Below are 72,089 nucleotides of genomic sequence, written 5' to 3'. Positions count from 1 at the left end.
TTTATTCTTGGTTTTTTCCCTGACCAAATGAAATTTGCCAAATCTTTTTTCCAATTTTTAAAGCATTTTTCTCCTCCTAATATTGGGATACATTGAAATAAAAACATCATCTTAGGTAATATATTCATTTTTATTACTGATATTCTCCCTAGTAATGATAAATTTAATTTGTCCCATACTTGTAAATCGTTTTTTACTTCTTTCCATACTTTCCCATAATTTTCATTAATGAAAAGCCTTAGGTACTATGACTTGGGCAGGCCCTGTGACTCAGAACCAATATTGCACATGTCCCTTGTCTGGATTGGAACTCAATCTGGCAAATAGGATCGGTATTTGCCGTCATTGCTTTCCCTCCACAGAACGATATGTAATTGATTACATTCCGACCGCCTCCATTTGCATTGAATTTCCTCGGCGCTGACTTGGATAGAGTTGAATAACGTAATGAAAGTGTAGTTTATGAAGTTAGTGACCTACATAATTTCATCACAGTGGATATTGAGACAAATAACGTCATCTCTGGCGGAAGGCGAAATGCAGTGGAACGGAAGCAGTGCTGCCTGTGATGAATGCAGGGCAGAAAATTATGCCTTCTCATTTACTTATTTATTTATTAGATTTATATACCACTCCTCATCAAAAGATCTCAGGGTGGTTCACAGGATAAAAACATGAGATAAAAGCAGAAATAAATAGTTAAAACAGAAACAACAAACACATTTAAAAAACCCCAACACATTTAAAAGGCCATAGAATATTAATCAGCCAATGGCCTGGTTGAAGAGGAACGTTTTTGCCTGGCACCTAAAGATATACAGGTGAAACTCAAAAAATTAGAATATCGTGGGAAAGTCCATTTATGTAAGCAATTGTTTTCATTAGCTACTGGAGTTTAATATATGAGATAGACTCATGACATGCAAAATGAGATATGTCAAGCCTTTGCTTGTTATAATTGTGATGATTATGGCGCACAGCTGATGAAAACCCCAAAGTTGAAATTGTTAATTTGGGGTTCTCATCAGCTGTACGCCATAATTATCACAATTATAACAAACAAAGGCTTGACATATCTGGCTTTGCTTGTCATGAGTCTATCTCATATATTAGTTTCACCTTTTAGGTTGAATTACTGAAAGAAATGAACCTTTCCACGATATTCTAATTTTTTGAGTTTCACCTGTATATTGAAAGTGCCAGAAGAACCTCCTTGGGGAGAACATTCCACAAACGGGAAGCCACTACAGAGAAAGCCCGTTCTTGTGTTGCCACCCTGCGGACTTGACGTGGAGGAGGGCCTCAGAGGAGGATCTCAGGGTCCAGGTAGGTTCATATGGAGAGAGGTACTCCTTGAGGTATTGTGCTCCTGAGCTGTTTACTTCCCTTTGCATCACACAAGTGGTGTTTCGCACGTACATGAAGGCTTTTCAGCTGTGTCCTTCTGGTAGCAACCTGTGGTCCCCACCCCATCCCCTCAAAATCAAGTGATCCTCTCAAATATAGGTGCCAACTCCCCGGGGCCTTGGGTGCCTGAGCACCCACAAAATTCCCCATGAAGGGGCTGGGCACCCACAAATTTTTATTTTTTTAAAATAATTTTCAATAGATTTTTTCCCCTCTTATAACAAATTTTGGTCCCAGGGCCATGTATACTGCATGGCACCCATGGTCCCAGATGTACAAAGTCGCGGTGCCAAGCTGGCACACCTGCTGTCAAACATGTTGCATAAGGGGCTGACATTGGAAAGGAAAAGGTCACTCCCTTTCCTCTCCGCTCTTTCCTCTGTGTGCACATAAAAGTGCATTATGACCATGCACAGGCCGCTCTGAATCCTGGTCCAGAATTCATAACACCACAGTCTATAAAATGGGAACAAGAGGAATCCACCACTTCAGAGGCGTTTTGTGAGGATAGGTGCAGTATTCTTAACCCACTCAAATCATTATCATTAAGACTTTGTGCATGTGGAATATATTAAAATGTTCAGGTGACAGCTCTCTTTTCTGGGGGTGGCGGGGGGGGATGATAAAACCACAAGGTGGATTTTAAATCTTTCTTAAGTGCAGATGATCTGTAAATTCCATATGAGAAAACACACACAAGAGAGAGAGAGAGAGAGAGAGAGAGAGAGAGAGAGAGAGAGAGAGAGAGAAACACACACCTTTTAACTAGTGAGCAATTTAAAGACTAATAGGATTCATCCATAATTACATAGTTAAGCAAAATTTATGTATGGAGGAATTAACTGATTTCCCTCAGGGCAATATAAACCATAGAGACAGCACTCTGGTTACTGAGTGCTGGGCGGTGGTGGTGGGGGGACAAGGAGAGGAGGAAGGAAGTACAGTCTCAATGTTTAAAATACTTTGTCATCCTGCGGAGTGCTGCTAGGTGCCTGGGAACTGAGAGGCGCACGCATGGAAGTTTATTTACTGATCCTCAAATGACTGATATAACAGATCTTTGCTTTGTTTGGAATGGAAAACTTGAACAGCTTGTCCGCACCTCTCCGCTCGGACATTAAATCAACATGGCTCTATTAGTGTCCGTAGGATGCCAGCTGAGCCATCTCTAAGCCTGTCACCGTGATGTCTTCATCTGTAACCAGAGCAGACGTGAGCTCCTGGCAGCTTCGGGAGGTGACAACAAATCCAATTAGCTCCTCTCCATGGCGCCACAATGCTACTGTGAAACGGCCTGACAGGGAGGGTGGCTGCAATACCCTGCACAGTGGGGCATATCCTTCATAAAGGGGGAGAAGAAGAGGGGGGGAAATCGCTACCAACACTTAATTGCTGGAATGACTTTCTAGGCGCCTGTTGGAACCTTTACGCACAATCTGGTCAGAAATGTGAGCTATCCTTGGGGGTTGATTGTTGCTGTTGTTGTTGCAAAGTGGGGCGTGGAGAGGGCAAAGGGTTTGTGTGAAGAGGAGCGCCACAGGCCCTGTGCAGATAGTTCTGTGAGCGCATATGCATCTCTCTCTCTCTTTCTCTCTTTCTTTTTTAAAGTAAGGGGTGGGGGACGTGTGTGATCTCTTAAAAAAAAAAAACCCGTAGGAAGAAGCCCAAGTGCCTTTTTTGTTCCCGTTTGGTCTCAATCCACACGGAGATGACACCTAGCGATGCTGTCTGCGGCAGGAGCTCCACATTATCTGGGGTTGAAGCCAAAAGACAGACGCAAAACCCACCGCTCCAGATTTTGTCTCTCTTGGAAGTGGGGTGGGGTGGAGGAGTGAGAAAAAGGAGTTGGAAAGAAGACTAGGCCTAGCGAAAGCTTTTAAATGTGGCACGCAAAAGGAGGGTGGGACCGTTCCAAAGATGAAATTTGGCTGCCTGCGCTTGGACAATTGCTTGAACGCAGGCCTCTCTTTCAAACAAATTAACTAGCAGGAGAAGACACGTTGCACATTACTTTAAAAAGCTGCCATTTCCCCTTGAGGCACAAGGTATTAACTCTTTGTGATGTCATTTGTTGTTGTTCAGTCGTTCAGTCGTGTCCGACTCTTCGTGACCCCATGGACCAGAGCACGCCAGGCACGCCTATCCTTCACTGCCTCCCGCAGTTTGGCCAAACTCATGTTAGTAGCTTCAAGAATACTGTCCAACCATCTCATCCTTTGTCGTCCCCTTCTCCTTGTGCCCTCCATCTTTCCCAACATCAGGGTCTTTTCCAGGGAGTCTTCTCTTCTCATGAGGTGGCCAAAGTACTGGAGCCTCAACTTCAGGATCTGTCCTTCTAGTGAGCACTCAGGGCCGATTTCCTTGAGAATGGATAGGTTTGATCTTCTTGCAGCCGTCATTTATTTCTCCCAAAATCCACTATGCACCAGTAAACTTTTAACTTATCATTTACACTTTCCAGTGCGTTCCTCAAGTATGCTGCAGACTTACTTTGGTTTTATATTTTAAACAGATATGGCTTCCCTCAAAGAATGTTGGGGGATTGTAGCATGACAAAAAAAAATTTCTGTTTAACTAAAAATTAATTCCTCATCCAGCAAATAGAACTACGGCGTCCGGAATCCCTGAAGAGAGGGAACAACTGTTAAACAGGTTTGTAAAGATATGCCCCTCGACAATATTTTTTCCAACCTGAATCTTCAAGGTCTGATTTTCATGTTCCTTCTTTATATGCTAAGGCCTCTGTGTGGTAAGTTTAGCATCTTATTTGAATGTGACTTCCTCTGATGAAATTAGGAAATTTATAACAGGAGAAGCAACACTTATCCCGAGGTAGTAATCACATCACAAAAGACCTCAACATATAAGGTCTTATTAAAATGAAATATTCACTACACTACTGTTGTGCTAAACAACAACAACAACCCAGTAACCTTGTGGGTGATCTTAAAATCTCATAAATTAACATGAAAACTGGTCTGTGCTGGGAACTGGGAAAGACAATGGACAAAAAATGAGTCTTTTTTAATGTCAGAAAGGTCTACTCCTCATAACTATTTAGTCTGCCAGTTGTGTGTATCTGAGAACTCTTATTGAAAAACCTTCCACTTTGGACATTTTCTGCCTACCTCCCAGCAGGCTTCTTTATAAAGGAATGATTTCAGAAAAGTAATATTGCGAATGGTTCTGTCTCTCAAACATTAAGTCCAGAAGCAAGAAGCATATTAGAGAAGGTTATTATGAGAATCTTATTGTGGCAGCCTAGTCAACTACAACAACCATAATTTTGGGACAAACACAAAGAGTAACACTGGAGAGTGCTTTTTCAAGAAGTGTTTTGGCAAAACCTTATTTCCTCCAGCATGTATTATCTCTTAAATATACATTTCTTGCCTCACAGGTATAACATCTTATTGTCTGGTTCTATTTAGAGTTTTAAATTGCAATTATGATGTATTGATGTACGATAGTGTGCCTTCGACGTATTTTATTCTGTACTTACCATTTTCTTTATCCTACTTGGCAAATCTACGCTTTTTCTTATGGCGTCTCCAACAATATTTTAGAAGGTATCGACGAGATGGTAAGACTCACTTTCAATCCACAGTAGGAAGACAATCCTTAGTAGGTCTGTCACAGTCTCAGCATATCACAAGCCCACCAAACCTCTGCTCATCAACCTGGGAAGGTAGCCCATCTAGGAGAAGGAAAACGCTGGTTCCCTACCCCTGGCTTAGTAGACACCTGTCAGGAGACTAAACAAGAGCTATAATGCCTCTCTCCAAGAAGACCAGACCCAGCAGACTCTGCCTACATACAACTATGTCCAGGGCCATCTAATGGCTAAACAATATAATGACATTATCCACATAGGAATGGTGTAAGCCAGTCTTTGCCAACCTGATGTCCTCCAGATGTTTGGAAGTACAACTTCTACCAGCCCCAGTCAGCACACACTGTTTGGGGTGGATGGGGATTGTAGTCTGGAGGACAATATGCACAGGGTAACGTAGATTGGGCTTGCCTAGGCAACAAATGGTGTTAATTAATAAATGGTGCTGTGGGTTAAACCACTGAGCCTAGGGCTTGCCGGCCGGAAGGTCGGCGGTTCGAATCCCCGCGACAGGGTGAGCTCCTGTTTCTCGGTCCCTGCTCCTGCCAACCTAGCAGTTCGAAAGCATGCAGTGCAAGTAGATAAATAGGTACCGCTCCAGAAGGAAGGTAAACGGCATTTCTGTGTGCTGCTCTGGTTCGCCAGAAGCAGCTTAGTCATGCTGGCCACATGACCCGGCTCCCTCGGCCAGTAAAGTGAGATGAGCGCCGCAACCCCAGAGTTGCCCGCAACTGGACCTAGCGGTCAGGGGTCCCTTTACCCTTTTACCTAATAAAATAAAGGCTAGAGTAATTTGTAGTAATAATAATAATAATAATAATAATAATAATAATAATAATGTACCTTGCTGCAGTAGTATGTTATCACATAGACAGAAATCTCATCCCAGATTTACTGGGCACAAGATCCAGGCATGTGACTGGTTTACTGAGCAACCAAATATTCAGTGAGTCTTGGAACTACTGGTTTTATTTTTGGAAACAAACGCAAAGCTGCCAGGCCCAATTATTTTCAGCAGACATCTTTCCCCCGCTACTGAAATGCAGAACAGTTGAGTTTTGGCCTGCTTGGTAAAGTATGGCATGGCTTTCAAAGCTTGCTAGAATTGTCATGGTTCCTAATGTAAGCTGCTGAGAGCCAGGGTCCCAATGCACAAGAGATAAAAGATGCCCTGCCTATTACTCTCCAAGACACCTTCTTAACCTATACTTAGCAGCTGCAGCAATTTTAAAGCCCAGCGCACAATGTAGCACAACTGGTTGCTTCCACTCCAGAGAATGAGAGTGAAAGAGAAGCTGTCAGTTCTACAAAGATTAAAAGCCGCAGCGGAAAAATACTACAGCGTAATGATGCATCGTAGTCTATATTCTCTTCAGTTCTTACATCTGTGTGGGTGACTCCATTGGGAGTTAATGGAATGACAGTAGATTTATGCCAACAAATCTGAGAGGAAGAATCTAGCTTACGAGGTGGGGTTTCAGGGAATGCTTGAACACACACAAAAAATGTGGAATTTGGCTGAGTAACTTGTGCGGATAAGAGTAGCTGGTTTCTTGCAGCTGATTATGTGAACTGAGGCCATTGGAAAAAAGCACCTTGCGCCATCTGATGGTCTGCAGCGACTCTTTGGCATGACATGAATAAGGAACCATACATTCGGGAACAAGCGCATAGAAGAAGAAGAAGAAGAAGAGTTTGGATTTGATATCCCGCTTTTCACTACCCGAAGGAGTCTCAAAGCGGCTAACATTCTCCTTTCCCTTCCTCCCCCACAACAAACACTCTGTGAGGTGAGTGGGGCTGAGAGACTTCAAAGAAGTGTGACTAGCCCAAGGTCACCCAGCAGCTGCATGTGGAGGAGTGCAGACACGAACCCGGTTCCCCAGATTACGAGTCTGCTGCTCTTAACCACTACACCACACTGGCGTTATTGGAGATGTACGATTTGATTTCTTTAATTCTGGGGGGTGGGGTGGGGTGGGGGTGGGAACAGACACAGGAAGCTGAGAGGTTTGGACTGCAGGGCTGACCCAAGTCATTTTGGCACCTGAGGCAAACCACAAAATGGCACCTCCACCCCTCTCCACCCCCCAGCCCCCGCGGCCAGGGAAGAAGAGATAAGTGAAGAAGAGATGAGTGAAGAGTCAGGAACAAGGGGGTCAGTGAATATCTGCATCAGGGATAAAGGGGGAGGGGAATCAAATCAAACTTACCTAGTGGTTGAAGTGGGAATCAAGGAATCCTAGAGTTGGAAGAGACCACAAGGGCCATCCAGTCCAACCCCCTGCCAAGCAGGAAACACCACCAAAGCATTCCTGACAGATGGCTGTCAAGCCTCTGCTTAAAGACCTCCAAAGAAGGAGACTCCACCACACTCCTTGGTAGCAAATTCATGGAATGAAAGACCATGGGTGGGGGCCTTGCTCTAAATCATGCTGGGCAGTTGCAGACCCCTGGAGACCTCAGAGGGCAGCCACTGACATTTCCTCCCTAGGGGTGGGAGGAGACCTGAAGCACCTGTTATTCGCCTAGAGCCCACTGTCGAGGTGCCATTGTGTGTGTGTGTGTGTGTGTGTGTGTGCGCGCACACACACACACAGAGGAGGCAGCAGATCTGGCTTCCAAGTAGCATGCCATAGTTTTAACTATGTGTAAATAAATACTTTCTTTTTCAACTGCTTGCTACTTTTGCCCTATGTATCGTTTCTCAGGTGGCGACACCGCTGATATATTAATATTAGTTTATTATATTATATCCTGAAGTTGAGGCTCCAGTACTTTGGCCACCTCATGAGAAGAGAAGACTCCCTAGAAAAGACCCTGATGTTGGGAAAGATGGAGGGCACAAGGAGAAGGGGACGACAGAGGATGAGGTGGTTGGACAGTGTTCTCGAAGCTACTAACATGAGTTTGGCCAAACTGCGAGAGGCAGTGAAGGATAGGCGTGCCTGGCGTGCTCTGGTCCATGGGGTCACGAAGAGTCGGACACGACTGAATGACTGAACAACAACAAATTATATTTGGCAAGTTGGGCTGAGAGGCAGGCATGGGTTTTTACATTCATGTTGCAGTCCTTGAAGGCTCCCCATTGAGTTCTGTGGAACAAGGTATTGTATATTGCTCCCTCAAGTGCTCTTGCCTCTGTGTTGGATAGGTATGCAGATGAGGAAAGAATAAGAAAATGGCATCCCTCCCAAATCTCTCCAAACTGACAGTCCACCAGCTGATTTGTTACAAAGCACACTCCTCTTTCTGCTTCAGTTTGATTGCTAATCTCATGTTTCCGGAGGAACACCTTACTTTTTCAAGAACTTGTTTTAGCTGAGGCCCTCGTTTTGCCAGAAAGCCTCCCACCCACGGTGCTAATATCACAACAGCAGGACTCTGTGCCCTGCAGTATGTCCGCCCGATCTCAAAACACTTTCATTTCCCCGGAAGCACCTTTAGGAGTATTCGCCGGCAGACTGTCTCTCCCTGGATCCTCCCATGCATCTTTGCAGACGTCTAGGTAACATGCTGGAATCCCCAGGGAAGACTTCTTGGAAAGAGCAACATGAGAGTGTGAGTCAGAAAGGAGCTGGCAAAGATGGAGTGGGAGCCAAGACAATTCCCTTCTCAGTTTTTGGCCAACCCCCAGTAGTGCCTCCATAGCTGCCATCTGGCATTTCCCTCTATGGTGCTGTACCCCCTCCCTCCCCAAAGCTCTGTGGCCCCTTCAGGCAATATCTTAATTGCACCAAGAAATCAGCAGCTTGCAGAAGGTAAAACTGAGTTAGGTGCAGGACCACAACTTAATGAAACCTTTGCATACTCTTTTGAGGTCAGCTCTTGAGATTGCCATGGAAATATCAAAGGAGCTGACAATTCCAAGGAAGTTGGATGTGCAATTTAACTCAGCCATTGCTAGTAAGTGTTTGCTACCTAGGGTCACAAGCAGGCGGTGAGAGCTCCAAGGTTTTTGTTAGTGTGTGTGTGTGTTCTTGTTGCACTCAGTGGGCCTTCCTTCTCTTCAAGGTGACACTATTCACTTGCTTTCCCTCCTCCTCTGGGCCCAATCCATATAACTGTCCAATGGGATGTGGGCTAGACACCCACTGCTCAGATGTAGTCATTTGCTAGGGTGCTTGGGGAGAGCAGGTAAACAGGCAGTGACAACAAGGAGGATGAGCAGCAGCAGGAGGAAGAGTCTCTAGAGAATGGCCATGGATCCCTTGCAGGGTGATGGGCCTGTGCTAGGTGCCTTTCCATGCCTGACACCAGTTTTGCAAGCAGGAGTTTCGCACAGATCTGTTATCCAAGAGCTTTAATCAGAGATACTGGGAATCAGGGCTTTTTTTCCAGCTGGAACTCACCGGAACTCAGTTCTGGCACCTCTCAGGTAGGCGCCCTTGCCATTCTAAGAGAACGAGGGAGGTGTCAGTTCCAGCTTTGTCTAGAAAACTAGCACTGCTGAGAACCATATCAAGTACTTTATATATGTTCAAAGCATGGCTTCCATGTTGTTGTGCTCCAGGGGTTCCCTCAGTGGTCAGGGTCTCGGTTCCAAGAGGTAAAAGCCTCTTAGCAAAACACGTACTGTATTTAGAAGCATTACTGCTTCCAACTGTGGAGGCAGAACACAACCAATAGTGGGTAGCAGCCATTGATAGCCTTCCCCTCCACAAATTTATCTAATCCTCTCCAAAGGCACCACTGCCTGCTGTGGGAGCGAGTTCCATACTTTGACTATGCCTTGTGTGAAAAGGTACGTTGTGTGAAGTCTCTCAGCTTCTTCCCTTCTTCCTATCTACAGGCAAGCAAATACTTAAGGCTGGGGATATGTCTGGCAGGTTCTTACAGCTCAGAGATTGTCCTTTTCTTAGCATTTACAAAAGCCATCTAGCATGAACGCTAGTAACATCCAGATGTCGCTTCTGAGAAAGATTGCAGAAACTGCCGTCGCCAAGATCAGCTCACATTTTACATGATGCTCTAAGGTTACATCTCACACCTTCCGAACAAGAAAAAGAAAAACATGGATCCATGATCCATTATAGCATCTGAATGGTTTTTAGGAGTGCAGTCAAAACGTCGTATCAGGGAGCTGTCTAATGAAAGGAAGCAAAAGTCACCAGCATCTCACTTCAGTGTTGACTGTATCAATTTTTCCAATGGTCCAAGAGGCCACTATGGATTAGGGCCAGCGTTGTGGTTTCTAAGTTGACATGCATAGACAATTAAACTATCCTGAAAATAAGCTAGGGATAACCTTAGCAAGGGTGCAGGTGGTGCTGTGGTCTAAACCACTGAGCCTCTTGGGCTTGCTGATCAGAAGGTCGGCGGTTCGAATCCCCGCGATGGGGTGAGCTCCCGTTGCTCAGTCCCAGCTCCTGCCAACCAGCAGTTCGAAAGCATGCCAAAAAGTACAAGTAGATAAATAGGTACCACTCTGGCGGGAAGGTAAATGGCATTTCTGTGCGCTGCTCTGGTTTCGGTGTTCCTTTGTGCCAGAAGCGGCTTAGTCATGCTGGCCACATGACCTTGAAAAACTGTCTGCGGACAAACACCAGCTCCCTCGGCCTGTAAAGCAAGATGAGCGCCGCAACCCCAGAATCGTCTGCGACTGGACTTAACTGTCAGGGGTCCTTTACCTTTTTTTTAACCTTAGCAAGAAGAACAGCTGAGAAGATGAAGTTATTGCCCCCTATAGCCACACACACACACACTAATGAATGCTATATCAAAACTGGGAGAGGGATATCCAATGAGCATTGGATTGGACAGGTGGGAGGGAGTTTCAACTGCTCCCATTGGCCAATGGCTGCTTCCTCTGCTCTGCAGTTCTCACGCGTCTGAGTCAATGGAGAATGTGTGTGTGTTTATGTGTCGGACTGACAGACAAGCCAACAGATCAAACACGACACATCAAAGGGAAGAAGAAAGACAAGAATGAAGCAATCCGGCATTACACTCCCTCAATGCTGGAAAACAAAGCTGACAACCCCCTACACACGGCCATTACTACCATCCAGAGACCGAGGCTGTGTATACATGAGTTTGTCCCAAAAGAACAGGGAGAAGGAGGAGGGGAGTTTCAGGGAGGGGGGTGGAGAAAAGGTGGTCTCTAGTGACTACATGACCAGTTATTGCACTATTCGTGCTCAGACACTCTGAGGGGCTAATTAGTGCTTTTAATATGCAAATCAGAGCCTGAGCAGATTAAATCTAGGGGAAAAAACCAGCTGGTGAATATGTTATTTTAATTATTGCTCCAAAGAAAATATGGACATATTAAGATGACGACAGAGTCGGCCCTCCATTCTACCTGCAATTGCAAAGTTATACCATAGTTGTTTTCTGGCAATGCCAGCAACAGGAAACCAGTGTCACTTAAGAGGCAAGGGACAGTGAACCCAGCAGGAAATATACAATGTACTGTACCATGAATCCAGTTAGAATAGCTTGCAAGTTTGGCAATGGAGTTTCTAAACATAACCTTTTCCTAGGGATGTGGGAGAAATTGGATTCTATTTGCAAGTGAAGGTGAGCCTATCCAAATCTGCACTTTCTGAAACGATATGGAAACTGAGATTCGGCAACGGTGCAAAATTCGCATTTCTCCAAATCCTGCAATGCAGCTCTCCAGCCAAGTCATGTGTATAAAAACATGGGGAAATAGCATGCAAACATGCATTGTATTCAGGGAAATTGCTGGCAAAACGGTGTATATTTGTCAAAACCGCACACAAAAATGTGTTTAGTAGGAGAAACTTTCGCTGAAATGTTGGTGAAATTTCAGGAGGAGTTTTACAAAAAGAAAAGGAGCGTGCAGAAATACGGAGAACAGAATTTAAGATTGGGGAAAATGAGAGTACTGAAGTGGGAATTTTTGTCTACCCCATCCTTTCCTGGTTACTTGTAATCTCAAGGTCCCTGGGGCAATCTGGGATTCCCTTGTAATGATGAGCACTATTTAAAAAAAAATGCAGAGCAGAAAACAAAACAATTCCTGCCTTGTTTTTAGCTGTTCTAGAATAATTTAAGTGTGATCAAGGTGCATTGTATATCAATTCATGTTCTGATCAGCCTCATCTTCATTTTTTTCAGGGTACAAGGAATGAAAAATTCATTCCCTCCCTACCTTTGCCCGCTTTCTCTGAAGGCAAAAAAGGGGATATTTGCATGTGCTCAGGAGAAAAGAGGCATTCAATGACGTGGGACGTGGGGTGGGAGAGAAAATATGGAGAAGAATAAAAAATATACGTGTAAATATGAAAGAAGATGTGGGGGGGGAGTATTAAACACTGCATGGGGGGACAGAATCATATATGCTGGTAGCAAACTCAATCCTCTAAGTGCTGGTCCTTATATAGTCCAATCAGAGCCACCCTACACATGGCAATAGTAGTAACAGTATTAATAATAATAATAATATCCCAGCCATTTTGGGTTGCTTCCAACAAAATATAAAAACATCAATAAAATATCAAACATTAAAAACTTCCCTGCCTTCAGATGTCTTCTCAAAGTTGTGTTGTTCTTTATCTCTTTGACATCTGATAGGAGGGCATTCCACAGGTCGGGCACCACTACTGAGAAGGCCCTGTGCCTGGTTCTCTGTTATTTCACTTCTCGCAGTGAGGGAACCACCAGAAGGCCCTCGGAGGTGGACCTCAGTGTCCGGGCTGAATGATGGGGGTGGAGGCGATCTTTCAGGGAGCTGAGGCAGTTGAGTGCTTTAAAGGTCAGCACCAACACTGCGAATTGTGCTTGGAAACATACTTGGAGCTAATGTAGAATCTTTAGTGTTATATGGTCCCGGCGGCCACTTCCAGTCACCAGTCTATCTGCCACATTGCCAGTCCACTGGTCCATGCAGGCTTGAGTGAACTCCAAGGCTTGCAGGAACCCAAGAAATATCTGGTATCCCTCCCCCAGCAAAAACAACAACAGTCCAGTGAAGACTGAGCATCAGTGATCATGGAATGAAGGCTGAGTACTGTTGGGGCGGGAAGCAAGGGGAGTGAGAACGAAATGGTATTCTGGAAGAGGGCATGGCTGGTTGGGCTGGAATCCTGAACAGGGTCTTTGCACTGCGACGTTTGGTTGGAGGCCCCACTTGCAATAAACAATTTCATTCCCATGCATGGGAAATTTATAAATCTCCATTCCTACAAATGAACTGAAACAGTCTGTACAGGAACGCCTAGATTCTGGTCCTACTGGGAAGGTAAAGTTAAGATTCCCAAGAAAAACGTTTCCACAAAAGAAGGCATATGTATGCTCCGCAGGCCCCTCACATAATTCAAATCAGCACAGCTTTCCAACATGCCTGAAGGAATTCAGAGCAACTTTCTTGTGTGTCAGATGCTACACACAGATCAATTCTGTCGGTTGTGAAACTCTGAACTTTTCAGAGATTGAGGGAATAACAGCTAATTATGCTCACTTTGAACACACACACCCCTCTTTGATCTCCTTCGCTCTGTTCTCTTGTTTGTCCACTTCGTCCTGAATTGTAATAAATTATTAGGACTTGTATAAAGGGCTGGTTGCCTTCAGCTGTCCTCTGGTGGCGGAGGAATGTTAGGTTGCTGGAATAAAGCATGTTCTGAGCCTTTTCCCTCCACCCCTGTAAACATATAATGGAGTCTTCAAGCTTTCAGAAAATAGACTGCTACCGTTATGGAAGGTCTGCTTAGACATAGCACGGCATAGCCGCTAAGTACCAATGGGCATCTCTTGGTTAAAGGACCTGGAATAGGAGTCTCAGCTACTCAGAGTTCCCATGATTCTTTGGAGGAGGAGGGGATAGTCATGTGTTTTAAATGTGCTTTAAAGATATGGTGAATTTGCAGCCAATATTCTTTTAAAAATGCTCCCTCTATTAAAAAACAAAAAAACAAAACCAGAAAACATCAGGTAGAAAACCAACACATTTAAAGCAATCTTATTCCACTTTATCAGCCATGACTCTCCCCCCCCCCAAGAATCCTGGGAACTCATTGCTGGAAGAAACCAGCACTGGGTTGTCCAATCCGAAGGAGGGATGTGTTGTGCCAGTGCTCACTTTCCTATGAGATTCTCTGGCAACACCCCCCTGTGCCACCTTTCCACCTTATTCAAGGTGTACAACTCTGAGCTGGATTTCTGCTGGGTATTTTACTAAACGCCCCCTTTATTCCTGCTACCACCCCCAGTCAATATTTCATCTGGACGCTGCACCCCTAACGTAGTCAAGAATGAGGCGTGGGCTGTCATACAACTAATTTATTAGCTATAAATAAGGCAGGGCCCCGAGGCCTTTTGATGAAGGGCGGTATAGGCAATTTAACAAATAGTGATTTAATAAATAAATAACGTGGGTTTCTGTCTTTTTGTATCTTGTTGGTCGTTTTATAGAATCATAGAATTGCAGAGTTGGAAGGTTCTCCAAGGGTCATCTAGTGCAACCCCTAGCAATGCAGGAATCCTTTGGGTGGGATCGAACGACCAACTTCCTGGTTAATAACCAGATGCACCGACCCATCATTCTAATAATAACAATGGCTACTATACTGCTGTTCCTACAGTACTATTCTAACTACTATTTCACAATTACCCCACCCCCACATTCCACAACACCTTCCCCCAAATTCCCATCGCCAAGTCTCTCAGCCGAACACCAAATCTCAACTGACTCTCAGTTATCTCACCACCAGCATTCAAACCCCTTTTCAAACTGTCAGCCAATCATCACTCAACACCAGCATTCCAGACTCTGGTCACATCCGCACTATACATTTCAAGCGGTATCACATCCCTTTAAACTGTCGTAGCTTCCTCCCCCCCCCCAAGGATCCTGGGAACTGTAGTTTGTTCAGTATGCTGAGAGTTGTTAGTTGACCCCAATTCCCTTCACAGAGCTACAATTTCTGAGTGGTTTAACAAGCAATCCTTCTTCCCAAGGAACTCTGGGAAATGTAGCTGTATGAGGAGATAAAAGTTCTCTCAACAACTCTAAGCATTTCTTGTTAAGGATAATGGTTTAATTTCCTGAAATGAGAATGTTTGCTTATGTTGAATTGCAGTGTATTTTTACCATGGGTTTTTTTCCTTTGGTAGTAGCTCTCTCATTTGATTGGCTGACTTTGAGTCACATGAGAGAGGCATTCCATTCTGTTGTGACTGTTATTCCAGTAACTGTCATTTTTTAACTGTATTCTGTTCTTCTCTGTATGTGTGTGAGAAGAAAGGCTGCTGAGAGAGGCTTCTCTTGATACTGATGAGGACAGTGTATGTTATTGTGATCTGTCTGAAGTGAAACAGACAGAGGAGATCCTTAAAAGTTAATAGGGAGAAACCTGAGCATGAGATTGTAAATATGTTTTTCCTATTTATTTATTTATTTATTTATTTATTTAGTAAGTAAGTAAGTAAGTAAGTAAGTAAGTATCCTGCCCTATACCCGCAGGTCTCAAAGCTGTTCACAGGATAAAAGTTTTATGTTTTTGAAAGTAAAGGGTTTGGTTTTGGGGGGAGTCTGGACATTGCATATCATAATCATATATCATAGGCGCCGGGTCCATAGGGCCCTGGGTGCTCTAGCACCCACAAAAGGGTGAATGTGTCTGCTAGTGTTTTTCATGGATGTTGGCTGGCCTATGCTTGTGTGAGAAAATGGAAGGTTTTGAATGTGGTTGAGGCATAATGATGCTTGCATGCACATGAACGTGATGTGCGAAAGGCAAAATGGCGCGTGAATCTGGTGTGCGAAAGGAAACCGCGATGTGTGAAGGGTGAAATTGTGTGTTTGTGTGGGAATGTGTGGTGTGAAAGGTAGATGAAACCTGCAGAAGTTGGCAAGTTGAAGTTAGCAGATGAAGCTGCCAGGCTGAAGCCAATGGAAGTGCCTGTGTGATTCTGCCGGATGGCAGCCACCCCACTTATTCTCCCTGTTGTTGTTTTTTTTTCCCTTCTTCTTCCAGGGATATCTGAGGCCTGTAAGATTTTCTCAAGCCCACCCATGAAAGCAATGAAGAGAAATGCAGGGCTTAAGCAAGCCAGCTTATATTTCTAAATAAATGTCTTTGTAAATAGATCTGCCTGTAGTGGTCATTCTATCTTTTTCTTCGGAGATAGATAATCGGATATCACACACTTGGGTTGGTATTGTTACACATGCAGGTTCTCTCAAACCCTTCATGAAGGGCAGCTATCCATATATCTTCACCATTCACATATGTCAGTATGTGTCTCAGTTCTTTATGTGAAAACGAGCATGAGGGAAAGGGGAGAGAAATTCACCTCCATCTGCACCTTATCTCAATGTCCACCTAAAACCAGAAGCTTGAAAAACAAAAGCCACTGGATTGCAGCAGAAGAACCCGCTGCGTCAATTGCACCAGTGCAAACGCATTCTGTCTATTGCGTTTCTTAATGCTTATATGTGTACAAGAATCACAAGGCAGATTGCCTCTGTTTTATAGCAGCAAATTATTTCTTGTCACCAATGAACATGCAACCTTCCTTTTCCTATAACTCTATTCTCTGTAGAACAATACCCACGGGGTCAAAAGTGAGAGACTAATTCTCAGAGCCCCATGCTGAGCAGTGTGGAGAGGGCAGGTTACGACGCTGAAATACCAGCCTACAAATGGTGCGGAATCCATTACCTTGGCTCTTGAGAAGCATCCCTTACAAAGGGAGAGGGGGAACTGACTGCCCCCTGATCCTTTAGTGACTATCTCTTGGCACTCTACATCTCCTTGGAGCTCTGTTTCCTCACACGCTTTTCACAAGGTCTTGCCAGACAGGTCTGCTTGGACCCGGCCTTGTTGCTTGAGGAACAAACGGAAGTGAGGTTATCGGGGACTTCCCTCTAACGGGAATACAAAGACGTGAACTGGATCTCACACATGATGTAGGTCATTTGTCTGCCCTTCATTCTCAGACTCTTCATCTCGCTTGCAGGACCTACACACACACAGACACATATCTCGGGCAAAATAGCACAAAAGATCTAGAGATGCTGATAAAAGGCCTTGTTCTCTAGCACTGCCATGGTCTTCCACTTCTCCAAGCACTGTCAAAGGAAAAGATGCTGCTGCAGAAAATTACTGAGATGGTAAAGGTTTCCAAAGTTGTTTGGCACAGGAAGAAATGCTTCGGAGGTGCTATGTTTTAGGGAAAGCAACAAAACTTTAATGGTATAATTGGTATATGTAAATAAGAACACAAGGAGTGGGGGGGGGGGAGAGACGCTTCTGGATAGTTCCACCCATCCTCCCCCTAGGGATGGACTGAATTGAGAAGGTCCATTTCACCCACCTCAAAATCATTTATTTTGTTTCCACTGAATTTCAGGAGTGAGGTGAACATCTTTGGAGAGGAAAAGCCGCCGCCATTTTGTCACCCTCCCTCACCTCCTACAAAGCCTTCTTCTGAGGTGATTTTAATCATGGCAGCCATGATAAATGCAACAACAGCAGTTGCTTCTCTTGCCGCTCACAAGGAACCACCATTGTAGTGGATAGTTGAATATCGACAGAGAAACACACACTTCTACAGAATAGGCAGATTGTTCCTCTGGCAACACATCTTCTTTAGGAGATGCACTTTTAAATACTCTTCCAAAGAAAAGGCAGTGGTTAAAGGATACTTGTTGGGGAAAAAAAGCTATAGTGTATCTTTTTAATGTTTGCATACCCTTCTCTGATTTCTGTTCCTGACCACAGAGGAACACGCAATGAGCAGCAATTTTTGCTTCCTTCACCATTTTCATCGGAAATCTCTAACATCCCTAGTTGGGAGGAGGCCATTTCAACAAATGTTTTTTTAAAAAGAGGAATGCAAAGAGCTCCAAATAGGACCTTTCCAAACTGAGTAAATGGGGAGTAAGATGGCTAATGAGATTCATTGTAAGGAAATGATGCGAGCCAGGGCAAAAATATATATCTTAATTTCACATATATGCTCATGGGGTCTGAACTGGCAGTGACCGACCAGGAATGAAACCTTGTGTTTGTAGTGGAAAGCTAGGTGAAGATGTCAACCCAGGGCACAGCAGCTGTGAGAAAAACAAATTGCGGGTTAAAGATGATTTTGATTGAATTGAAAACGAAACTGCCAATATCAGAATGCTGTTATATAAATCTATGGCGTGGCCGCATTTGGGATGGTGTGTACAGTTCTGGTTGGCTCACCTCAAAAAGGATATTGTAGAGTTGGAAAGGTTTTCAGAAAAGGGCAACTAAACTGAGCAAGAGGATGGACTGAAACGGCAGGATGAGAGAGCACTGTTGTTTTCTGGTTGGCATCTATGAGAAAAGGATTCTGGACTGGATGGGCCATTGGCGTGATCCAACAGGCTTATCTTATGTCCTTGTGCCTGAATACTGCCTCATAGAAAAACCTCCTTGCACATAGAAAACAGCTCTGTCAAGGGAATAGATATGCTTGTTTTCTAAGTACAGGGACTTTAAAAGAAAACCCATAAGGTGTGGGTTTTTTTTTGTTTTTTGTTTTGTCCCATAAGGGACAATAGAGACTTTAAAAAACACTGGGGGCCGTTTATGTTGTATCTACAGAAACAATGTAAAAACATGGACACACTTGCAGGATTTGAGTAAACCCTTACAATTATCAAAACGAATATAGAAATTACAAAGATGATGTTATGATGATAAGAGCAAAACAACACTGAATCTAAAGAACTTTATATTAAGAGATAACGAAACAAGCAGGAAGAGTTGATACGTAAAAAAAAAACAGAGGAGGAAGTTGAGGGAAGTTGTGGAGGGAGGGGGAAATTGGGGAATTGTTTTTTCTTTGGTTATTTGATATGATATTATTATGAAAAATTGTAAAATTCAACACACACACACATATATATATAAATAAAACCCATAAGGGATACATTAAAACGAGTGATCCCTCCATCACCTGTGATCAGAAGTGAAACAGTCCAGCCACAGCTACAGCGGATGTTTCTGCTAATCATGTTGCTTGGCTTGCAATGCTGTGTTGCCATATGAAGTGGCAAAAGTAATCATGGCCACTTCAAATTAATAAAGAACACCTGCCTAGCAACCACAAGGGACAAAAAAAACCCGTATGGAAATCACCCATTCAATTATTATTATTTTTCAGGAGGCAAAAGAACTCAGAATACATTATGCACCTTCAAAATATGCTGCCCCCCCCCACTTTGCAGCAAAGAGCTGAACTTACTAGCAGGCTGGTGAAATCAGAATGGCTGTACCTTCTTGCTTTTTGGAGGCCCCCCCCCCCATTCTTGCCACTGAATACATGTCAGCATACATCTACAAGCACAAGCATTTTCTCTGATAAGACCTCTGTTTCCTCTCACGCTAAGGGATATATAATACTTCCTGGGAATTGTATTGTTATTATTATTATTGCCTCATATTACAAAACTATAGAAAGCATCACTGTATCTCCAACTGTGAACTATTTCATGCTCTAGCATAGCAAAGTGTCTGCAGACAGAGATAAGGCACCGTTTCCTATTTTCCTCTACAAAATTAATGATCTAAAAGTACAATAAAACTATCATCTCATGTCACCAGTGGGGATACTGGAACTGACTTTAGCTTTCTTTGTTGGGGGTGGGTGGGTGGGAGGAATAGAGTAATGTGAATGTGCTTGAACTTGCAAATAGTTATGGGAGGAAAGAGATAGACCTGAAATTAAGGAGAAAGGACTGACAAAAAACTATTGCTGAGAAGGTGGAGGGAGCAACCCGCTTTCTCCGGGTAAAACTCACCTTATGAAGGATGAGGATGCTCCCAAAAAATGGCATTCACATGTCACATTCTTTCCCTCTCTCCCTAGAACGTGTAGGGCGATTTACCCTCTGTTGTGACCTCATCAAACAGTGCATTTCTTCCAGGGATGGCCCACCCATGAGGCAAGCTGAGGCCGCCATCTTGGTGACAGGATCCACAGGGGAAGTGGATCCAGCCTCCAAGGAACGCATTGCCCACTAATGCTGTTGTGGTGGCAGTGACAGCTGTGAGGCGCTCCTTGGAGAACAGATCTGCTGCCTCCTTGGTAGCTCCCCCCCATCCCACCTCTACAGCAGCGTCTTGGAAAATAGGTGCTGTTAGCCTCCTATCCTTGCAGGTGGGAGCTAAAAGAGGGATGGGGAACCTCAAGCCCAGGGGCCAGATGTGACCCCACACACCTTTCTACCTGCCCTCTTGGGATTCTCTCCATCTCCTCCCCAATCACAACCTCTACCAGACCTGCTAGAGTTGTCGTCCCCCCTGCCTCTTGCTTGTATGAGGAGAGGACAGAAAGGGATGTCTGAGTACGTGTAGAAAGTAGCCTGCTGTAGAAAGCTAAAAATTGCACTTGCTGCTCTGCTAACTTTTGCCTCAGGCCCAGCCAGGGGCGTAGCAAGGTAAATTGGTACCCGGGGGCAAAAAATTTTTTTGTCAACCCCCCCCCCCCAGGCATAGGAAGGTCAGGTGGTACCCGGTGCGGAAAATTTCTTGTCAACCCCCCCCCATTGATTCCACACAAACACCCCACAAAAATTGTTTTACGTTATTTCATATTTTCTTACAAAGGAATAATAACAAGTAATAATAATAATAAACTTTTATTTATATCCCACCCTCCCCGGCTGAAGTCGGGCTCAGGGTGGCAAACATCAGATACATAACATTGGTATAAAATCAAACAATAATTAAATTACCTTCTAAAAACATCTCAAAATCAAATTAAAGTCTAATTAGATGGCTTTCCACAGGGTTAGGGTTGGGAACAGTAAGTGTTCTCTGAACTGAAATTTCAGCCTTCATGACATAGGAAAGCAGTCAAGTGAACAGCTATTTTGGTGGAGGAGGGTCAAGATATTAACCGATGTGCATGAAATTTCATATATAGCTATATAATCCCTAGTATAGCAAGATAAGACCTTCGGAGCAGGCATTAAAAAAAAAATAATTCAAAAAATAATTCAAAAAAATAATAAAAAAAAGTTTTTCAAATTTTTTTTTTGATAATTTGTCATCCCCCTCCATTATGGAACACGGGGCGGCCCGCCCCCCTCGCCCCCCCTTGCTACGCCCCTGGGCCCAGCCGACCACAGGCGTGCGACCCCTGGAGGGTTTCACAGAAGGCAACGTGGCCCTCAGACTGAGAAAGGTGCCCCAAGCCTGAGCTACAACTACTAGAACTCTACATTCTACATTACTACCAAAGGTGCAGAAGGCCATGTGTTCGCCTCATGCCCCAAACTGTGTACCATGGGCCTGGCTGCAGGGTGGAAAGATCTTATCTTCAACACACTGTTTCATTCATATGTTGGGAACAAAGGGAGTTCTGGAAACAAAGAACTGCAGAGCTGGAGGGTCATTTAGTCCAATCCCCTGCAATGCTGGAATCCTGCCCACCAGTTAGGGGAACAGTTGGAGTCAGAGGCACCAGCTTGGGAGGGCAAGGGGGAGGACAGGTTGCACGCATGTTGTTGAGCGCTTGAGCATTGTGCCTCCCACCCTAAGCCAGGCAGAAGCTTCCTGGGCTTTGAGAAGGAGGCACCAGGGGAACATTTAGGGAATGAGCCTAGTCCCCCCAGTGCACTGACCACACACCATAGTTGCCCATCGCGATCCCTGGGTGGGCTTGATCCACCATTGTTGTTGTTGTTCAGTCGTGTCCGACTCTTCGTGACCCCATGGACCAGGGCACGCCAGGCACGCCTATCCTTCACTGCCTCTCGCAGTTTGGCCAAACTCATGTTAGTAGCTTCGAGAACACTGTCCAACCATCTCATCCTCTGTCGTCCCCTTCTCCTTGTGCCCTCCATCTTTCCCAACATCAGGGTCTTTTCTAGGGAGTCTTCTCTTCTCATGAGGTGGCCAAAGTACTGGAGCCTCAACTTCAGGAGCTGTCCTTCTAGCGAGCACTCAGGGCTGATTTCTTTAAGAATGGATAGGTTTGATCTTCTTGCAGTCCATGGGACTCTCAAGAGTCTCCTCCAGCACCATAATTCAAAAGCATCAATTCTTCGGCGATCAGCCTTCTTTATGGTCCAGCTCTCACTTCCGTACATTACTACTGGGAAAACCATAGCTTTAACTATACGGACCTTTGTCGGCAAGGTGATGTCTTTGCTTTTTCCTTTTTGCTTTTTCCTTTTGGGTTGATCCACCAACCTTCTGGTTAATAGCAAGGCGCACGGACTCATTGCGCCACTGGGTAGACAGCAAGAGAATAAATAAAAGGACGCTAAGGAGGGGAAGAGAGAGAAGGGGAACCCAGAAAATGGATCTCTTTCCAGTCACCTTTCCCTCACAGTTTCTAAAAAGTCATAATTTGCCTGACCCAGCACTGCTGAACGTTTGATCTAAACCTCCGGCCTGGAACGTGTCACGTTCGTTGTGCTGGAAGGTGACCAGGTGTCTACTGCACTGGGGTGCAGCCCTGTTAATCCGAAACCTGCAGCTGCCCCCGTTTCCTCCCAGATGTGACATTCCTGTCCAAATGCACTTAACATCAACAACCACAACCCTACCAAACCGTACCAATGCAAAAGTTTCATTTGAAAGATGCCAGCTGTGGTCCTGCCCCAGGTTTATTCGCGTGGGACCTTTACTAGGTCAACTTAATACTTGACTACTGCTTATTATCCCATCAGTCTTCAGGGACAACACATGATCTAATTGCCCAGCATTTATGTTGCCTGGCAACCATAAATACAGAGTAATAATCTTTAAAGGGACAGTGTAGAATTTCATGCCCCCGCAGTGAAGTACACTTCATTTCCCAGAGCACCCTGTGTTTTTTAATTCAGTGAATAAAAATGTGTAATGAATAATTAATTATGTGCTTGGAGGCACAATAGCTGCCTACTTTTGAATATTCATCAGCAGCATTATTAATTCACTAGGAATCCCAAGGAGCAGTGGGATAGGCTTTTAGCCTAGCTGGAGGACTTAACAGATAGTGCTTTTCAACACGAGCAAACTTTTATTTTTTTAAAAGCAGACTTTTCTTGGTAGAGATTTTTTTAAAAGTTTAATTTACATCTTTTGGAGGGGGGGCACACACTACCACTAGTTGGTGAAATGAAGAAACAACAGCTGACTCTGATGCTCAAGATGGACTTTGTTATTAGGTGTATATTGACAAAGCTTAAATCACGAAGTGAGAGGATTGCCTATTTCAGGGAGGGGTAGGATTCAAGTAACTATAGCAGCAAGCAAAAATTTAGCAGGTGAATCCTTACCTAGCATTTCATCTCTGTTCTAAAAGTTTTATCTGCTGAATTTCTGCCTGCTGAAGCACAGAAGCCCTGTCAAAAGACAGCATTGGTAATTCTACTGGGTGCATATGAAGATGGAGGTAGATTTAAAAAAGCAAAAACAAAAAACCCCCTCAACTTTGCAAAATCGGGTCCTCCCTTAAAGAGGGCACGTATTGTGGTGAGACCTGGCAACCAAACCCTGTGTTGTGGGTGGGTATGATTGACAGCCACAACTCGGTAGGTCCCTCGATGCAGGGTTCAATCAGGCCAATGGGACGCAAGCTAAAAGGATTGTAAAAGGTAAAGGGACCCCTGACCATTAGGTCCAGTCATGTCCGACTCTGGGGTTGCGGCGCTCATCTCACGTTACTGGCAGAGGGAGCCGGTGTGCAGCTTCCGGGTCATGTGGCCAGCATGACAAAGCCGCTTCTGGCGAACCAGAACAGCACATGGAAATGCCGTTTACCTTCCCGCCAGAGCGGTACCTATTTATCTACTTGCACTTTGACGTGCTTTCGAACTGCTATGTGGGCAGGAGCTCCTCTTTCGGCACATGCATCGGAACACCCGCCCACCTCTCCCTACTTTTAGGGCTTGTGCACTTGACCTTGCTATGCCATCGTCTTTCGTCTGTCATTGGGACAGTGGCACGGCAGGAATTTCCCCCACTTGGCTAGGCGGTTGCCATTTGGGTTTCACCTGCCGCGTAGCAAATCATCACAACTTGTAAGGTTGCAGATAGGCTCTGGTTCAGGTGACAGGGATGGGAGAACACTCTCGCCATCCCTATGTGAAGGGTATTCCGTTAAAGGAATCCAGGGACTTGATGGTTTGGTCAACCCCTGAGATGGGGTTGTGCCTGTGCCAGAGTCCGGGGGGACATTTGGGTGGCGGATAGAGCATGTCCCCGGCTTTCTGCTTATCCAGGTGTTCACCCTTGGCTGACCTATGCTGGAACCCTGGGTTAGCACTACCTGCAGAGCAGGGAGCTAGTCGAACCAGAGCCTATGCAACCAATCACATGCTGTAATCAATAAAGTTGTGGCCCAAAATTCTGCCAAAAACCCAACCAAAATTTGAGTCATGTCTGAATTTATTTGGGGTAAGGTTAAAAGGTCTGAACACGCAAAGTGTTAATCTCATGCAGAAGAATCTGCTCATCTTCCTTTCAGTGTGGCAATTCATCCTGACTACCCAATCCAGAAGAATATTCATTTAAGACTAGATCAATATAGTCCAATGAGGGTTGTATGTCCAAGAGTGCTGAGCAACATTTGGAAGGAAAATGCCGCTTGCCTCTAATCAGGGTCGCCAACTTGCGATTTTAAAAATACCTGGTCAGTGGGCAAAATTGGGTGGATCAGTGGGTGGGGCTACGTGGATTTTGATTGGCCAGAGGAAGAGTCTGATGATTTCTTTACAGGTCAGAAGGTGGAGCCCCATGGAGTTTGAGGGTGGTGCCTCGTAAATCAAGGTGTAGTGGTAGCAGAAAAATAAATAATTGTCTTATTTTTCAAAATAAAGTGATACAGAAGAAGAAGAAGAAGAAGAAGAAGAAGAAGAAGAAGAAGAAGAGGAGTAGTAGTAGTAGTAGTAGTTTGGATTTGATACCCCGCTTTTCACTACCCGAAGGAGTCTCAAAGCGGCTAACATTCTCCTTTCCCTTCCTCCCCCACAACAAACACTCTGTGAGGTGAGTGGGGCTGAAAGACTTCAGAGAAGTGTGACTAGCCCAAGGTCACCCAGCAGCTGCATGTGGAGGAGTGGAGACACGAACCCGGTTCCCCAGATTAAAAGTCTACCACTCTTAACCACTACACCACATCTGGACAGGTAAAGAGCCTGACAGCTGGGTGTCCCCCATCTCAACGAGGAACAGATGAAGATCATACAAAAGACCCATCTAATCCAACATCCTACTTTCGTAGTGGTCAACCCAGGGCTGATGCTATCATTAGGCTATCTATGGGGAAGAACTTTGAGAGGCAGTTTTATACATTTATATGGATTATTCAAAATCAGAGCTTTTTCCCCAGCCAGAATTGACAGGAACTCAGTTCTGGCACCTCTCAGGTGGGCGCCGTTGCCATTATAAGAGAACAAGGGAAGCATTCATGGTGAGTTCTGCCACCTCTTTTTCTAAAAAAAATAATAGCATTGTTCAAAACAGTTTGCGTGCTAAAACGTTTTCTTTTGGATTTGAGAAAGATAATTAAAGATGGTTGTATTACTTATTCTTGAATAAATTTAGCAGCCTTGAGGGTCTTTTTGTTGCTTTTCTTTTCTTTTTCTGCAAGGCATCTGTTTTTGATCTTCAAGTTTTTTAAAAAATCAGGGGTGCAAGTAGGTAGCCCTGCCTAGAGCACAAAATAGCCTGGCACCAGCACTGGGACAACTAATGGGATCCCACTAGTAAAATAAGAGTGCTCATGGTTGCCAGCAATGATGTGTCTAATGCTAGAGGCAGTACAGGCAACAACCCATTTACTCACATCCAAATGGCGTGGGACTGTGCGTGTACTCATGGCGCTGAACCTGGAAGTGACCTGAAAACATCACAAAAATGTTACTGAAAGGGTGGAAAGGGGGTGGGGTGGAACACTTTACGTGGGCCCCACTGATGAAAGCAGGGGTCTGGAATGTAACCACCACGCAAAACAAGGATTGCCTGTATAGCCATCATGACTAATTGTTGTTGTTCAGTCGTACAGTCGTGTCCAACTCTTCGTGACCCCATGGACCAGATAACGCCAGGCACGCCTATCCTTCACTGCCTCCCGCAGTTTGGCCAAACTCATGTTAGTAGCTTCGAGAACACTGTCTAACCATCTCATCCTCTGTCCTCCCCTTCTCCTTGTGCCCTCCATCTTTCCCAACATCAGGGTCTTTTCTAGGGAGTCTTCTCTTCTCATGAGGTGGCCAAAGTACTGGAACCTCAACTTCAGGATCTGTCCTTTTAGTGAGCACTCTGGGCTGATTTCTTTAAGGATGGATAAGTTTGATCTTCTTGCAGTCCATGGGACTCTCAAGAGTCTTCTCCAGCACCATAATTCAAAAGCATCAATTCTTCGGCTATCAGCCTTCTTGATGGTCCAGCTCTCACTTCCGTACATCACTACTGGGAAAACCATAGCTTTAACTATACGGACCTTTGTCGGCAAGGTGATGTCTCTGCTTTTTAAGATGCTGTCTAGGTTTGTCATTGCTTTCCTCCCAAGAAGCAGGCGTCTTCTAATTTCGTGACAGCTGTCACCATCTGCAGTGATCATGGAACCCAAGAAAGTGAAATCTGTCACTGCCTCCATTTCTTTCCCTTCTATTTGCCAGGAGGTGATGGGACCAGTGGCCATGATGGGACCAGTGGTCACGACTAATAGCCACTGACTAATAGCTTGATCCTTTATGAATGTTATTTATTTATTTCATTTACATACCACCTTTATCTTCCAAGATGGTGTACATCAGGGGTCGGCAAACTAAGGCCCAGGGGCCGGATGCGGCCCACCAGGCTCATTAATCCGGCCTGTGAACCTTGCGGACACTGCCACCTGTGTGAAACTGGAGCGGCGCAGAGGCCTTGCCGCGTGGGGATGGACTTCCACGATGCTGGCGCGGGTTCGGATTGGCCGCAGGAAGCTCCTGCATCCAATCCGAAGCTGCGGACACCTCTGGGTGATGCCCCTTCCTTCCCCTTTCTACATTTGATTCCAGCACTTAAGGAAGTATTTTTCCAGCCCTGCATGGACAGCTCCTGCTCTGAAGAGGGTTGTTATCACTGTACATCAGTGCTATTTTTATAGAAAAAGAGGTGCCAGAACTCACCATGAACACCTCCCTCATTCTCTTAGAATGGCAATGGCGCCCTCCTGAGAGGTGCTGCTGGAACTGGGTTCCTGTGAGTTCCCCCTTTAAAAAAGCCCTGCTGTGTATTATATCGTCTTTATTCTAGTCTTTGACAGTTAATTTGTGTGTGGCCGCTATAGCTCGATGTACAGTAAGCCTGCAACACATGCTCACTTTTCTTATGCGATCGCGCAACCTCGTGCAGGCAGTCAAAAAATAAATATATAAATTGGAAAAAAAGCGGAGGAAATCAAAATACGCAGTGGAAGAACGTCAGAAGGAGGAGGGAGAGAGGGAAACAACAGTTGGCAGTCCTGTCAGCCATTGTACTCACCCTGGGAGGGTGTTCAGGCATTGTCAGAGGGTTGGAGAGTTGGAGTCAAAAGAGTTGGAGACTGAGATAGAGACTAGCGAAAGCACAGAGAGCAAGGGGAGGTGATCTGGGAGGTAGTCAGAAAGCAAGGGGAAGACAGCTTCTAATATTGAATAGCTTTAGCACACTCAGGAATCAAAGGTTTTGTCTCTTTTGTAGGAAATGTATACTTTTTTGTGCATTCTGCAATCTCCCATTTTAAACAAACCATAGGTATTTTAAAAGGCCAACATCGTTCTGTCACAGCAGATGGATGCCCGCATCCTTTGTAAATGCAATAACTCTTATACAAACTCTTTTTATAATTTTTGTATAGATATATATTTTCTGCAAAATCCCCCCCCCACTGGAAACGAAGCTATAAACTGTGGATGTAATCTCCTGCCTTTCTGAGAAATGTGTCTACTTTCAGACTAGTCTTCCTTGTTACGTTGGCCTTAATAAATTCCTCTAGTTTGGAAAAAAAGAAAAAGAAAGGAAGGGGAAGGTGATCAGAGCAAGTGGAGGTGGTCGCAAGTGGAGGTGGTCTGAGAGTGAGGGGAACAGCTTTGTTGTTGTTGTTTTTTACAGATTGTTTAAGACAAAGGTACAATTTATTTTAATTTTATTTACACAAACTGTTTCTATACTAGCTTTCCTCTCGCCCCACAACAAAAAAAAGGCCCTTGGTTGTTTGCAACACATTAAATTTCAGTACAATTGCAGAGTGGAGTGCATATGACTTATCATTATAATGCTATTGGTTGACCATTTTAGATATTTTGTACTATACATTGTTTTGAATGTTCTGGTTTACCTGAAGATTGGGTCACCTGGAGACTCTTTTTTGGTATAAAGTGACTAAAAATGCAATGAATAAGTGAATAAGTGATAGCAGCTTGCATTGAGCAGGGCTGGACTTTATGACTTTCAAGGTGCTCTTGAATAGTGATGATGGCTGTTACTTGTCAGGATGGAGGATGAATACAAACATTCCTTTCATCCTTGGTCATGCTCACATTTTGCCTTTGGCCCTGCCTGGTCTGGCACATAGACCCTGGCAGGTTGCTCCCAAGGGAATGCAGCCCTTAGGCTTAAATCTTTCTCCCACTCTTAGAATCCTAGAATTATAGAGCTGGAAGTGACCCCAAGGGTCATCTGATCCAACCCCCTGAAATCCAGGAATCTCAGCTAAAGTGCCCATGACAGATCTACCTTCTGCTTTAAAACATCCAAGGAAGGAGAGTCCACAACCTCCTGAGGGAGACCATTCCGCCGTTGAACAGCTATTACTGCCAGAAAGTTCTTCCTGATGTTTAGCTGGAATCTCCTTTCTTGTAACCTGAATCCAAAGGCCGCTTCCCAGGTATGACTCAAGCTCTATTGTGTGTACTGTATAATCCCTCCTTCTACCTTTCCAATCCCCCTGGCAACACCTCCCCAGCCGGGATTGGGCGGCTGCTAGAGTAGGTGGAGTCCACAGGTATCCCAACCTGGGGAAGGCGATGCCAGACCAACTGCCAGGAGCTGCCACCGTGATCCAATGGGTCCACTCGCGACCATGCAAAATGCGCACCCCATTTGATGTGGGGAACGCTCATTCTTGTAACCTGAAGCCATTAGTTTGGGTCCTATCCTCCAGAGCAGGAGGAAACTCCATCTTCCACATGACAGCCCTTGAGATATTTGGATATGGCTATCATATTTCCTCTTTTCCAGGCTAAACATACCCAGACCCTTCAAGTGCTTCTCATAAGGCTTGGTTTCCAGACCCTCGATCATCTTGGTTGCCCTCCTCTGCACATGTTCCAGCTTGTCAATATCCTTCTTAAATTGTGGCGCCCAGAACTGGACACAGTAAAAACCTTAAAGCTTGTTATCTGCCCACTTGAACCCAGCCAGGTTCAAATGCACTTACCACATGTCCTCTGACATCCCTTTAGTGGAAACACTAGCCTTTGTAAAACCAGACATGTGGCCACTCTATCTCCCTTAGACATCCTATAGAAAAGCAGATAAGCAACACACACACACACACACACACACACACACACACATCTATATACACAGCCCAGTATTTTACCATAACAATTGTAGGTTCACGGATTGTTTCTTTCTCTGCAGCGCTGATGTATATACACCTTGAGCAACAGTACTAATAATATCCAGCTTGTTCACAGGTTAAACAACAGTCATTTTGCTCAGCAATTCAAACTTCCATTGCAATTTGCCAGGCAGCCAAGTGCATGGGCTACAAAGCCATTTATTGCAGCGATTTGCATTAAAAGAGGGTGTCATTGTATTACCTCGTAGCTTTGGCTGAAATTAGAAGTAATATCTACATTTATCTTTCATTCCTAGGAGTATAAAATTGTGCTAATAATAACAATAATAAAGCTAGTTCCTAAAAGCTTAGCAGATTTCCTCCCTCCACTCCCTCCACCCATCTCATTTCCCCCCTTCTTCTCAAGTAGGGGAGTAGAGAGATCATGAATAATAAATACGGAGATAAGAGAACTGAAACTGGGAAATCAATTTACTGCAAAATATTTGCATATTTTATTAAAAGAAACTGTGCATAAACCACAACAGGGTGGAATGATTTATATTTTGATTTGATTTGTATACATTATACCTCTGGGAGAACGGATGCAACTTAGTCATCCCTGCAAGACTCCCCCCCCCTCCTTCTAGAAGATTTGTTGTTATGGCAAGGATGTTTCTGCTTAGATGAGGGGTGGGGAGGGAAGATAACTAAAAAAAAGGAGAAGAAGAAGCTTCCAACATGGGAGTTGTCAGATTTCCTGATGGAGGCAATTTGAAGTTTTGTAACATTTTGGCTCCTCGTACATATGGAACACCTAAGAGGAGGAGTACCAGGGCATGTGGTTTCGCCTTCAATAACAACAACATCCTGTTCTATCATTTGATTATTCCCCCCAAGGCTGGCCTGCCCATGAGGTGTCAGGCGGCAGAGAAACCAACCCCCACGGCAGGTTGCCAGGAATGGACAAGACAAGGAAAAGTTCTTACCATCTGCTTTTATTCAATATTCACAGAGAGAGGCTTGGGAATGCGGCCTCTCAGAATAATGGCATTGCTCTGAGCGAAACCCCACCCCCCTCCGTCTCTCCTACTTCCTCATTCATCATACTCATCTTCTCCTCTACAGGTGCTCTCCTACTTTCAAGGCTTGCCGTTTTCTGGGAGTGTTCTGGAATGCTTTCAAAAAACACTGTGTCCGTCAGCTGTCCCTCCCCTGGAATGCTTTCAAAAAACACTGTGTCCGTCAGCTGTCCCTCCCCTGGTGCTTCTTCTTCTTCTTCCTCCTCTCCCATTATTTTCCAGCTTTCCCCCTCATCTGCCTCTGAGCTGTGAACTCCCTCAAACCTCTGTTGTAATGCCTCCTTCTTCTCTGGAATGGTCAGGCTGGGGAGGCAGTCTCCACCATTCCTCCTCTGTCCAGTCGCTGACATCAGGTGAGATGGTCACCTCAGGGAGCAGACCCAGTCTCTGAGGAGTGCACCACCTGCCCATAGCCACCTGCACCCGCTGCTGCCCACTCCTCTCCAGCCTCCTTTTCTTCCACACCTTTAGCTGATGGGGTGTGTGTTTGGATGGCAGCATTTTCTGTATTACCTCAAGCAGCAAAATGGCCCAGCTCTGATTCCCCTCCATGTCGCTACAGATGTTAGTGCACCAGCCATGTCCAGTTCTTGAGAAACTTGACTATGTGGCCTCGGTAAGGTAACTGCCCACATTGTAAAATCAGGATCTGGGAAAACTGTACACGGTGTGTTGTCGCTGCACAAAAAGAAGGAGTGTCCATTTCACAGAAGGACAGATGTACACACAGAAGCTGTTCTTCCAGGGCTACAATTCTCTTGTTCATAAAGTGACAAAGTTGGATGCAACAAGGGATTTTTCCCCCCAGCTGGAACTCACTGGAACTCAGTTCCGGCACCTATCAGGTGGGTGCCATTGCCATTCTAAGAGATGTTCATGGTGAGTTCTGGCACCTCTTTTTCTAGAAAAAAATAGCACTGGATGCAACCCATGAAGGATGCAGTGCTATGTACACTTCATTGGGATGCAGTGCTATGTACACTTCCTTGGGAGTAAGCCCTACTGATGTCTGTGTAGGATTTTGAGGTAAGATGCCTTAGACTCGGTCAGCCCATTGGTCTACCAAAACAGACATTGTCTCCTGGCAGTGGTTTTCAAAGTTCTCAACGGGGGTGGGTGAATCTATCAATTTTGGCTTGTCTCAAGTTCTCTCTCTCTCTTTCAATCTTCAAGTTCTCTGCATTTCCACGTCGGTTTGTGATTTTCAAGTCCTCATGACAATCCATCACATTTTAGTGCAAATTTCTCATGTCACATCCATTTTTGGACACAGTTTTATCTCGTGTGCAGAAGAGTGACTGTGCCACCACCTTCTCCCCTCCGCAATTCTGAGCTGAAAGTTCCTGTCAGAGAACGTTTGACCCTACACTGTTGGATTATTTTTTATTTAGTTAGCTATTCCGTAGATTTATACACCGCTGGATTGTTTTTAATATGCCCTCAAAGCACTTTACAAAGAGAAAATAATAATGAAATATTCAATGAAAACAGTTAGAAACAACCATTTAAAACATTTTTTAAAATAATAAGATAAGCAGTGAACAAAAAGTGGATTAAAACACACAACAACGTTCTACATATTGGGATCAGACGACTAATGACTCATGAAAGCAATAGCCTTTTCCTATAATTGCTCCCGGGAACCTGGAACTCAAACTGTTTCTGAACCTGGAAGTTGTCAAACCTAATTTGTTCTGCAAGCTCACAGGACCACCTCTGCTCACTAAGAACTTCCAACCTTCCTGCCTTCAAAGCGTTTATCAGTGTTTCTCAAACTTGGGCCCCCAGCTGTTGTTGGACTGACTACAACGCCCATCATCTCTAGCTTGAAGGACCAGTGATCAAGGATGATGGGCCTTGTATCTGGGGACTCAAGTTTGAGTTGGAGTTGGGTCTCCTTTCTGGGCAGCACTACAAACAGCCGTTATATTGGAACTGTCCTAGCGCTGCCTGGAGGCAGAACAGCCTCCTCTGAGGCTTACCTGTCGTCCCCTCTTCCAGCTGTAGTGCAGGAATGGCTAACCTGTGGTCTTCCAGATGTTGTTGGACCCATATTAGCCCCAGCCAGCATGGTCAATGGGATGATGGGAGCTGTCATTCAGCAACACCTAGAGGACTGCAGATTCTTCGCCTTTGCTTTAGCAGAGCAGAATCTGGTTCCTAGCCACGTAGCTAGTGGCAGTCTACCCCATACTAGGCTCATGAAATGAATGTGTATGGGAGCAGGGAGTTGTTTTTAGGGAATGGTTTTGGGCTTTGGCAAAAAAAACACCAAACCATAATAACCTTTCTGTGCTGATACATACCAGTAAGTCTCACAACTGTATGTAAGCCAAGAAGGAGGTTAGAGACGGCAGTAGCCTGCCAAACGCTGGGTGCATGATTATTTCATCATTTGTATTTTGGCCCAAATACTGTAGCAGCCATTCTGTGTGTGTCCCCCCCCCCATTCCCTCCACTTCTGACTCAGTGCCTTGCAGCCATGCAGACCTCCTCTAGTATTAATGAGTCGGTGACTTGAAAACTTACTTCAAGTTATAGCACAGCCTTTGATTTTCACAAAGCTCCTCAGAGTGCCTGCAGCTAATTGTGTTTTCAATAATAAACTGTTGAAGAAACCTTGGCTTAGTTGGGTTTACTTCGATCTGCCTTAATTAGGGAATTTTAAAAGTGCTATTCTCTGCCACACGCATTATTGGCTCTCTTACGTTATTTACAAGAGGACGTTGCCGTGCAGGCCTGACCTACGATTTATGGCTTCCCCACATGCTGTACATCATGCTGTCAGGCCGTAATGGAGGAGAAGATCATTTCCATGCTTTCGTGCCAAAAGATTTCTACCCATGCAAGAGAGACTCTTCTAGCGTAACAAAAGCACCCCTGGGTGCAGAAAGGTCCTCTTAATTTGTAGTGGTGAGCTACCAAATCCTGATTTACAGGGACTGAGGTCACCTACCAGTGGATTTACCAAAGGAATATAGATGTGCTACAATGATTTATGACTGAGTTTTTGAAATCATATGCGCGTGTGGTGCCAGTGTGGTGTAGTGGTTAAGAGTGGTAGACTCGTAATCTGGGGAACCGGGTTCGCATCTCCACTCCCCCACATGCAGCTGCTGGGTGACCTTGGGCCAGTCACACTTCTCTGAAGTCTCTCAGCCCCACTCACCTCACAGAGTGTTTGTTGTGGGGGAGGAAGGGAAAGGAGAATGTTAGCCGCTTTGAGGCTCCTTCGGGTAGTGAAAAGCGGGATATCAAATCCAAACTCTTCTTCTTCTTCTTCTTCTTCTTCTTCTTCTTCTCCTCTCTCTCTTGGCTGCATTGTTTTGTGGTCATAGCATGTGTTGGTGGTCTCTCCTACTCCACAACCTTTTAAAGTCCATATAAAATGATTGGTTGGTTGATTGATCTATGGCCATGGCAGTGTAATTTGGAATCATGGTTAGACATAGGAGCCTGCTGGGTCAGGCCAATGGCCCATCTAGTCCAGCATCCTGTTCTCATAGTGGCTAACTGAATGCCTGTGGGAAAATTGCACACAGAACCAGAGCACAAGAGCACTCTTGTTTTCCAGCAACTGGTATTCAGTAGCATTTCTTTGGAGGCAGAACATAGCCATCCTGGCTAGTAGCCATTGATAGCTTTCTCCTCCATGAATTTGGCTAATCCTCTTTTAATGCTGTCTATGTTGGCGAACATCACTGCCTCATGTGGGAGCGACTTCCATAGTCTAACTATGCACTGCATGAAGAAGTACCGTATTTTTCGCTCCATAGGACGCGCTGGACCATAGGGTGCACCTCATTTTTAGAGGAGGAAACAAGGAAAAAAAAATATTTTTCTGGTTTTCCTCCTCTAAAAGCCCTGCTTTTTTGAGGATCAGCTAAAAGTTTTGCAGCTTTTTTGCAAAGGGAAAAGCCCTGGTTTTTTGAGGATCAGCTAAAAGTTTTGCAGCTTTTTTGCAAAGGGAAAAGCCCTGGTTTTTTTGAGGATCAGCTAAAAGTTTTGCAGCTTTTTTGCAAAGGGAAAAGTCCTGGTTTTTTGAGGATCAGCTAAATGTTTTGCAGCTTTTTTGCAAAGGGTAAAGCCCTGTTTTTTAGGATCAGCTAAAAGTTTTGCAGCTTTTTTTGCAAAGGGTAAAGCCTTGTTTTTTTGAGGCTCAGCTAAATGTTTTGCAAAGGGAAAAGCCCTGGGGTTTTTTTGAGGATCAGCTAAAAGTTTTGCAGCTTTTTTTGCAAAGGGGGAAAAGCAAAGAGGAAAAGCCCCATTTTTATGGGGTTCAACTCACATTTCTGAAAAATCTTAAGGAAAGGGAGCGGTTTCTACTGTTTCCACACAGATAATCTAATCAGCCAGTCACATGTCCTGGGGAAACAAACAACCTCCCTCTGCAGCACATTCAACAAAGGAGGTCGGGGCTGAAAGGGAGCGGGGACTCTTATCTCTCTCCCAATCTCTTGCTGATCAGCTGCTGAGCGGGGTCCTTTCAACACTCCCTTTTCTCTTTGTAAAATAAAAAGCACAATCTGCTTTTGGCCCCATGGCAATTTAGCTCCAGGGACCACCATTCGCTCCATAAGACACACAGGTATTTCCCCTTACTTTTTAGGAGGAAAAAAGTGTGTCTTATGGAGCAAAAAATACGGTACTTCATTTTATCTGTCCTGAACCTTCTAACATTCAGCTTCATTGAATGCCCATGAGTTCTAGTGTCTTGAGAGAGAAAGAGAACATTTATTTATCCACTTTTCCCATGCCATGCCCAATCATGTCTTGCTCACCTTTTTTCCTAAACTAAAATGCCCCAAATTGTTATGTATTGAAGTTCTCACCCTAGGCCACTAGGGGTGTTGTGTAGATAGTTTCACTCTGCCCACCATGACTGCAGTTCTCACTCAGGTTCACAACATCAGTTCAGTTCTGTTCCAGCCTGAGTATAAAGAGAGTTGCTTGGAGAATCACTATGTCCACCCACTATGGGGGGGGGGGGAATCTAAGGGGAAAGGTTTAGTTTCTTCTCTAGCACAGTGAATCATCAGTTCCGTTGCTACCCCTGATGGCAGCCTCATTTCCTGTCATGGTGTTTCCTGAGTCTTAGATGGAAGGGAGCGTTTAATGTGTGAAGTAGGAGTTGGAATCTAGCACGGGGATTGGTCAGTTTTGCTGCATTTACTGTATTTATTTTTCCAGATCTGAACTATAATATGGTGATTTTCTTGAGTCAAAATGAGAGTACCCCTAAACATTTTTTTAAAGAAAAAAAGCACTGTTTTTACCGAACCTTTTCAAACTCTATGATATCATTTTTGAGGTGACACGACCAGAACTCTATATAGTATCACCACCGATTTGAATAATGGCATTGTGATATCGGCAGTTTTAATTTAAAATTCCTTTCCTAAAGACCCCTAGATTGGCATTTGCCTTTTTCACAACTGACCCACACTGGGTCAACAATCACCCCCTCTTCCCTGGCAAACCTAGAGCTCTGGGAGGCGAACAGGGGTCTTCTAAGAACTCTCAGCACCTTTAACAAACTACAGTGGTGCCCCGCTAGATGAATGCCTCGCTAGACGAACGGCATTCGCTAGCGGAAGGCTGCCCCGCAAGACGAAAAAGTCAATGGGGCTGCCTCGCAAGACGAAAAAAAAAAATTTTGGCGCGAAAACCTCCGCGCTGCATTGCTGCTTCGCTAGACGAAAAATTCGCTCTACGAAGACACTCGTAGAACGAATTATTTTCGTCTAGCGGGGCACCACTGTACAGTGCCCATGATTCTTTATGTATGATCTAGCTGAGATTTCTGCACTGCAGGGGGTTAGAATAGATGACTCTTGGCATCACTTCGAATGCTACAATTCTACGATTCTAAAGTGGTTTCATTGTGCTTTAAATGTGCAGTTTAGCTGGGGCCTAAACCACAATATCAGCTTTGCTGATTTGATTTTAACAGAACTATTCTCAGGGATGCTCGCTTGGTTATCATTGAGATCCTCTCTTTGTTATCATTGAGATCCCCTCTTGGGATGGCCTTTCTGGTAATCTGATTTGAGATGTACCAAAAGCAGGCCACTGCCAGGGATATACCAAGATCCCTTCCCCTTATTGCCACATTCAATTAATATAATAACGTGAAAGAGATTAGTCGTATCCCTCCCACTTTTAAAGATATTTGAGCTATGTGGGCTTTTCAAATATATCCTTTTCAAAGATATCCTTTCCTCCAAGGGATTCAGGGCATATGCAGGCCTTCTTCTTACCCTGTTTCTTTCCTCCCTACAACCCTGTGAGGTAGATTAAACCAAGAGATAGTGACTGGGCCCAAGGTTAACAGCAATCTCCATGGCTGAGAAGGGATTTGAACCCAAGTTTTCCACTGTGAGCTTGACACCCTAATCCATGGGTAGTCAAACTAAGGCCCCGGGGCCGAATCCGGCCCTATCACCTTCTAAATATAGCCTGTGGATGGTCCTGGAATCAGCATGTTTTTACATGAGTAGAATGTGTCCTTTTATTTAAAATGCATCTCTGGGTTATTTGTGGGGCCTGCCTGGTGTTTTTACATGAGTAGAATGTGTGCTTTTATTTAAAATGCATCTCTGGGTTATTTGTGGGGCCTGCCTGGTGTTTTTACATGAGTAGAATGTGTGCTTTTATTTAAAATGCATCTCTGGGTTATTTGTGGGGCCTGCCTGGTGTTTTTACATGAGTAGAATGTGTGCTTTTATTTAAAATGCATCTCTGGGTTATTTGTGGGGCCTGCCTGGTGTTTTTACATGAGTAGAATGTGTGCTTTTATTTAAAATGCATCTCTGGGTTATTTGTGGGGCCTGCCTGGTGTTTTTACATGAGTAGAATGTGTGCTTTTATTTAAAATGCATCTCTGGGTTATTTGTGGGGCCTGCCTGGTGTTTTTACATGAGTAGAATGTGTGCTTTTATTTAAAATGCATCTCTGGGTTATTTGTGGGGCCTGCCTGGTGTTTTTACATGAGTAGAATGTGTGCTTTTATTTAAAATGCATCTCTGGGTTATTTGTGGGGCCTGCCTGGTGTTTTTACATGAGTAGAATGTGTGCTTTTATTTAAAATGCATCTCTGGGTTATTTGTGGAGCATAGGAATTCATTCATCCCCCCCCAAAAAAAAGTCCGGCCCCCCACAAGGTCTGAGGGACAGTGGACCGGCCTCCTGCTGAAAAAGTTTGCTGACTCCTGCCCTAACCATTATACCACACTTGTTCTTTTTTCCTGCACCCTATGGCAGTCAACTCCGTCTTGGCACTGAAAATCTGGCACGGAAGTCCAATCAACCTCCGATGAGTCTAATTATATATGTGGGTTTTTAAAAATTATTATTGTTATGTAAAAATGTGTTTATCTCAATTATCACTGTGCATTCCGAGGCATACATTTAAAATAAAATCACAGGCGTACATGCACACAAAATTGCTATATTTGGCCCCAATAACTTCCTTGCTCATTGTGAGTCTTAAAGACCTGCTTCTGGGACACAGGCCTGTTTTTCAGAGCTAACATTTAAAGAGAAGGAAGAATTGTGTCAGTTCTCTTAATTACCAACAGTTGCAGAAATCTTAATAAAAAGAATGCTTTATAAGAACTGCCCAGATGTCTTATCTTAAACAAACATCTGCTTGAAAGGGAAGATTCGTCTCCTGCCCTGAAAGTATTAGAGAGGAGGCTGGGCTCCCCCCCCCATTAAAAAAAATAACCATGGCTATAAGTTGCATTTAGCTCTCTTGAAGCTCCTGTCCGTAGTGTCAAAAAACACACCAAAAAAATAACCCTTGGAAAGGTTAATGATGGCCTTTCTAGTGTCATATTCTACACTTTATGTGTTGTGGTAATTATTATCATTATAGCTGTAAGGATGTCTAGTTATCTTTCTTAATCACATGCTATAAAGAAGTGCCTCAGAACACATATCTATTATTTAATCAAAATTTCACAGTTATTGGCATTTACGCTTCTGGAAGGGCTGTGTTTATTTTCTGTTTGCAGGGGGGAAGAGAGACTCCCAGGAGAAAGGGAGACCTCCGTCCATGCCCACTTTAATCACTGTCGCATCATGTGACAACCTGCGCTATTAATATCAGAGACTGCTAATACATGTTATTAGGTCCCAGTGCCTTATACTTTCTTCTTGTTCTTTTTTTTGCGCTTGAGGAAAAGCACTTTTGTTCACAGATGAGGGCCGTGTGTGCGAAAACAGTGCGATAGCTCAGCTCCCTCTGCGAGGAAGAAAAGTTTGGCAAGAGCTAGGGGCCATATATATATATATATATATATATATATATATATATATATATATATATATATATAAAATCATGGCTGAGATACAAAGAGTATATGTGAAGACTTGAAGCTGCTGGAGTATAAGAACTTCAGAAGAGCTCTGCTGAATCGGGCCAAAGGCCCATCTTGTCCAACAACCTGACAGATGCATAATGCCTCTGAAAGTGGAGGCAGAACATAGCATACGATGGCTATTAGCCATTAATAGCCTTGTTCTGCAGGCCACCATTTAGCCCAGGGATGGGGGACCTGTGGCCTTCAGATGTGGTTGCCTTCCAACTCTTATCAGCCCCAGCCAGCATACCCAAAGGTCCAAGATTGTAGTCCATCAATATCTGAAGGTACATCAAACTCAACTCCAACTCTGCCAAGAATGTAAGGTCCAACAAATTCTTCCATTGCCTCGCTGACAATTTCATTTCCCAGAAGGTAGAAGAAGCAATAAGGGGAGCAACATGGAGGAACTGGTTGACAAAGTGAAAGTGCAGGGAACCTTGGGGGAAGTGATCATGTCCTCTTGGGTTTCATGATACAGAGACAAGGGAAAGCTGAGTGTAGTTGGACATGCACCCCGGACTTTAAGAAGGTTGGTTTCAAAAAGCTTAAGGAACTACTGGGTGTTGTTCTGTTTGGTTGGAGGAATGTATCACAAATCCAGAGAAGTACAAATCTCAAAGGATAGCGGAGTTGTGGTTCACATATTATTTTGGGAAATGCAAATTAGATAGGTCCACATTAAAATTTGAACCCCATCCCTACGCTTACATACCCAGAAACAGAAGGGTAAATGAAATGTTGGGGTATAAAACAATGGGATATTAAAATCAGGATATCCAGAGGCATTAAATAAATAAATCCTTCACATACATTATTTCTACAATCTGTATAACCATCCTGTAAAGCAGGCCAATGTGATGATCATCTCCATAAGACAGATGGAAGGGTGCACTGAGAGGTGGAGGTTTGCCTAAGACAGTAAACTCAGAGCTGAAGTGAATTTTGAACCAAAACTTTAGGCTGCAATCCTGAAAATAAGCCCCCATTGCATCCAGCAGTGCCTATTTCTGAACTAGTTGAGTTGCACTGTAATTCTTTTAATTGTTATGCTACATTTCACATTTTCCATTATGGTATTGTAAGACTGGGCATGAAGATTCCAGCTGATCCCTGGATCACACTGACATAACACTTTCCCTTTATTATATCTGGCTTTGGTTTCCCACTTTTCGTGTATGCAGCCTTCAGGGGTAGCCAATATTTTTTTATTTTAATTTTTCCCCCCTTCTCGAGTCAACGGAATGGCACACATTCCTCCTTTGTCAGCCACTTGGCTTCTCTCGGAAGTTCTTTGAGATGTTTCTGCTCAGCTGCCTAGACAAACACCCCACATTCCAACTTCTTGTTCCAAAGCTGATCTCTTTCGGCAGAAGCTTTAAAGAGTTTCATTCAGGCTGAAAAGCCAAGAGAAAAGGTGCTTGGATGACGATGGTGTTGGTGTGAACGAACAATCAACATAGGCTTGTCACGGGACACCCATTGGCTTTTCTTCATCCAGCACCTGCCAGTACATGTCCATTGGGGATGAAAAGAGGGATAACAGAAGACTTAGGAAATCGACAGCGAATTTGGTGGCATGTACTTGTCATGCCTCTTCCAGGAGACTTCAATGAAAGAAGGAGTAAGGAGAAATGGAAGTATCACAGCTCAGTGGTAGAGCACTTGATCTGCATGCTAAAAGCCCCAGGTTGAAGAGAAAAAATGGTCAAGCGTTGAGGTCAAAAGTTGCTTCCTTGCTTTTTCTTGCACTTTGGTTTCCCATCTTAAATGTGTAGTGGCTTTCCTTGAACTTCTGGGACAACCTGGTGGCCCCCATGTGTTTTCGTCATTTTCCCTCTGAAGGAGAAAGACCTGGAGCTCTCTGAGCCAAGCATCACAATCTCTGCTGTGGGACCATGAGGCACATCAGGGGTATCTCTGGGCCTCAGGGGACCCAACTTCCCACTCAAGATATAGACATTCCCCTTGCAGAAATGGCCACTGAGTCCTTGGTAGCACAGATGTTTAAAGGTACAGGCTCAGGCCACATTGAATCCTACTTTTAAAGTACCATGACACCCCTTTTAAACAGGTGTGCCTTACCCCCACTCAAATTCTAGGAGGCATAGCTTGATTTTAAAAAAAATTAAAAGTGCTGCGAGTTGTTAGGAGCTCCCTTTCCCCTTCCCAGAGCTATGATTCCCACAGTTCCCTTTGAAGAGGGATTGATTGCTAAACCATTGTCATTCTGGGAGAGGAATAAGGGGTCCCCTAGCAATTCTCACCGCCCTTAACAAACGACAGCTCCCAGAATTCTTTGGGGGAAACCTGTTTAAAGTGCTTTAATGTGAATGTGGCTCCAGTCAGTCACCAGATGCTGACTTGCCTACCTGAGGAACAAGGACTTCTCAGAATTAAGGGATACCAAATCCTCAGGCACCATGGATGGTCTGTAGCTGTGCTGTCTTGCAAAAGCCCTCTGTTCCAGGCACAGGGTACTGGGGTGCCTTAGTTCCAGCTACCTGATTTGTGCATCACTGCGTACCTACCTGTAACCCCCTCCCAGTTTGACCTTTGGAGTCTGCATTGAGTGCTGCTGCTGCTGCTGCTGCTGAGTTGGCTGATGGACTGTCTTCTGATACAGGTCCTTGCCAAATGAAGCAGGACAGTTTTGAACCGCAACTCCCAATGTCCCCAATTTGAGTGAAGGCTTCTGGAGTAGTTGTGTCAGGGTCCTTGACTGTTTGCTTCCACCGCTGGATCCATGCGATTCCTTCATCCAAGTGTTCCTAGAATTGTGTCAGACCCAACCAAATTCATGCAGCTCACTTGCAGGTGTATGGCAATTCCTGAATTTTCATGTGGCCCTACATGGCATCTGGAAATGCACCAGTCTCACTTTCCATCACTACATCTGGCCATGTGGCTAGATATTTAATGAAAGCAATTAGGGGTGTGTTTGCAGGCACAGAAAATATGTGAATCGTCCTACTTCAGTGCCCAAGTTCTATACAGAGGAGAATGTAAGCAAGCAAATGAATGCATTCAAATAAATTATACCTGTGGGTTGAACGAACTCCGTAGAGTATGACCCCACTACAGTCCAACCCGGCATCCTGTCTGCCTCCCATCCCTAAATGTTTTTAACTGTATGCCTCCATAGCCAACCGGAAATTAAGTAACATAAACAGGGTGGGTTTAGTCTTTACATTAAAATTTAGATTACACATTTGTTGGTCAACTAATGAACACACTCTTGGAAAGCATTAATTAGCAAATCAGTGATAAATACACTGGGAAAACCAACCAGGCTTGGCGTGAGCGTGCATAATATATACATACATGCTCAGATCAATGCTCTGGAGCTTCTACTGCAGTAGATAGGCTTAGATAGAGAGGTCTCTGCTATGAAGGGTTGGTGGGGCAGCCTGGGCATCTTTCAACCAGTTAAGTGGACAAAGCAGGGACCATCACTCAGCAAAACCATTGGGCCAAGCAGCTCTCCTTTGGTTCTCCATGCTCTGCATGATAAAATAATGTGTCTGAAGGCCAATACTATGCACTCCACTAACCTCCATGCAGACATACCTTTCACTGGAGAACTGGTGTTACTTCTCAGGAGAAGCCATCGGAATCCAAAGATCCAAAGGATCCAAGTTAGCAATGGTGGCACATTGATCCACTATAGTGACAGTGAAGGATAGAGAATTATAGAGTCACAGTTGTAGCCTTGAGTCATTTGTTTCAATGGCACAGACTCCATTTGTCTATTCCAGTGAGCAGAGAAATCCAGGACTGAGGTATGGAGGGGAGTCAACAGGTTACTGGGCTACAACTTCTCTCCCCCACACTTGTTACTAATGACCAGAGCACTTTCTCCAAATTCCAAAGGTGCCCCCTATCTCTGAAAGGTTGACAACCCCTGCTGCCTTAGGCCACATTCATACTATACCTTTAAAGCACTATCATACCACTGTAAATACTTACAATTCCCTCAAAGGTATGGGAGGCATGTTTGCTAAGGGTGCTGAGAATTGTCAGGAGGTTCCTATTCCCCTTGTGGAGCTGCATTTCCCAGAGTGGGATAACACCCAATCCCTCTTCATTGGGAACTTGCTTTCTGAGGCAGAACAGGGGCCTTCCTTAACAAACTACATCTCCCATAATTCTTTGGAGGAGGCCATGACTGTTTAAAGTGGTGTTGTGGTACTTTAAATGCATGGGGTGAGCTTGGCCTTAGAAACACTGGCCAGCATCTTATGAACTTGTTTACCTTCATGAATGCAAAGAGAAAGAAAGAAAGAAAGAGAGAGCTAACTTGTTTTGCTTCTCATCCATTTGCTTCAGTAATTCTCGGAGAGAAAGCCTCTTAATCTGCCCCATTTCCCCAGATTGTTTCCCAATCCAATCTTCTGCATTACGGAAAGCACTCAACCTTTTGATTGCTTCTCCTTATGCTTCTCTCAAGCCTTCCTTTCTCCTGCTCCTCTTCCCCATGTTTCAAGCTGTCCATTCCAACACTCACCATTTTATTTTATTTTAATTTAAAAACCCACAAAAAAAACCCTGATGGACCTTTAGGGTTACTATAGCAACTCATCTCATTGCCTAGGTGGTGCAGTGATCATATCATGTGGGCTTCCATGGCTGCTTAGAATAATTTCCCTTCACTTCCTGACCTCTCTGGGCCACGCAGAGCATTCTGCTCTTCTCCTATTCTGGCTGTTAAAGAAACAAAGCGAGTGCTGAAATCAGTTGATAATGTCTGTGTCTAAAGGGCTTTATAAAGTCCAGGTCTGCTGTAGCTTTACAGAGCACCGTTTTTCTAAATTGATAACTATGAGCAGTGGCGGAGCTTCATGCTCTGGCACTGGGGGCGGGAAGCAGGCAGGGGGCAGGGCTGGCATGTGTTCTGGGGGCGAGGCGTGCAGCGTGGGTGGGGTAGCAGCCAAAATGGAACCCTACCGGGATTGCGCTGCCCAGGGCGCCCCGCCCCATATGCCCCGCCCTTCCTATGCCAGTGACTATGAGGCTATTTCCACATGGTTGTTCATTGGACTCTGCTTTACGCCAGGGCAGACGCTTGTTGATCTAACCCAGAGTTGCCCAAACTTGGGTCTCCAGCTACAATTCCCACCATCCCTGACCACTGGTCCTACTAGCTAGGGATGAGTTGTAGTCCAAAAAAACACCTGGAGACCCAAGTTTGGGAAACCCTAATCTAAGCCAATATTGTCTGCTCCAGAGGTAGCCAACATAGTGTCTTCCAGATGTTGATGGACTCCAACTCCCATCAGCCCCATGCCTGGCATATACTGCACTGCCAGGAGCTTGCTAGTTTTTCAGACAGGGGAGTTTCTTAGCCCTAACTGGAAAAGCTGGGGATTGAACCTGGGAATATTTGTGTGCAAGGCAGATGCCCCAACATGGAGCTCTTCACCACCCAAAATAAGCCCTTCTCTGACTCTCCACTATTGTAGGTAGCCTCACCCCCCTGAAGGAATTCCTTTCCAAAGCAAGTGTGCCTGGTGTGTATGTTGATGTGTTTTGGCACCAAGTAAAGAACTTTCTGTTGGGTGGGATTCGACTAATGAGTCCTGTCAGTGAAACCTGCCTCTATTATTATTATTATTATTATTATTATTATTATTATTATTATTATCATTATCCCACCTTTTCCCCAGTCTGGGACTCAAGGCAGATTTTTGCTTGTACGATGGGGCTTTCCCCCATCTCCCCCCCCCCCGTGGCCCCCAAATGGGCTTGTGGGGGACCAGGAGAACCTTCAAAGCAGCACATGGGGAGGAGGAGAGGGAAAACATTCCACCCGGCAAGCTAAAAGGCTTGTCGTGATGGAACGATCCACAAAGCACAACAATGAATTCCTTTCATTCTTTCAGGCTTCTGAAAATTGTTTAAAGCGGCTGATCTGCTGTCAATTGCTGCTTTATTGGTCGTTAAAACATTTCATTTATCTCTGCGCTGCTGTGGTATTTTCGATCCTGTAGAGAACAAACACAACACAACGCACCCTAGAATCTTCTGATAAAGGGCAGTAAATCAATTCATCAATCCCTAACGTGGGAAAATAATGCGCATTCCTGCACTAGACATCCAGCATGCCAGGAAATAGGCCACTGTGGAATCCTGGTCCCTGACTTTTACGTTTTCTATGTGCAGGGAATGTCTTTTCGGAGAATGCTAAATCATACAGTCGCCAAGAGCTCTGAGCAATCTGTGGACTGCAGCCACTACCGGCGCTCTTTATTCAAAGTGAGAAAGAAGCTGGACTTGCACTTAAAGAGGCTCTTCCCATGGCTTCTGACTCCATTTGCTTGACAGAAATAAGAAGCAATTAAAATCTGAATTTAACCAGTGGAGAAGTGACTTTGAAAAAAAAAAAAGCAGCTGAGGAGTAGACCTATTGAGTAGGAAGGTGCTGTTATTATAGTCATGCTTTAGAATAGCTATGCGATCGCTAAAACATATCATTAGGCCCTCCATTTTTCACTGGCTTTGTAGAAATCCAGAGCTCTTTGCTGTAGGAGGATGGGTGGCTTGGTACATGAAATTATAACTGTTATTTCTCTCTCTGTGAATTGTGCTTGCTACTTCAGAACCTTTCCTTTGTGTGCAGCCGCGTCTATTAAAAGCAATTAGTCATTAATGGGAATATGCTATAGAGCTGAAGGGGACAGTCATTTGCTGCAAGGAAAAGGTGTAAGGATGTTGTCACACGGGCTTTCATACCTGCGAGGTTATTCACAGTGAATGAAATGGCCACCTGTGCACCTCTTCCCCTCCGATATTGTAAAATGTATGAAATGAGCTAGGCGAATCGTTGGCACAAATCTTGATGGAATGAATGGAGGTTCAAAATGTCAGCAGTCCCGTTGGGCTAACAGAAGCATAGGAGAGAACCAGCGCTCTGCCAAAAGAATTCACTCCTTTCCCCCCCCCCCCTTTTCAGCTTTTTCCTGTTTTGCCATTCGCTGTCGATGCATGAGAAAAGAAATTGCCTTTGAAAACTATCAAAGGGGAGATAAAAATTTCTTATGGGTGATGTGTGCGTTTTTTGGTGTTTTCTTCTTTAAAAAGAGCAGTCCTGACGGATCAGGTCGAAAGCTCATCGAGTTCAGCATCCTGTTCTCACAGTGGCCAAGCAGATGGCTATGTGCAGTCCGCAAGCAGGATCCGTTCACACTGCTGAAAGGCTGGTTAAATCTTGTGCTCTTTATATCATCCATTCCGTGGACAGAGGCGGATTTATGGGAGCACGGCTGGTTTAGTCGCACTGGATGCGGAGCCTCGGGCGCGCCACAGGGAGACACTGCGACTATGACTTAGAATGGAGTGTGAGAGGTGGCCAGGGGCACTGAATTTTGTCATTGCATGGGGCACTGCTGAAATTTGAGACCCCAAGGTCCACCAGTGCTGTGGAAACATCTTGAAGGCAGTGGTCTGGTGGGGAGCAGGAGCAGGAAGACATTGGGGACTTGGTTGGAGTCTGACCCTCGAAAGGGACGCAGTGGATTGGGAGGTAGTGATCTTGACCCAAGGGAAGGAGAACAACCTGCTTCAATGTCATGGGATCAAACCCCCTGAGTGCCCCCTTCTAGCAAAGAGCCATCCACCTGAGAGGAGGCACAGAAGGATAAATCTGACACCAATCTGGTTCTGTCGTCTTTGCCTCTGTCCCCAAAGAAGTGGAGGTGACTGTGCTGGCATGGACAGACTTCACATGCTCATCCTACTCAGAGGAGTGCTTGCTTGTCCATTCCTGAGCTTCGGGACACTAGGTGTGTGCATGAGGTTGCCTGGTCTTCAAAAGGAGAGTTGATGGGGTGTGTTCATTGTTGGGTCAATGTCTTAGCTGAAGCCTAGCCATGTCCTTAGAGCTTTGCCATGCTTCCTGCTTCTGTAACCTATAACCCAACTTATTTTTGGATGCTGCATTGAACTTTGTAATAAGTTGGACTAGGTAGGACCTGGGAGACCAGGGTTCAAATCCCCACACAGCCACGAAGCTCCGTGGGTGACCTTGGGTCAGTCACTGCCTCTCAGCCTCACAGGCTTCTTGGAATAAAATGATGGTATGTAAATGTGATAAATAAAAATAAAATAAAGGGCGTGTGTGCATGATGTAAGGATGTTAGGCACAGGTTTTTTGTTCAGCAGCCCATCCTTTCCATTTGAAAATGTGGGCCAAAGAGTCCCTGGGATTCACCAAGCCCCAGCATCACCAAGCAGATTAATGTTACAGGTGGGTAGCCGTGTTGGTCTGCCATAGTCGAAACAAAATAGAAAATTCATTCCAGTAGCACCTTAGAGACCAACTGAGTTTGTTCTTGGTATGAGCTTTCGTGTGCATGCACACTTCTTCAGATACACAGAAGTATCTTCAGATACACAGAAGAAGTGTGCATGCACACGAAAGCTCATACCAAGAACAAACTCAGTTGGTCTCTAAGGTGCTACTGGAAAGAATTTTCTATTTTGTTTTGACTATGGCGCACCAACAAGGCTACCCACCTGTAACATTAATCTGCTTTTCCACACCTATCAGCTGATCACCCATTCCCACCACCCTTCTGAGCAATATATTTAAGGATCTGGTGACTTCTGTTTCAGTGTATCTGAAGAAGTGTGCATGCACACGAAAGCTCATACCAAGAACAAACTCAGTTGGTCTCTAAGGTCCTACTGGAAAGAATTTTCTATTTTGTTTCAAGCAGATTAATGTTTTCCTAAAGTATTAAGATTACTGTCACCATCATTTTTTTTAATAAAAAACTCAGCCAACTCATTGAAAAATAAATCTACTCCACCCCTCAAAAATGCTCCTACTTCCAACCACCCCCTAATAGTTGCAACATTCTTCCTCCCTTCATTTTTTTTTGCAGGGGAGGGGGGTTGAACACTTTCAGCACCCAGCCCTCTTAGAAACATGTATTTGTTTATTTATTAAAACAGACAAGCCACTTAATTAAAAAAAAAACCTCACCCCTAAGCAAGGCACATAAAGAGATATAAAGCAATTATCAATAAATCACAGATAAAATCAGCAAATGTTAAGAAAGGGTATACATAACTAAGTTACTTATTTTAGAACACATTTACTTAGTTAGAACATTTCGACCAAAGGTCTCAGGGCAAATAATACAAACATATTAAAGCAAAACAACCCCATAAAAGGAATATAAATCACAGAGTAGTAAATAAATAAAATGAATACATTTATTTGGAACTGTTGCAATCCCTCTCCCTTCAAATGAGGGTCCCAGGCTGGATAATACATACACATTAAAACAAAACATTACATCAAATAGAATATTATGTGTCTGAATAGGTTTGTTGACATACATACATATGTTTTTTTGCAGCATCTAAAACAGTATAGTGAGGTTACCAGCAGTCAAGATACCTGAATAAGGGCCTCTCATGGTGATCTCAGCAAACAGGCAGATAGATATATACAGGAGAAGACATGCTGAGTCCTATGGTAGGGTTACCAGACGTCCCTGTTTCCTGGGGACAGTCCCTGGATTTGTGAATAAGTCCCCGGACAAATTCCATCCCCGGAATGTCCCCAGATTTCATCTAATGTCCCCAGGAAACATAGTCTCAGCAGCCTGGAGCAGTTGGCTCTGGCTGGCTTCAGGGGCTGCTCAGAAGTCCCCATATGATGGTGGTGCAGGGGCTCTAAGATGCAGCTTCCGGGCTGCCTCCACCTTCCTTGACCCCAGCAACTAAGCTGTGAAGGGAGGCTTCATGCTGCCTATCGGAGCAGCCTCCCAACTTCTACTTGCGTGCAAGCAGGAGCGGGGCGGGGATCTCTCAGCTGTGAAGGAAGGCTTCACGCTGCCTATCAGAGCTCGTGTGCAAGCAGGAGGGGGCAGGGAACTCTCAGTTAGGCAATGGGAAGCTTCCCTGCCCAGCTGAGGGATTCCCGTCCCCTCCTGCTTGCACACAAGTAGGAATGGGATTGGGGCTGCCTGAGGCTCGCCGCCACCGCTGCTCTCAACCCTCCTTCTCCGCCTTTCATGCCACTTCCCCACCACCACCACCACCGAAGAACCAACAACTCAGGGGCTCCCCAGGCTCATGGAGAAAGGAGACAGAAGCCTCGGAGGAAGGGGAAACATGGCGGTTGAGGTCAAGGCGGTGGCCGCCCCCTGCCGCCACCATCGCTGCAGCATCAACGTCCTGAACGTGTAGTATTTATTTATTTATTTATTTATTTATTTATTTATTTATTTATTTATGGTGTCCCCAGATTCATTGAAAACAATCTGGTTTCAATGAATCTTCCAACATTGTGTATGCATCTTCCAACATTGTGTATGCAATCAAATGCCAACAGTGCCCTTCAGCTCTCTATATTGGACAAACAGGCCAAACCCTACGCCAAAGGATAAATGGACATAAATCTGATATCAGGAATCACAAGACAGAGAAACCAGTAGGAGAACACTTCAATCTCCCAGGACATTCTATAAAAGATCTCAAAGTAGCTGTCTTAATACAAAGAAATTTCAGAAATAGACTGGAAAGAGAAGTGGCTGAATTGCAACTAATCACCAAACTTAAAACCATGGAGAAACCTGGTCTGAACAAAGACATTGGATTCTTATCTCATTATACATAACAAAGCTATCTTTAGCCACTCACCCCTTGCCTTTCCCTGCAAGACTAATTGCAGCCATTAAGAGTCGTCAACAGGTTTTCCACACCTATCAGCTGATCACCCATTCCCACCACCCTTCTGAGTAATACTCCTCCCCACTCCCTCACTATATTTAAGGATCTGGTGACTTGTGTTTCAGTGTATCTGAAGAAGTGTGCATGCACACGAAAGCTCATACCAAGAACAAACTCAGTTGGTCTCTAAGGTCCTACTGGAAAGAATTTTCTATTTTGTTTCAAGCAGATTAATGTTTTCCTAAAGTATTAAGATTACTGTCACCATCATTTTTTTTTATAAAAAACTCAGCCAACTCATTGAAAAATAAATCTACTCCACCCCTCAAAAATGCTCCTACTTCCAACCACCCCCTAATAGTTGCAACATTCTTCCTCCCTTCATTTTATTTTTTGCAGGGGAGGGGGGTTGAACACTTTCAGCACCCAGCCCTCTTAGAAACATGTATTTGTTTATTTATTTAACTGGTAACCTTATGGCAGAGCTCTCAGCCACAGCTCCCAGAATGCACCATGCAATGACGAAAAATATCACAATCAGAAATAGGGAGCTGCCTTATAGTCCATCAAGCCCAGAAATGTCTGGCAGTGGTTCTCCAAGGTATCAGCCAGGAAGACCCTCCCAGCCCTACCTGGAGTGGACCTGAGACCTTCTGCATGTCAAGCAGATACCACCCCCCCCCACCAATAAGCTATGGCCCCTTCCCCTTAATATATCGGGTCCCATATACTGACCATGCTATAGCGCCTTCCATATGTGGTTGTATTGGCCAACTTGAAGCAGGCAAATTTAACACACCCACAGAGGATTTTTGCGACAAAGCTCCCCAAAACAACGTTCCAAATCCATTCAGATTCAAGCGCCACTTAATTCCACAAACCTTCCACTTCCTCTCCGTTTATTGAAGGATAAAAAAGGGGGAAATAAACTCCCAGAAATGTGTCTCGAGGGCTTTCCCCCCTCCACCCAACCCCTCAAAACCTTTTCTCTCTCCCCCCCCCCTCAACTCCCATGCCTGAAAAGATGTATCAAACATTATCCGAGACAGAGATCTGACTTGAATAGGAACGGAATGTATACCTATTCATTTCGAGTGTGCACTCTCCAGTTCTTCCACATTAGGCATCCGTAATGCCTGCAGACAATAAACACAATTGCAAGAGTCTGTGTAGCATCAAAGCAAGAGGCGAAGTGATTTACAGCGTGTCAAGGTCTCCCTGTGATGGCGTGAGAACGCGTTGATAATGATGATATAGCACTTAGAAGTAATGATGTACTTATAAGTACACACGGAACACCTTTAATTTATTTGATAAAGGGAAAACTGAAGTGGGCAGCTTCAGAGAAACGCACACCTCTGTACCTGACTCGCTCAGAGTGTTTACTCTGAGAACATATGCACTGGCACCAAAGGCTTTGCCATTAACAAAGGATCCTTTTAAAATACGGCAGATATGGAGGAATAAAGGGCTTTTGAAATGGGGAGAGAGAGGCTTGTGGCTAGCACAATATGTACATTATCTAGAGGTGGACTGTGGCTCTCAGCATCAAGAGGTCACCCGGTACCCTTCAAGCACACCTCTCTGTGCTACCTAAACAGCTCAACACCCTCCCTCCAAACTCTGCTCTTAGGAAGTGGTGTTGTTCCAAGTTGGCATGATGACACAGGCTTAGAGGTGGATTCAGGTTGGAAGCCGTTCCCGTGGGGGCGAGCTGCGTTATTAACCCAAAATGCATTTAAAATAACAATTGTGCAGAATATATACCAGCCTCCCCCATCTCGGCGCCTTCTGAATGTTTTGGATAACATATCCTATCAACTATACGCTCAGTGGTGATTCAAATTGCAATCCAACAATATCTGGAGGGCACCAGATTGGGGGAAGCTGGTGCATACAAAGGTATTTGTAAACACATTATTTGGATAACAGGGAGGACCTACCTTGAGTCCTATCTGGTTCATAAGACCACAAGAAAAGCCTCCTGGCAGGGGCGGAGCAAGGGGGCGGGGGGCGGTCCGCCCCGTGTACCGCCCTGGGGAGGGTGACACTCTGGGGGCAGGCCCCACCCCCGCGATCGACACCGTCAGTGTGGCAACTTTTAAAAGGCTGCAACGCGCGAACAGCAGCACAGCGTCTGTGCTGCTATTCACGCGCTGCAGCCTTAAAGGTTGCCGCACCGCACAGAAGGGGTGCTGGCCGATTGCGCCCGCCATCTTGGGTGGACTGCACATGTCCACCCAAGATGGCAGGCGCGATCACCTGGCACCCCTTCCGACTGGCGCCGCGCCTCGTTTTAAGACTGCAGCGGGTGAACAGCAGCGCTGCTGTTCGCCCGCTGCAGCCTTAAAATGCGGCATGGCGCGGCCCGGTGCTGGTCAGAAGGGGTTCTGGCCGATTGCGCCCGCCATCTTGGGTGGACTGCGCATGTCCACACATGTGCAGTCCACCCAGGAGGCTGCGCACGTGTCGTGACGTCAGGGCGCGCGTGCTGGGGAGGGGTGCCTTGAAGTTTGCCGCCCCGGGCGGCAGAACGGCTCGCTCTGGCCCTGCCTCCTGGATCAGGCCAATGGCCCATCTAGTCCAACATCCTGTTCTCACAGTGACCAACCAGATGCATGTGCGAAACCTGCAAGCAGGTTCTGAGCACAAAAACATTCTCCCTTCCTGTGGCTTTCAGCAACTGGTATTCAAAGCATTTACTGCCTTTGACCATGGAACATAGCCCATGCAGTTAGTAGCCATTGGTAGACTTGTCTTTCATAAATTTCCCTTCCTTTAACTCCTTCCTCAAAACCCACCTTCACCATGAAGCTTTGGGGACAAGCTTGTCCCCAGGTCCCAGGTTCCTGCTGCAACCCAGTGTGTAGAACCAAACGGTGCAAGTGTCCTGGAAGGCCTGTAAACACCACCTTGGTTGTCAAGATATCCCCAGGACTAATTGGTATTTACTGTGATAATGAACTCTAATGTGTATCTACTTGCTTTGAAGCTTTTAAGACATAGTTTTGGTTCAGTTGGAGAGGGGAAGCTCCTCACACCTTCTGCGTGCCAGCTACTCTCTTACTTGAAAGTTGGATGAGAGTTCGTTTGTTTTTTGTATGTTGTTCAGTCGTTCAGTCGTGTCCGACTCTTCGTGAGAGTGCCAGAGTCCTGTCTAGTCCAGTTGCGTGGGATCAATTTCAGTCTGTTACCTCCGAGGATGTGGACAGGCTGCTTGGACGAGTGAAACCAACCACCTGTCTCCTTGATCCTTGCCCATCCTGGCTTATAAAAGCTAGCCGGGAGGGGCTGGGCGATGGGCTGCGCGGGGTGGTGAATGCTTCCCTCTGTGAGGGAGCCTTCCCAGCCCCGCTGAAAGAGGCGGTCATTAAACCGCTTCTTAAAAAAACATCTTTAGACCCGGCCAATATGGCCAACTATCGCCCAGTCTCAAATCTACCATTCTTGGGCAAGGTGATTGAGAGGGTGGTTGCTGAACAACTCCAGGCACACCTGGAAGAAGCGGACCATTTGGATCCCTTCCAATCGGGATTCAGGCCTCACCATGGGACTGAAACCGCCTTGGTCGCGCTGGTCGATGATCTCCGGCGGGCTAGGGACAAAGGTGAGAGCTGTTTCCTAGTTCTGCTGGATCTCTCAGCGGCCTTTGACACCATCGACCATAACATCCTTCTAGACCGGCTAGAGGGGTTGGGAGCTGGAGGCACTGTTATACAGTGGTTCCGCTCCTTCCTCCTGGGCCGTGTTCAGAAAGTGGTGGTGGGGGATGAGTGTTCAGACCCCTGGGCTCTCACTTGTGGGGTGCCTCAGGGTTCTGTCCTCTCCCCCATGCTTTTTAATATCTATATGAAGCCGCTGGGAGAGATCATCAGGGGGTTTGGGCTGGGTGTTCATCAGTATGCGGATGATACCCAGCTCTACCTCTCTTTCAAATCAGAACCAGTGAAGGCCGTGAAGGTCCTGTGTGAGTGCCTGGAGGCGGTTGGAGGATGGATGGCGGCTAACAGATTGAGGTTGAATCCTGACAAGACAGAAGTACTGTTCTTGGGGGACAGGAGGAGGGCAGGTGTGGAGGATTCCCTGGTCCTGAATGGGGTAACTGTGCCCCTGAAGGACCAGGTGCGCAGCCTGGGAGTCATTTTGGACTCACAGCTGTCCATGGAAGCGCAGGTTAATTCTGTATCCAGGGCAGCTGTCTACCAGCTCCACCTGGTACGCAGGCTGAGACCCTACCTGCCCGCGGACTGTCTCACCAAAGTGGTGCATGCTCTGGTTATCTCCCGCTTGGACTACTGCAATGCGCTCTATGTGGGGCTGCCTTTGAAGGTGACCCGGAAACTGCAATTAATCCAAAATGCGGCAGCTAGACTGGTGACTGGGAGTGGCCGCCGAGACCACATAACACCGGTCCTGAGAGATCTGCATTGGCTCCCAGTACGTTTCCGAGCACAATTCAAAGTGTTGGTGCTGACCTTTAAAGCCCTAAACGGCCTCGGTCCTGTATACCTGAAGGAGCGTCTCCACCCCCATCATTCAGCCCGGACACTGAGATCCAGCGCCGAGGGCCTTCTGTCTGTTCCCTCACTGCGAGAAGCAAAACTACAGGGAACCAGGCAGAGGGCCTTCTCGGTAGTGGCGCCCGCCCTGTGGAACGCCCTCCCATCACAGGTCAGGGAAATAAACAACTACCTGACATTCAGAAAAAACCTGAAGGCAGCCCTTTTTAGGGAAGTTTTTAATGTTTGATATTGTTGTATTTGGTTTCTGTTGGAAGCCGCCCAGAGTGGCTGGGGAAATCCAGCCAGATGGGCGGGGTACAAATAATAAATATTATTAAATATTATTATTATTCGTGAATCCATGGACCAGAGCACACCAGGCACGCCTATCCTTCACTGCCTCTTGCAGTTTGGCCAAACTCATGCTAGTAGCTTCGAGAACACTGTCCAACCATCTCATCCTCTGTCATCCCCTTCTCCTTGTGCCCTCCATCTTTCCCAACATCAGGGTTTTTTTTTTTTTTTCCTAGGGAGTCTTCTCTTCTCATGAGGTGGCCAAAGTACTGGAGCCTCAACTTCAGGATCTGTCCTTCCAGTGAGCACTTTTGTATAACTTTTGTTTTTTGTATAAGTAACACTTAACATATGGTATTAGCCTCTCACAGACAAAGTCATGGTGCTTTGGTGTGTGGCAGCAAGGAATCCTGCATTTCATTGCTGTATGTAAATCTCTTTATATATCTCTATAATACAACACTGATCGCTCAGGAGTTTTTTTTTATTTAGAATCCCTGCAATTGGGTCCTTCGGGTCATCAGTCAATCCTTCGCCCCGGCCTGTATTTGGACCTGCGGGACAGAACACCCGGCCTGTAGCTAGGCTTAAATACAAGCCTTTTTTGCTGTCTCTGTTATGATTGATTTGTTCTGGGGCATTGTGGGAAAATAAAACAGCAGCCTTCAGACCCCCTCCTTGGGGGGGGCACCATTTAACCTTCTTCAAGAGAAACTAAGAAATTGACACAGGGATGTTTCAGATGTTCCTTTTATTGTGCATTCATGATGATTTTTTGCTCACCATCACCATACCTTTATTGTTTACATGCCACCCATCTGACTGGGTTGCCCCAGCCACTCTGTGCAGCTTCTAACAAAATATGAAAACACAGGAAAACACCAAACATTAACTTCCCTATACAGGGCTGCCTTCAGGTGTCTTCTTAAAGTCATAAAATTGTTTGTGTGTTTGACATCTGATAGGCGGGCGTTCCACCACTACAGAGAAGGCCCTCTGCCTGGTTCCATGCAACCTCAGTTCTCGGAGCTGGACCTCAGTGTCCAGGCTGAATGATGGGGGTGGAGACACTCTTTCATGTATACAGGGTCAAAGCCATCTAGAGCTTTAAAGGTCAGCACCAACACTTTGAATTGCGCTCAGAAATGTACTGGGAGCCAGTGTAGATCTTTTAGGACCAATGTCATATGGTCCCAGCAGCCGCTCTTAGTCACCAATTTAGCTGCTGCATTCTGGATTAGGGGTTGTTGTTCAGTCGTGTCTGACTCTTCGTGGTAAAAGGTAAAGGGACCCCTGACCATTAGGTCCAGTTGCGGACAACTCAGGGGTTGCGGCGCTCATCTCGCTTTATTGGCCGAGGGAGCTGGCGTACAGCTTCCGGGTCATGTGGCCAGCATGACTAAGCCGCTTCTGGTGAACCAGAGCAGCGCACGGAAACACCCACCAGAGCGGTACCTATTTATCTACTTGCACTTGACGTCAGGGGCGGAGCAAGGGAGGGGCGGTCCGCCCCGGGTACCGCCCTGGAGGGGGTGACACTCGGGGTCCCACCCTCACAATCAGCGACTCCCAGCCGATCCCAAAACCTCATTTGGCAGGCGGCGGCGGCTGGCTTGTGCTTTCTCTCTCTCTCTCTCTCAGCTGACTCATGCTTTACTTTATTTTTTATTTTTGTTTTTTTCGGCACTGGGGTGGGCCCTGGGTGGAGCCGTGCGCGAAGGCAAGGGGCGGGCTAGCGACGAGAGGCGTCACGCCAGCCACAAGCGTGATGCCTCACTGGCCCGCTTCTCGCCTCCACGTGCGGCTCTGCCCAGGGCCCACCCCAGCGCCAAAAAAAAACAAAAATAAAATAAAAAATAAAGGAAAGCACGAGCAGGCAGAGAGAGAGAGAGAGAGAGAGAGAGAGAGAGAGAGAGCAAGCACAAGCCAGCTGCCGCCATGTGCCAAGCGAGGTTTTTGCCGGATAGCGGGGATCGGCTTGCTCCCTCTCGGCTGGTGCGCACTCTCCCTTCCTGCTGCTGTGCCCTGGGTGGAGCTGCGGATGGGAGGGGCAGGCCAGCGAGGGGCGTCACACCAGCCACAAGCGTGACGCCGCCTCGCTGGCCCGCCCCTCACCTCTGTGGCACATTCATCCTGACACATGCATCGTCACGTCACGACGCATGCATCAGGACGTATGCACACTGCGGAGCACCCTGGCAGCCAAGCGGCTTCCTCCGCCCCTGCTTGACGTGATTTCGAACTGCTAGGTTGGCAGGAGCTGGGACCAAGCAACAGGAGCTCACCCCATCGCGGGGATTCGAACCGCTGACCTTCTGATCGGCAAGCCCTAGGCTCAGTGGTTTAGACCACAGCGCCACCCGCATCAAAAGCAGCTCCACGCAGAGCACATTGCAGTAGCAGGTGGTAGCATAGAAATCCTTCATCTTTTAATACCATGAATGTTCTGGCTTATATATCCCTCACCTACCCACTTTTGTTGTGCTGTAGTGCATGAGTGTCTGTCTCGATGGTAATAAAACAATAGGGTTGCATTCACATGGCAGTTTATTCCATTTTCATGATGCTTCCTTAACTGTTAATTCCCACATTATATTTGAGCTTTCACATGAAGTGTAAAAGCCGCTTTCAGAACTATCGTGGAATATAGTGCAAGCTTAGCACTCAGTTTGATATTACTTGCAAATGGATTACCGGTATTTGTGGAAGCAAATAGCATGGAAAGGAGCACTAAACTTGCACCATATTCCACTGTAGTTCCCGAGGCTGCTTTTACGTTGTGCAGAAGATCAAATATAATGCAGAACTTAACAGTTATGGAAAGGCCATGCAAACATATTAAACTGCCTTGTGAATGCAACCTATGTATTTTTTTTTTAAAAAAAACCCAGTATGTTAAAAAAAAGAAGGAAACCCAAACAAAGATTCAGTTGGAAATTTGCTTTTCTAGATGCTGTTGATGTCTCAAACACTTTTTGAAAGAAAACTACAGGAAAACCAGCCAACCTGTGACTAGTAAGTGGCTGGAATTTGGAGACATTAAACGACTGTTTTGTAGGTTTCCTTCTGTGCAGATTCTGCTGCAAAAGTGCAGTCATGGCGCGTTGTATGTGAGTTGGGCCACTTTCACACTATACCTTTTAAGAACTACAATACAACTTTAACAGCCATGGCTTCCCCCAAAGAATCCTGGGAGCTGCAGTTTGTTAAGAGTACTGAGAGTTTAGGAGAGCCCTATATCCTTCACAGGGCTACAAATCTCAGACTGGTTTAACAATCCATTCCTCTTCCTTGGGGCGGCACAGAGTGGATTGGCCTGATCCGGGAGCGGGGGCAATTTGGAATGATGGGGAAAATCCAGGGGTGGCAGGAAGATTCTGTGGGTCTGTGATACCTATGAGTTTTATGTTGGTGCCCAGAACAACCCAAGGGTACAGAAGGTGTTATGTACTGAGTTGAATAGGATCCAAAATGCAGCAGTCTGATTGGTCCTAGAACAATAGGATTCAGAATGCAGCAGTCTGATTGGTCCTAGAACAATAGGATCCAGAATGCAGCAGTCTGATTGGTCCGCAGGAGCCACCCAATCCAGCTCCAGGTGGAAGTGAATCCGCAACTCGATTGGCATACAGGAGTATCCCGGAAAGCCTCTCCTCCTTAGCGAGGGGAGGGGTTGTGAGCGGGAGCCGGCTCCAGCATTGAGGCGGGGGCGTTTCGCCCCAGCCCTACCTAGCCCCGCCGCTGCGCCGCGCCCCTAGCAGTCAGCCAATAGGGCTGACTTGGGTGCGGGGATTTGCTGCACCTGGGCAGCTGCGGCGGCACCTCTCCGCCATTCTGCATCGCTTCAGAATTGGGGCAGCTACAATGGCCGCACATATGGGCCTCCCGGCTGACAGAATCAAGGAGATGGGACGTTGGAAGTCGAACGCGTACAAGGGTTATATAAGGAAAAACTGCTAATTTCCTGTCATTTACCCTCACCTTTTCCTTTTCTTTATTTGCCAGGGTTACACAAGAAGCAGGTGTGGATTTGCAGGCACAGCATTGTCCATTGGGCCAGAATTCGCGCAATAGCTTCTGGCATTGGTACTAATTTGGGCCTGCCTAACAACGTGCAGGTCTCCTGGTTTTCTAGGCGCGGCATGCGTTGGGAAGAGTTAATGCCTTTGGTCAAGAATGCATCAGCTTCCGTTGGCCCCCCAGACATCATGATAATTCAACTAGGTGAAAACGACTTGGCAACTAGGAAGAGTTTGGACTTAACCTTACACATTAAAAAGGACTTGGATGAATTAGCGCTTTCTTTCCCCGATACTACTGTGTGCTGGTCCTCACTTCTGAAGAGAAGAGTCTGGTGGGGAAGCCGTTCTCCTGTAGCAGTGGATAAGTCCAGAAAGCTGTTGAATCGTGTTATTGCCCGCAAGTTACGTTTTCAAAATGGCCGTGTGATTGAGCATGCCAACATCAAGTATGGCAATGTTGCTCTTTTCCGGAAGGATGGCGTCCACCTCTCTGATATGGGAAATGACATCTGGTTGTCTGATATTACCAAAGGTCTTCAGGATTGGTTGCAGCTGTGAGGGTATTTGGCGGCGAGCCCCTTTGGCTCGGGTGGCGGTTAGGCATTGGGTTTAGTGTGGTATCGGAGGGCATAGGTTCGGGCCATCGCCTAACCCTCCTAAAGTTTGGGTATTCCGTAAAGGAATCCGGCGGTCGTGGATCCTGTCCAATGCCCTGTTGGTGGCTAGGGGCCATGGCACGACCTCCGGTGACTTCAGGGGGTGGAGCTTCCAGTTGTATCTTGAATCAACAAGCTCCACCTCATGGGCGGTTAACCCTTGAGTGACTCCACGCTCTGCGGGGGGAGTCAACTATAGTCTGTTCAACCCAATGCCTAAGCCAATACCACTCACACGCTGTAACCAATAAAGTTGTGGCCTTTTTTCCTCCATTAACTTAAAATCATGCGTCATTGTGTTTTATTTCTGACATGCGGGAGTAGGGTCCTCGAATCACAAAGCCTCTCCTCCTTAGCGAGGGGAGGGGTTGTGAGCGGGAGCCGGCTCCAGCATTGAGGCGGGGGCGTTTTGCCCCAGCCCTACCTAGCCCCGCCGCCGCGCCGCGCCCCTAGCAGTCAGCCAATAAGGCTGACTTGGGGGCGGGGATTTGCTGCACCTGGGCAGCCGCGGCGGCACCTCTCCGCCATTCTGCGTCGCTTCACCGCCGGATCACCCGCCCACCCTCCCTTAGGTTCCTTGGATAGGACATTGCTATGGACTGCGGTTGGTCGCCTTGTTTGTACAAGGGTCCTGGTAGGAATTTTGGCCAAGTGGCAAATTGGCACAGCCTCATTGGTTTTTTCGCCTACCTCGTAGCAAATTGTCACAACTATGTTAGATTGGCGGTTAGGCATTGGGTTTAGTGTGGTATCGGAGGGCATAGGTTCGGGCCATCGCCTAACCCTCCTAAAGTTTGGGTATTCCGTAAAGGAATCCGGCGGTCGTGGATCCTGTCCAATGCCCTGTTGGTGGCTAGGGGCCATGGCACGACCTCCGGTGACTTCAGGGGGTGGAGCTTCCAGTTGTATCTTGCATCAACAAGCTCCACCTCATGGGCGGTTAACCCTTGAGTGACTCCACGCTCTGCAGGGGGAGTCAACTATAGTCTGTTCAACCCAATGCCTAAGCCAATACCACTCACACGCTGTAACCAATAAAGTTGTGGCCTTTTTTCCTCCATTAACTTAAAATCATGCGTCATTGTGTTTTATTTCTGACATGCGGGAGTAGGGTCCTCGAATCACAATTAGCCAATCACGTGGGGCCCATTGTGTAAATAGTGTATATAAAGCAGACGTTTTGGAGAAACTGCATTCCTCACTACTATGAGCTGAATAAAGAGCATGAAATTCACACTTGACTCCGAGTATATTTCAGAAGGGATACTGAAAATGATTAAGAGATGATAGGCAAAAGGTCTAAGTATCTTCCTTTTTTTGATGTTTGCTTCATTGATCATTAAGCCAGCTTTAAGTTTGTCTCAGTAGCCGCAATGCATTTTTTTTTTAAAAAAAAGCTAAACAAAAATAAGCCATCTTGTTTTGTCTATCTGCATCCTCACTCTCACTCAGCTAAGTTTATTTTTCTTTTTGTCTAGGGATAGAAGATCATTATCTTATTTGAATTTATATATCGCCTGCACTTGCCAGTGAATTATCCTTTAACATGCAGATATGCATGTGCAACATCCTGACACATCTTTATAATTGGAGTCTTCGGCAGAAAGAGATTCATTGGCTTCCTTTCAAAGGCAATACCTTTTAATGATATTTTTTTCCATGGACGTTTCCTCCATTTTTCTCTTTTGGGCAAAGACTGGCAGAGTTGTTAGAAACACGCATGGAGCTTTTCTGTTGGGGTCGTATTATCAGGCTTGTTAATGAAAGTTAAATATTCTTTAGCAAACAATGCAAACTGTACTTAAAAACACCTGCTTACAAAGAACTTAACTCTGGGTGTTGAGCAAAAAGGGCATTTTTAAATGGGTACTACAAACAAAGAAAGCATGTTTCTTTCTCTTTTTTTGCTGGTGCTTGAGATAAATGGATGTAGCCATTGTTTGTCACATATGTAAACAGAGGAGACATTGATTCATCAAGCTCAGTTTTGTCTACACTGTCTGACAGCAGATCTCCAGGGTTTTGCGCATAGTCTTTCCCAATCCTACCTAGAAACGCTGGGACAGAAAATCAGGAGGAATTTTCTGACGGTAAGAGATGCTTGACAGTGGAATGGACTCCCTTGTAAGGTGGTGGACTCTCCTATAATGAATGTTTTCAAGCAGAAGTTAGATGGCCAACTGTCATGGATGCTTGAGCTGAGATTCCTGCATTGCATAGACAATTCTGTGATTCTGTTGTTCTAGGTAAAGGTAAAGGTACCCCTGACCATTAGGTCCAGTCGCGGACAACTCTGGGGTTGCGGCGCTCATCTTGCTCTATAGGCCGAGGGAGCCGGCATTTGTCCGCAGACAGCTTCCGGGTCATGTGGCCAGCATGACTAAGCCGCTTCTGGCAAACCAGAGCAGCGCACAGAAGCGTCACTTACCTTCCCGCTGTAGCAGTACTTATTTATCTACTTGCACTTTGACGTGCTTTCGAACTGCTAGGTTGGCAGGAGCAGGGACCGAGCAATGGGAGCTCACCCCGTTGTGGGGATTCGAACTGCCGACCTTCTGATTGGCAAGCCCTAGGCTCTGTGGTTTAGACCACAGTGCCACCCATGTCCCATCTCTATTGTTCTAGTCATAAATAAATTAAACACATCAAAAAGCACACACTGCCAAACTGAACAATTTCCACATATGTCATAAAAAGGTCTAAGAATAAGCAAACATTTGATATCAAGAACAGCTCAACCTCCCCACCCCCTAAACAATACCCCAGCCCAAGTGTTCATTCAGCAGCATCAACATTTGTAGCTGGAGTCAGTTTGGGCCCATGCACTGTGGGGTGTGGCATGATACCATTATGGTTCTGCATGGGTTAAGAAAGTCAAAAAACGTTTCACAACTGAAAGTATTGTTTCTCTTCAAGAGGCAGTTGGGTCACTTTTTCTTCTATTTTCATACACTGTGTTTTGTTTCTATGTTTAGAAACCATTTTATCACTTTATCTCACTTGTTTGGCAACTGGCAGATACATTAGGCTGTTGTGCTGCATTTGCAAGTGTGTGTAGTATTTTATTATTTTGCCCAGAAGCTGTTATATCATTGCTGTTTTTCCACAAATAATAACATCCTGAGTGAAATGTACAGATTCCTTGGTGCGCCTGACATTTTTCATGTAGCATCTTTTGAGGCTAAAGCAGAGAGAGGGTAGTTGTGGCCCTCCAGACTCCAACCCCCGTCAGCCCAAGCCAGCATGGACAATCATCAGGAATGATGGGAACTGTTGTCTAACAACATGGAGGACCATAGGCTCCCCATCCCTGGGTTTAAGGAATAATAGAGAGGAGAGGTGGTGCTCAATAAAAGAGGGGCCTTCTCCTCTGGGGAAATCAGTTAAAGTGCCTCAAAAGATTTCTGGTATTTCTTTCATACACCAGTGGCAGACTTTGAGCATTAAAATTCCAGTGGTGCCCTGTGGAATGCCAAAATTCGCCCCCCTTCTGTTGTTTGTCATAGTTACATCGCCCCCTGCAGCACCCTCTTGGTTCGGCACCCTGTGAGGGCGAACCCGTCACACTCCCCATAATCTACCTCTAAATTCGCACTGTATGAGGCAGGGGATGAGGGCAGCAGAAGGAACAACAAGAAGCACCAGCTTATGAGAGCAATTGGGAGGCCAAAGCCGCACACAATAATGTCCTGACGTCCCAATGTCTCACATGTGATGTCAGAATGTTGGGAGGAGCCTGGACAGAGCTGAACATGGCGGCCACACGGCTTCAATAACCGGTAGTTCATCCTCCTCCTCCTGGTACTGCCACCGGCGGGGCGCTGCTTCAACCCTCCTTCCCCTCCACGGCTTCAGCAGGAGGAAGGGGAGCTGGCCACTGCAACCGCACCATGCTTGGCTCTGCACTTCACCTTCATGCTTTTGGAACATGGGGGGGGGGAGGGCAAAATGGCTAAAGCTTTGTTATTTCCCTGAGTTACTTCCTTTTGTTATTGCCCCGAGTACAACAAAGCTTTGTTATTTACTACAGTAACCAGCCGGTGTAGGATTGATATGCTCAACAGGACTTGACTGAGCTCTCAAACAGCCCTTAGCAGAAATTACCTGTGTTCTTTGAGCACCTGAATGGAGGCCCCATAGGACCATAGGAATCTTGTCCCTTCCATTCTGAAAACATACGAATGTGACAGACATTTTGCTGGGATCTCTGTGAGCCAGAGAAAGCATTTCAGTGGGCCCAATCTGGCCTGTAAGACACTCGTTGGGCATCCTTGAGTTAAGCAAAAGAAGTACCTGAAAATAATGACTCAGCATTTAAAGTGGGAGCTTGTGTCTTTTTAAAAAGTATATAGGATGGGATGGTGGGAAACGCTATCCTTGACCATAATTCCAAAGACTGCATCCACTTCTCATTCGACTAATTGGAAAACCCCCAAGGATGAGCAGCTAATGCGCTTCATTGTATGGAGAAGCAGAGGAGGATGGAGCTTAATTCACATGGCTTTATCTATGGAAATAAGCCTTCCTCCCAGGTGTGCAATAGCTTTAACCCTTACATACTCCAGTCTACTTCATCTAGAGGTAGAGGAGATTCAATTTAATTCCTTTCCCTATCGATGGAAACACTTATTAGTAAAGGGGCCGTCGTGAAGAGCTATTTTACCAGAGCTCCAAAATCTGCAGATCAAATTTCTGTGCTTTCGAACTCCCCGTAGAGTGAGTCCACCCTGCTGGGATAAACTCCTTGTAAAAAGATACTTGAGGGATAATACATCCTCCGCCGTTGGTGATACATTAGGGGCAAGATGTCTATCATTTCTCTTTGTGAACATTGTAGCGCAGAGAAACATTCCTACTTTCCCTCCATAGCTGCTGCCACCACCGCCATTACCATCCTCACCATAATCCACAGCAAATATCAGAGGAAAAACTAGGGGAATAGATAAGGCAGGAAGTATTAAGGTTTTCCCTGTAAAAATAACTTTTCAGCATGTCTAGAAAAACTTCTGTCATTACTGAATCTTCTCAAGGGAGTGCAGGTTTGGATCATCACTTGGCATTTAGTCCTCAGCTTGCCTGAGCTGTTCCAGCCCACCAGGCACTTCTTGTGGTCCTCAACTCTGCTCTCCCTGCCATGTTTTGTGGCAGCTAATATTACGGCACTCAAACTCGCAGGACTTGTACTAATTTCCTAACCAAAGCTTGGAAAGTTCACTTTAAAAAGGAACTCATTCTAGCTTGACATGTCCAAAAACGAACTCATTCCAGTTCACATTTGCCCATTTGCAAAGCATATGAGTTCAGTTCACGTTCATCCCAATGACACATCGTGGTTTCTTTTCAGCATTCAGGATGTTACAAGCAGCTATGCTTGAATAATAAAATGGACTTAAGAAGATGAAGAAATGTCCGAATGCACACACACATGCAGAGTGGAATGTGAATTGTTTCGTTTGCTTTTTCCCAGCAATTAAATTCTTTAAGCTTGAAGGCTGAAAGAGTCAAAAACACTTGTAAGAGAATATATGTGAAGATGCACTAGAAATAGTTCAAAGTTCTACCAGAAAAGGAATTTAATTCATGTTCAGTTCACCAGGCAGCTATAGGAACTGCTTTCAGGGATTTTTGAAGGAATTCAGTGAACTTAGCTGAACCAAACTAGTTCATTCCAAGCACTGGTCCTAATGTTAAGACCTAGTGGACAATGGACTGCCTTGGGAGGTGATGGACTCTGCTTCATTGGAGTGTTTTAAACAGATCACTTCCAATTCTTACAAGATGACCAAGGGCAACCAAGCCCTTATGAGGAATGGTTGAAGGATTTGGGAATGTTTAGGCTGGAAAAGAGAGTGAGAGGAGATATGATAGCCATCTTCAAATATCTTAAGGGCTGTGACATGGAAGATGGAGCAAGCTTATTTTCTCCTGCTCTGGAGGGTAGGACTCTAACCAATGGCTTCAAGTTACATGAAAGGAGATCCCAACTAAACATCTGGAAGAACTTCCTGACAGTAAGAGCTGTTTGAATGGTTTCCCTCAGGAGGTTGTGAACTCTCCTTACTTGGATGGCCATCTGTCATGGATGCTTCAGCTGAGATTCTTGCTTTAGTTATGATTCTGTGCTTCTACACCTCTATACACCTGAGCTATTTCAACTGATCTATTGCTCTATGAAAGTCTCCTTTGTTACTGGACTGTAATGTAATTGGGATCCCTGGGTATGATGTGCGAGGCACAGGAAGAAGACAGAAGCTGGCACGTCATGGAGGTGTGCCATAGCTTTATAGTGGGCCTTCTGCTTCTCCTGTGGCTGTGTAGTTATGCTGTTGATCTCGGGAGCAGGATCCCCCTGTTCTTTTGCATCAGGGATGGGGAATATATTCCTCCTAAAGGCTGCATTATTTTCTATGCAACCTTCCAGGAGCTATATTCCCATGGCCAGAAGCAACAGTGGGTAGAGAACCTAATGTTAAACTTGCGTTTGTTTAGGAGGCTTGTTTCTATAGACACTCAAACATCCCTGCCCTAGGCAAGCCATAGTTCAAAGACACATTCCAGCCAGGCCAAAACACACAAAGAAGGTGCAAAGCAACAGGGTGGGGTGGCCTGGGAAGAGTCCTAAGAGCTAGACAGAAACCCTTGGAGGGCCAAAATTCAGCCACTGGACCTGATGCTCTCCCACTTCTTTTGTTATAACCTCTAATTTGCACCAAAAATGGTGTTCTCCCCTTTTATCCAGAATCACTGTTTTCATCAGAGAATTTAGTGCACCACTCTGAGAACACTCTCTTCCACCAGAGAACATAACACCGAGCATATGCATCAAACTGGAAACTTACCTGTGAAAAACTATTCTAATGAGTTGAAGAAGTAACATTGCACAGCGGAGAGGAACCGATACCCTTTCTGAAGTCTTCCACCAAATTCAGGTGGGCTTCAATATTTCCAGAAGGCTGAGCAAGGTTCTGAACTCTGCGTGGGTATTTTTCGGTTCTAAATTCTGCAGCAAGGGTGTTTTTTGTTTGTTTGACTCTTAAGTTATTTGGCTTCTTTATTTAAGAAATAACCCATGACAACACTTCTGTTGGTCTTCAGTGGATAAAACCCTCCACAGTTTAAACTACAAATTGAGAATAATTTGACCTGACAGATTCAACTGACCATGCAGCTTCCCGGCACCTTCTATTGCCTCCTTATTAAGCAAAATCTATGTTTATAAGCAGCAGTCATTACTATTCGCTAATATTAAACTGAAAGCAGTAACTCGGCAGAAGCATAGGCCCTGAAAAACTTTTTAGTTCCAAGCCAAATGTTGGCTCTGTTACTTATTTCTAGGGTTGGGGGTGGGGAAATCAATTTTGTTTGCATTTTAACGAGGAACTATGTAATTTGCATTCACGAACTAATGCTCAAACACAAACACAGCTATCCTTGGACATCTGTGCTTCTCCAAATTTTTCAATGCAGTTCTCCAATCAAACAATGTATAGAAAAATGTATACATTCCTGAAAAGAACATAAAAATGTATCGCTTCAGTGGAAATTCCTTCCAAAAAAGCTGAATAATCAAAATTGAATACAAAAATGTATTTGTTAGGAGAAATTTGCAGGAAAATGCTGATGCAATTTTCATGGGAATTCAGAAATGTGGGGAAACTGAATTTAAGATTGGAAAACTGCAAAATGGAGGGAAGCAAAAGAGAGAGAGAGAGAGAGAGAGAGAGAGAGAGAGAGAGAGAGAGAGAGTCCATCCCAGCTTATTTCCTATAAAGGGCCTAAGTATGAGGGCTGTTTTATGCAGCACCCAGCAAGAAAGCTGGGTTTGTTGCTGAATATACACTCACCACGGAACTACATTTACCTTTTTATTTATTACAAAATGTGTATAATACACGGTTTCTGGGGTTTTTTTGGAACAGCTGTTTGCCACATTTTCATTTTGTATTCTCAGAGGCACATAGTAAACAAAGTTGGGTGTACATTAAAAAGTGTAATAAATGGAGAAGTCTTCTGGGTAAGCACTTCCCCCAGCAAAGTGGGGTTCACACCTTGAAACCTGCTTGAGTGTGTTGCCCTTGCTAGAGGCAAGGATGATGCAGGAGTGTGTGGGGAAACATTTTTTCCTGCTGTCTCATAGTGCTAACATGAATAGCAAGATATATTCCTTCCAATATTGACTCAATTGTGTTGGCAAATAGGGGATAACAGACTATGCACAACACTCCTTCTTAGCTAGAATTGAAAGAATGTGATGTTTAGCATTTTTACGCAGCAGTGAATCACCTGCTGTCTGTGCAGATCTCAGCTTCAGCCATACTACCCTGAACATGTCCACTCTTGAAAGCTAAGCAGGATCAGGCCTGGTTTGTACTTGGATGGGAGACTGCCTGAGAATACTGGGTGCTGTAGATCTCAGCTTCAATCCCTGGTATCTCCAGCTGGGGCTGGGAGAGAACCCTGTCCGAAACCGTGGAGAGCCACTGCCTGTTGGCATAGCCATCTCTGAGCAAGATGGGCCAACTTCAGACTGCTCAACCAACTGCCCTCAATGGGCCTTGCCTTCCTCTCCACAATCTGACTCCAGCTCTGCATTGTGTTGTGTTGTACTGTGTGTGTAAGGAGGAACATTTAGTCCTATGAACTCCTCCTGAAATCAGAATTGGTAGAACACAGGTTTGCTACGTCTGTGAGAACTAAGCTTCTGTGGATGGAGAACAGAGAGATCTCCCCCACCCAGAAAACAGAAACTGGCCATCTGTGGCTGAGCTCATGAGTTATTTTTAGTAGTACTGGCAGAGTTTCAGTACAGTTTATGTAACTTTTATCCAAGTGCAGTTTATACAAGACTCAGGAACTAAATAATTACATGTTCTGATGGTTCCCCCCCCCCCATCTTTATGGAGGCTGTAATGGGCCAAAAAGGCTTAGTTTCATCCTTTGCCTTTGTTGCATTACTCTGTTGAGTAGTATCTAATCCCTTCATTAATTATCTCCTTATCTTGTTTCTACAGGAAGGCTTGTAGTTATTTTACTTTTAAATGTGTTATTTAAATATTTGGGTTGTCGGGTAGGGGGTGCGTGGAGAGGAGATAAACTAATGAATAATATGGAGAACACTGTTCCTTCCTTCTTAGAGGCAGGTTTGTAATGTCTGCATTGGGCTGGTAACATCCCATTGATATAAGGGAACTCAAAATGGGCAATGAGAATGAGGTAGGTGAGGGAGAAGAGAGGTATGGGTGTTCTCATGGTCCCCTAATCTTATTAGCAGCATTGCTCCACAACAAGGGTTTGGTAGAATTTAAACCATGTTCTGCATTGGGTGGGCTTTAATCTTAATTCTTTACACATCCTGATTTTAGAGCATACTTTCAGGGCTTTTGATTTTCCAAAATAGATGGTGATGAACTATTTTTCTTCTATCTATCCATATGTCTGTCTATCTGTCACTGGTGTGTGTGTGTGTGTGTGTGTGTGTGTGTGTGTGTATGTATGTATGTATGTAACAGCTTCTTAAATGCTCAAGTGAGACAAACTGATCGTATTACATTTTAGTTGACATTTTGAAACAGTTTATTTTGGACAACTTTGTCCCAAATATACTGTCTGTGGGTCTTTGTCCCACAAGGTGCAGTTTTCTGGTGTTGTTAGGAGAGTGTGGCCCTATTCAAGCAGGTTGGGAATTGAATACAAACTTTGCTGTCTATTAACTGAACTCATTTCTTGTTTGGTTTGAGCTTTGGTTTATCAGTCCTCATGGAACCCAACATTGAGTCCAGACCAGACTCCTGTTAAAAAAATGGCATGTGGTTGTATTAATTAATCGACTTGCTGATAACACCCTAGAACTAACAACTCATTATATAACATGCCCCCATTCTGTTTTATAAAACAGTTTCCCCTGCCCACTCATTGTGGGGTGATTGGCATAAAGGTCTAAGCAGAGCTGTCTTGTGGAGGTTGGAGAAAGTCTGTGTTAGGGGAGCCAGATAACAAGAGTGTTCTTGTGGCTATAAAGGCTCATCCATTCCGTGTTAAGTATAACTGATTTAATTAACACTGAAATGAAAATGTATGTGTATTAATTAAGGTTTAAAATGGAAAATGGTTAAATGTGTGTTGCTAACATTGTGTCTTGCTGATTTGATGATTAACTAATTGTTGCTTTCTGCAAGCTAACATGTGAGTGTTGTAACCTTAGATCAGGTGATGAAAGTATTGAGCTGCAAAATCGCCATCCTGAAAGGGTGTGGCTATTAATCTTTCTCAGAGCAGAGAACAAAGCATCTAAATGGCTTTCCAAAAGCTGCATAGTCTTTGGCAGGCAAAAGCAGGCTGGATTAGGGGAGAGAGGTATAGTTTGGATTTTTGGAATTATCTTTTATTTCTAAGGTAATTACCCAGTTCTGGACAGTACAAAGCATTGTATGGATATTTTAGATGTATCATTTGATGTTTCAGTTTTGTTTTGAAGAGTTCTGCAACTAAAAGTTTGAATAATATGTTAATAATAATAATAATAATAATAATAATAATAATAATAATAATAATAATTTATTATTTATACCCCGCCCATCTGGCTGGGTTTCCTGGTCTGGACAATGTTTTCTTCCAAAAGGAGTCAATTCCTATGCTTCCAGTCACTTCAAACTGTGCAATATTAATATCTGTAACATTCCACCCCTGGCATACCCCAAGAATGCTCCCTTTTTACTCTTTATGAACTTGGCATACCAAGGGTGGTTCAGCAATGGTGGCAAGTTTTAGCTACCATGGTAGGAAGGCCTTTGACTGTGGACCTCCCCTTTCCACCCATGGATAGGAGGTCCACACCATCCTACAGCTTCCCAGCCACTCTTCTTGGAAGTTTAGGGTTGCTCCATAAATGCCCTTTCACATTAATTAATTTAGCTTGAGGGATAGAGAGAGAGAGAATGTCAGTATTTAAAATGTTCGGTCCATATTTTTTTTGTTCAAATAAATAAACAAACCCCAACACCAAGCAATTGTGCATGTTCCTTAGGATTTCCATTGCTGAACATCTCATGGGTGTCATTGGATGCAAATTTTATTATGCTAAATATTCATGTATGAATAGTCTGGAATACATTCCCTTGCAAATTGACAGAGGGCAAGTGAGAACTGTCCTTGAGCCTCTCCTCGGCCTCCTCACTTTTGAAAAACTGTCTAGCACATGCATGCTTCTGCTGCTGGCAACAAGATATATTTGGCTAATGGAGGAGGCTCTGTGCAATGGCCAGACAACTTCCTTCGCATCCCAGTTACTTACATCTAAGCATCTGCATGCGGGCATGTACTTAAAATACAAATAGAAACACACCAATCAAATTTATTGCCATGTCTTGGGAGCATCTCTTAAGAGCCTCTGCTGAATTTAGAGATGAAACTTGACATTCAGAAGTGACGATTGCATTAAAGCATTTCACCTATGCTGGGTTTTTGAAAAATTGCAGGTCTTACCTTTCAAATTGCCACACTCTGTATGCATAACAGCATGACTCAACAGCATCCCAAATATGAGTCCTGGGGAACATAAATTCCAGGGTTCCCAAAGTCTGCAGTTTGGACTCTGGTGCCTTGGAATACTACATTTCCCAGGCTCCCAAAAACATCAGGGAGGAAAGGAAGCATACTGGGTCTAGTTTTAACCCAAGACAGAGAAAAGAAAACTCAAGGAGGATTGTATGCAGTTTATAACATATCCAATCATTATGAGCTGGACAAATTCATATTCTAAATCAGGTAAGTCTGGACTCTGGTTATACAAATAGTGATACTGAGCCTTGGATTTAGACCACAGAGAACTCTGTAACCTTTGCTCAGCCAGAAATCTCACTGAGTGACCTTGAGCTAGTCACAATCTCTTAGCATAATTAGCCGCATGGAGTTGCGAGGATAACACATAGGTCTGTCACCCAATTAAAGAAATGAATAACGCTGCAATCCTGACAAAATAATAAATAAATAAATAAATAAATAAATAAATAAATAAATAAATCTTTCCAGTAGCACCTTAGGGACCAACTAAGTTTGTTCTTGGTATGAGCTTTCGTGTGCATGCACACTTCTTCAGATACACTGAAGAAACACTGTGTATCTGAAGAAGTGTGCATGCACACGAAAGCTCATACCAAGAACAAATTTAGTTGGTCTCTAAGGTGCTACTGGAAGGATTTTTTAATTTTTTATTTTGTTTTGACTATGGCAGACCAACACGGCTACTTACCTGTAGCTGCAATCCTGGGAGCATATCTTGTCCTCTCTGCAGTGGTAAGGTGAAGGTAAAGGTACTCCTGAGAGTTAAGTCTAGTCACAGACGATTCTGGGGTTGTGGCACTCATCTCACTCTATAGGACGAGGGAGCTGGCATTTGTCCGCAGACAGCTTCCGGGTCATGTGGCCGGCATGACTAGGCCACTTCTGGAGAATAAGAGCAGCGCATGGAAACACCGTTTACCTTCCCTCCAGAGCGGTACCTATTTATCTACTTGCACTTTGATGTGCTTTCAAACTGCTAGGTGGGCAGGAGCTGGGACTGAACAATGGGAACTCACCCCGTCGCGGGGATTTGAACCGCCAACCTTCTGATCAGCAAGCCCTAGGCTCCGTGGTTTAGACCACAGCGCCACCCGCATCCCTAACTCGGCAGTGGTATTCCTTGGCAAAGGAACGGGCAAAAGTGGAGAGGAGGGGGTGAACCTAAGTAGGCAGGGTACCTATTTGAGATCATCTTGCTCAGGGGACAGCAAACTTTTTCAGCAGGGGGCCGGTCCACTTTTCCTCAGACCTTGTGGGGGGCCGGACTATATGTTGCCATGATTATGACCCGCATTTCTGGCAAAAACCCTTATTGGGACCAACCCCAACGTTGCCCAAATGTGATTTTTTTTTGGGGGGAGGGTTCCCTCATACACCCACGCTGCTTCCTTTGTGTTTTACGCGTTGACAATTATTATTTCTCTCGTAAGG

Source organism: Lacerta agilis, chromosome 1 (genome assembly GCF_009819535.1).
Source record: "Lacerta agilis isolate rLacAgi1 chromosome 1, rLacAgi1.pri, whole genome shotgun sequence".
Classification (NCBI taxonomy): Eukaryota; Metazoa; Chordata; class Lepidosauria; order Squamata; family Lacertidae; genus Lacerta; species Lacerta agilis.
This window is presented reverse-complemented; position numbering follows the sequence as displayed.